General features: G+C 36.8%; 3 protein-coding genes across 3 annotated transcripts in view; all 3 read right to left on the reverse strand.

Annotated features, from left to right (window-relative positions):
* LOC114660106 (cadherin-23-like) overlaps positions 1 to 17,656 on the reverse strand; it is a 27,559-nt gene extending 9,903 nt beyond the window's left edge. The window contains exons 1-3 of the mRNA XM_051934291.1: positions 15,131 to 17,656; positions 5,038 to 7,470; positions 3,313 to 3,316 (exon numbers count right to left, since the gene is read on the reverse strand). Of these exons, the coding sequence (XP_051790251.1) occupies positions 3,313 to 3,316; positions 5,038 to 7,470; positions 15,131 to 17,533 (4,840 nt within the window). The 5' untranslated portion in view covers positions 17,534 to 17,656. The remainder of the gene's footprint in view (positions 1 to 3,312; positions 3,317 to 5,037; positions 7,471 to 15,130) is intronic.
* Positions 17,657 to 21,951: 4,295 nt separating this feature from the next.
* LOC114661272 (cadherin-related tumor suppressor-like) lies at positions 21,952 to 35,358 on the reverse strand. The gene is made up of 5 exons (XM_051934292.1): positions 32,570 to 35,358; positions 29,100 to 29,103; positions 25,637 to 25,657; positions 22,746 to 25,075; positions 21,952 to 22,008 (listed from the first exon to the last, which is right to left on the reverse strand). Exons 1-5 carry the CDS (start codon positions 35,006 to 35,008, stop codon positions 21,952 to 21,954), a joined length of 4,851 nt encoding a protein of 1,616 aa, XP_051790252.1. The 5' UTR covers positions 35,009 to 35,358.
* A 6,955-nt stretch (positions 35,359 to 42,313) lies between these two features.
* LOC114661274 (protocadherin gamma-A8-like) lies at positions 42,314 to 59,457 on the reverse strand. Its single transcript, XM_028814488.2, has 2 exons — positions 58,604 to 59,457; positions 42,314 to 44,396 (listed from the first exon to the last, which is right to left on the reverse strand). Exons 1-2 carry the CDS (start codon positions 58,999 to 59,001, stop codon positions 42,389 to 42,391), a joined length of 2,406 nt encoding a protein of 801 aa, XP_028670321.2. The 5' UTR covers positions 59,002 to 59,457; the 3' UTR covers positions 42,314 to 42,388.
* Between the last annotated feature and the right edge of the window lie 3,315 nt (positions 59,458 to 62,772).

Raw genomic sequence — 62,772 nt, forward strand, 5'->3', positions numbered from 1 at the left:
ATTTGTCAGCCACTTTTTGCCAGCAGTCTTTTCTGGTTTGGGCTGCTTTTGCAGTGTTACCGCTTGTGCATATTAAATCTTGAAATCCTTCGAGTAACTAATTAACTAACTAACACCCACCCAGCTTGTGAGAAAAAAATGTGCCCGTTCTTTCATCATTTTGTTGCAGCCTATCAAAGACTTGCTGATCATGTTTTCTAGACTCAATATACAGTGGAACCTCGGTTCACAACCATAATTCGTTCCAAACCTCTGGTTGTAAACCGATTTGGTCGTGAACCGAAGCAATTTCCCCCATAGGATTGCATGTAAATACAATTAATCCATTCCAGACCATACGAACTGTATGTAAATATATTTTTTTAAAGATTTTTAAGCACAAATATAGGTAATTATTACACCATAGAATGCACAGTGTAATAGTAAAAACATTGAATAACACTGACATAAACACCCAGGCTCCCTGCTCAGCTGCATGGCACGTGCAGTGCATGCGCAGGCTCTCTCTCTCAGCAGCACACGAGCCTCCCCAGCCCCCCCTCTCTCTCTCTCTCAGCAGCATGTGAGCCCCCTCCCCCTCTGTCTCTCAGAAGCACCCGAGCCTTCTCTCTCAGCAGCAAGCGAGCCCCCACCCCCTCTGTCTCTCTGCTTCGGGCATTTCTCCCCCGTGTAGTGTGTGAGAAAGTGAGGAGAGAGAGAGAGAGAGCAAGCCAGTACGTTACAGTGAGCGAGAGCAGGCTCGAAGGCAATGTGTTCCTGTGGTATAGCGGGTCCATAGTTCCCCTTCAAAAGGCCATTTTTAATCAGGTGACTGACAGTAGTGGAGTCGGGCACAGAGAAGGTCAACTGCAGAGAGAGCGTCTCGACTGTTGCAGGGCCTGAAGCAGGTGAGACGCTAATGAAAAAGAGGCACAGGGCTTATTGGTTTTTAAAGACTGCTTCCTTCATTTTGTTTTAACTTCAGTTTTAAAGGATTGCGCGGCTCTCTCTTGAGCTGCCTGTGTGTGCCTCTGTCTCTCTCTGGCGTTGCCTCTGTGTGTGTGTGTGTGTGTGTGCGCGCCCCTCTGTCTCTCTGGCGCTGCCTGTGTGTGTGCGGCTCTCTCTATTGCGCTGCCTGTGTGTGCCTCTGTCTCTCTCTGGCGCTGCCTCTGTGTGAATCAAGGTTCCACTGAGGTTGACTAATGAAAAGTCAACGTGGCTCAGAGCTGCAAGTGTACTGTGGCACAGACAAACAGAAATGACGGCATGTTTCCCTTGGCGTCGCGTCCGAGTTGGTGGGCGTGGCTCTGTGAGTCTTTCGTCGTATCCAATGGTCTAAGAGTTGGTGGGCGTGGCTCCTTCCTGCGTGCGCCATTGGCGTCTTACTTGTCAGCGGTTTAGTGAATTCACGCCCCTTCCGGCGTGCTTTCCATGGTCGGCCACTTGTCTTCTGGCTTAGTGAATTATATATATAGATTACAAGATACTAGTGACTGTCCAAATACTTGATCATTTTGGATTCACAAAAGCAGCAAATGTCTTTTCATATTAGTTTATTTTTCACATGTTTAGTAAAAAATGGGCAGAGTGGTGGCTCTGAGGCTAAGGACCTGCGCCGGTATCACGAAGGTTGCCGGTTCGAGTCCCCGTCACTGCCAAAAGAGATCCTGCTCTGCTGGGCCCTTGAGCAAGGCCCTTAACCTTCAATTGCTCCAGGGGCGATGTACAATGGCTGACCCTGTGCTCTGACCCCAAGGGGTATGTGAAAACTAACAAATTCCTAATACAAAAAATTGTATAAGGCGAAATAAAGAACAAAAAAAAAAAATTATTCTATATATTTAAGAAAAAAATATTTTACTCTAATGTCTGTTAGATTTTCACTATATACCTGCAAAATAAAACATAAATATTGCAGGAGATACAATATGAACTAACAGATGTGATAAATATAATTAAAAATTAAATATAGCTTTGAAAATCTTTAAAGTATACTTACATAACTTTATTAATCTCTGACAATTTATTGTAATCAATATATAACATTCTTAAACCTTCTTAATTAAATTCATAGTCACAAGGGTCACTAAGGTCAAAGCAGAAATCAGACCAAAACTTGGAAGTAGTCAATCACAATTTTCACAATCCCATATTCACAAGGCCAATTTGAAATGAATAATATCTTTCCAATATCTCATTTAATATTATCAAAACATTCCTATGTCTTTACTTTAGTAAGAAATTCTGTATTTAGAGTAAACAAATTTCTTGTGAAATATTTCATTAACAATCTTGAAATTATAAAGTAAGAGAAAGAACAGGTAAGAATCAACCACTATTAACACTTTGTTGCTCAGAAATACTTCATGAAAATTAAATCTTTATCTTGGACACTGACTTTCATGTTGATTTGAATATGAGCATTTGATAGAAAACTGTGAAGCAGCAACCATTAAGCACACAAATATAGCATACCATCTTCTATGCACACTTAATTACAATTAGGGCAGCTGGAAGTTATCCCAGCATGCATAGGGCCCAAAGCAGGAACAAATCCCTTGAACAAGGCACCAGTCCATCACCAGGTAAATACGCTCACACATACACACACTAGGGCTAATTTTATCATTACCAATCCACTTAACTTACAAATCTTTGAATTGTCAGAGGGAACTTACACAGACATGGAGAGAACATGCAAACTCCACATAGGAAGGACGCAGGATATGAACCTGCTCTCCTTACTGTCAGGCATCAGAGTCACCAATGTGCCACCATGTCATCCATCACACAACGTTTCATTTTGTCTTTCAGCTGACTGGATCAGACTGGATTCACCACATAAAATATTTGAAGGGTCATAACAATTTACCATCTTTTGATTTACCTTTCAGGTTCAAAAACCAATAATTCTTTTTCAAATAACATATTTCTTCACATCTCTTGCACCAAGACTATCCTAGCAAAACTACATGTGGCAATGTTTATTGAATTACATGATAAGAATTCAATTATACACACAAGGTGCATCCCTAGAGGCTGGCCCAACATGGTTTTAGTACCTTTGCTTGCAACCTTGAAAAGAACTTTTTGTTCACATATCTAACACTAGACTTGAACATTATACTACATGCTGTGGATACTTCCCTTTGTACTGTTGTTCGTAGTGTTTTAATGGCGGTACCATAACAGCTAAACCTGACACATTAACTCACCTACTATTATTCAGCGATCATCAACATTAATGTGCAGAATAATCAAGAAGAACAGTTAGTCATTGTCCAACTGAACAATTTGTTTATTTAAAATTAAAGATTGTGAAGGTCTACATACCAGACTACATTGAACACAATCAAAGAATAAGAATATATTGATTATATTGAAGCCGAAGACTGGGTCAGCTTTAAATTTAATTGTTTGAAGATAGAATGTGATTAAATTACTTCAAGTTAAAATGCAACACAACCTAGTCAGAAGAAAGTGTTTTGATCATGTTGTAGTAAGTGTTGAAATGGGATTAAACAACAATTGGAAGGTGACTGGACAAGGATGATGGAAAGTGACATGGTCTCCATATTTAATAATGAACTGATGAGTTGAATCAGGTGTATTTGGGTAGAAATAATTTAAAACACTGCAGGTTAAGTGGATTCCACGAGGACAGGTTATGAAAACCGAGCACATGGATCTTCTTAAGCGCAGCAGCGTAAGTTTCACTTGTGGAATGAGTTGTTGAATCAAAGCTGTTTTTGGTTTCTAATGAAAAAATGTTTTCACTTTCACAAACCATTAAAACTGAATAAAAGAATAATGTAAAATTACACCTCAATTGTGTAATTTTAATATAATCAAAAGATAGAGTTGAAAACAATATTATATAATACTAAAATAACCACTCAGTGCTGGAGTAAATTTATCCAGTTGTGTAAAATTTTCAGGCAGTGGGACATAGTGGTAAAGGATTTTTGTTTGAGATGTTGAGGATGTCGGTACAAATCCAGTACCACTGTGTGATCGAGATCAAGATATTTCATCTTCTGTTCTCTAAATAGGGGGGATTTGTGATACTTTCTCTCAGTTGTTTTAGTCGCCTTGAATAAAGTTGTAAGACAAGCAATGTTAGTGATAGTTGAATGACTTATATTGAAATAAATTAATACTTATGTCTTTGAAATAATGCAGAATTATAGAGCACTGTAAATGCAAAGAATTCACGTGGAACCAATGTCCATGAAATTGATTTTTTTATGCAAACAAATGTGACTGAACCAGAAAGGAGAAATCAGTAATATCATCTGAAGAAGAAGTTCTATCAACCAAAGTGTTTACGTAGGTAGATCTTCCATATATTATATATTATTATATAATATATATATATATATATGGAGTGTGTACACCTGATGAGCCCAGAATGAGGGCGAAACACGTGTCGTGTACTCTTTGCATTTATTTGACAATAAAACTATTTCAACCATTCTATGATCTGCTCCTCACAAACTGAGGGCACCGTGGCGGATGTTAGCAGATTGCTGGCCAACCACAAGCGTTACCTGGTAGGTAACCACCCATACAATCAGATTGTGACACAGACTACGAATGCCGTGAATATATATATATATATATATATATATATATATATATATATATATATGCATATTGAAATCATTATACATTTTAGTTTTTTTTTTTTTTTTAAGAAAAACAGGTTAAAGTGGCTGACTGTAAATTCTGAAACAAACACATTGCAGGTATTCTTTTATAATTCTAATTAAGATATGATTATTGTACATACACATCAGACTAGTTTGCCTCGATTTATTTTAGCAAAGAGTGTTCTTAGATGACATCAATAAATTGTATTGAATGGGTATACATATGAGATTATGCCTGTTCCTAGAAAACCAACTATTAAAGAAAATAAGCAGGTAGATATTTTAAACACTATCTATCTATCTATCTATCTATCTATCTATCTATCTATCTATCTATCTATCTATCTATCTATCTATCTATCTATCTATCTATCTATCGTGCTAAATTCATTGCAATGCAGCTTACCTGCGTAAGATCTTCATCAGCAATTAAATCACTTGAGCTTGGACTTTTAGTTTTGGCTCCAATCGAATCAATATCCACAGGAGTCTGTAGCATAGGCTTTACATATTTAAATTCACTTTTTCCAGAATCCGTTGTGAGGCAGACTTCATAGTTGTACACGTGACAAAGAGTTCCAGTGGCTCCGACTTCTGCATAACGGGGCGGGTAATAAGGAATAACGGGGAGAGTTCCGTTGGAGTTATCACTGAAATATTTCGAGCGCTTCCACTTGTGGAACTTTAAAGCTATTAAAATTATGATGAACGTCATAAAAATAAAAGAGACTATTACTAAGGAGAGTACCAAATAAAACCTTATATTGGCGTCGTTGTTTTTCTCGTATGTAAAATCGTTAAGTTCTGTTAAAGCCATTGCAAAATTATCAGTGATGGCAACGTAGATATTCACAGATGCCGAGTGGGAAGGCTGTCCGCTGTCCTCTACTGAAATAGTAAGTCTTTGCTTTGTAGAATCCTTGTCCATAATTTGTCTAAGGGTTCTTACTTCTCCATTATGCACGCCCAATTCAAAAAGCGTCTGATCAGTTGATTTGATAAGTTTATAAGAAAGCCACGCATTCTGTCCAGAATCCTTGTCAACAGCCACAACTTTAGTAACCAAATAGCCAATATCAGCAGAGCGAGGAATAAATTCAGCTATCGGAGATCCTTTATTTAGAATTGGGTATAAGATATCTGGAGAATTGTCATTTTGATCCTGAACATACACCTCTATTATTACACTAGAACTGAGAGGTGGAGACCCTCTGTCTTTAGCTGTCACTGAGACTTGAAAATGACTCAGCTGCTCATAATCGAATGAACGTACTGCATAGAGGACACCTTCATCTGAATTAACAGACACGAATGAAGAAACCGAGATGTTGTTAATTTTTGATTCTTCAATAAAGTAAGATATTTTACTGTTGAGACCCGAGTCTTCATCGTTCGCTCTTACCGTAAAAAAGGAAGACCCCGGAGAATTATTTTCCATGATGTATGTTATATATCGCTGATTTTCGAATTTCGGTGCATTATCGTTGACATCAATAATCTGCAGTGTGATTGTGTGTGTGGCTGAGAGTGAAGGCTCTCCTTCGTCTTTTGCCACAATAGTAATATTATACTGCGACACTTTTTCGCGATCTAAATATCCTTCTGTTTCTAAAGTAAAAAAATTATTTATTGATGATTTTAATTTAAACGGAATGCTATTACTAACCTTACAACTGACTTTACCATTTCTTCCTGAATCCTTATCTTGCACGTTAATCATTGCTATTACTGTCCCAGGTAACGAATCTTCTCCGATTTGACTTGAAACCGACATCAGATTAATAAATGGCACATTGTCATTTACATCAGTCACTTCAATTATCACTTTACTGGAACCTAACAGATCCCCTGTGTCTTTTGCTTCTACTTTCATTTCATACATTTTATTACTTTCATAATCTAATTGGCCAATGAGTTTGATTTCTCCCGAATCAGGATTGATTTCAAATAAATCTTTCGAATTGTCTGTAACATGGGCAAAAAAATAATTAATTTGTCCATTTATGTCTTTGTCTGCGTCAGTGGCGTTTACCGTAATCAACACAGTCCCAACCAAAGAGTCCTCCCTGACAGCAGCTTTATAAACCCTTTGAGTAAAAACGGGAGGATTGTCATTGGCATCGAGGACAATAATGTCTATCTCAATTGTGCCGGAACGCTGAGGCTCCCCTCCATCGACCGCCGTTAAAAGCAAAACATGCTCTTCTTGCTTTTCTCTGTCCAAAGGCATATCTAGCAACAAATCCACGGAACTACTGCCGTCCGATTGAGACTGTATTTTTAATTTAAACCGGTCATTTGGTGTGAGCATATATGATTTTAGCGCGTTTTCACCTATATCGCTGTCTACAGCATTCGGTAGGGAAAACAGTGCTCCTGGAAGAGATGACTCAATAATTTTTAACTGAACAATTTTTTTCGTGAATGTGGGGTTATTATCGTTTATATCAACAACCTCAATAGTCACTCTATGAAATTCCATAGGTTTTTCCAGGACAATCTGAAAATGTAACAAGCAGGGTGTTATTTTACCGCAGATCTGCTCTCTATCAATTCTGTCTTTAACAATCAAAATCCCTTTATTTACATTCAGCTCTACGTATTCGGTGCCACCTTCGGTATAAATATGAGCTCTGCCAGATTTTAGTCTCTGGTTTTCTAATCCCAAATCTTTCGCAATATTACCAATGAAAGTACCCCTCATTTCTTCTTCTCGAACAGAATAACGGACCTCTCCATTTGTCATAGAGGCGTACATAGTAAATAAAATCACGATCGGTACCTGCTTGATATATATCCAGGGAAGCATTTTTGTCTTCCGACGACATGAGAATCCTTTTTAAACCATGTGAACAACGCTCGGCCTTCCCGTAACTAGCCACTAGATGTTGGAAATAAACATAAATATTTCTTCTTATCGGTAAGAACCATGCAGAATATTTATATCCAGCGTATGTCTTTGTATTCCCGTCTTTGTGTGTCGAGGCCCTTCTGTCTGTGTGATACTGAGGCTGTGGCAGGGGAGGTGCTGCTGCATTTCTGGACAAGAAAATCACCAAGTTGATCAACAGCGGCACTCGCAGTGCAAGTGCTAAAATGCAAAAAGTTGACAAAATTAAAATAATAATAATAATAACAACAATAATCACTGAAGAAATTGTATGAAATTATTAGTAGTTAAATTTCGATTTTTTTAAAGAAAAGCTTTAAACATATATAAACAGTGATAAATATTATCACTTAAAAAAATAAAAACTTGAAGTAATGTATTTACTTAAAATAAATAAAGCCTCATTATTAACTAGTGAAAAAATAGTTAAATCCCATAAGCACAATATATCTTTTCATTCTACCATCTAAAACATTAGTGAAGCGTTTTTGCTCAGAGATTATAATTTTAACGTGAAATCTGCAATTAATATCCATTATTCAAGCAGCATTTCCACCTGCTTATTAATTAAATTTTAATTATTCCTCGATATGAAATTGCATAGATCTCCTCAGATCATCTGCTTTATATACTCTAGTTACATCATGGTCACTTTTAAACACAAATTATTTTTTCATTTTGTAAATGTATATTGAATACTTTCAGCATTTATCTTTCTGAAGACAACTTATTGCAAATATGTTAATATGTTTGGTAAGGCTCAGATGAATGCATTTTTTGGTCTGTATGTCGGTGAGATGTGAGTTATTATCGTATTGTTTGCATAAAATGGAAGTTGCACAAATTATTCAATTGACAAATACTGTGTTTTGAGGTTAATAATAATAATAATAACACATTTTATTTATATAGCACCTTCCCCATGCTAAAGGCACTTACAAAATATAATAAAGAACGGCAGGGTATACAGTATATAGCATTGTACCAGATAAATAAATAAAGAACATTAAGACAGTGAATTCTGAAAAAAAAACAGACAACATAATTGATGGTCTCGCACACACACACAGGTTACATTAGCATCTTGACAGAGAAGTAAACTGAGAGAAGGGTAATAAAGTCAAGTAGAGCTAAAAGCCTTCCTGAACAGATGAGTTTTGAGTTGTTATGTGGTCAAGAAGTTACATCAAAGAGTTTATTTTATTTGTCAAGAAAGAAAATACTTCAGTATGTGTGGTTCTCTTTTTTGTTTCCTACATGTACAGGCAGATGTAGTTTATTTAGTTTACTTTCTTTTTCCAGAATTAGTGGGCATAGGATATTTTGTTAACTCTAAATTAGTCCTGTTACAATGGGATTAACTGTGAAAGTCTGTGTTATGTAACTGACTGATGCAGTGCCCAGGTCTGATTCCCTAATTATACTAGGAAATATAAATTCCACTATACAAGTAGAACCTTCCACATAAAGATTCTCTGATATTTAACAAAATTACTGAATCTTGAACCTTCCGTTAATAAAAACTGTTTAGTAGGTTGTATAATTGCATATGATAGCTGATTAATTCTAGTTTTTTATACCATAAAAGGCATAGGTTTAGTGTTTACCAATGTCACCATTTGCATGAATTTTCAAATTTTCTCTCAGTGTTGTAATGGACCTCCGTTACATATTGCAGTTTTCTCCTTCAACTCAAAAATGTAAGCAGAAGAAAAACTCAGTTTCTGACCTTGTTATGCCATTCCAGGGTTGTTGGTAGCCCAAATGTGCTCTGGTAGTATATCAAATTCAAGGCAAGAACAAACACTGCATGAGACACTAGTCCAAATTGCAGCACACTTAATAAAACCACTTTCTCACTCACACATAAAATGTATAATAATAATAATAATATAAAAGAGAACAACACTGCAGTTCCTAGACTGGACACAGTCATGGAAATACACACTAATATTGATTTCAGACATGTTTAGTTGGTAAAGGTGGTTTAGAAAATGGATATATAATAATAGTGCTCTAGCACTTAGTAATGCTCCATCAATGGTCAGTGGTTAGTGCTGCCGCCTTAACAGTTTAGTCTATGTATTGCATCATAGACAGAGTGAAGAGATGCCACACTGGCAAAATATTGCTGGGGCATTCACACTACAGAAAAAAACACATATGTAAAAATCTCTGAGAATGAGAGAGAGAGAGAGAGAGAGAGAGAGAGAGAGAGAGAGAGAGAGAGAGAGAGAGAGAGAGAGAGAGAGAGAGAATGTCAAGAGGAAAGGGTGCAGACCGGCTACAGAGGGAACATACAGTTGAATGCTCTAAGGAGCAGTATACTCTTTGTGTGAAAGAGATGCCAGGAAGGGGAAAATGTATGACCATCAGCAAAAGTAAGAGAGGAATGTTACTTCACTCTCTCAAGTACAGTGTGAGAGTACAAAGGATAAGCAAGAAATCATAGGAACATCTGGCTACCGTACTGCACTGGGCTAGTAGCTGGAGAGAATGATGCCTTATTGCTCATTTAAGAGTTAGTTTTGGAAGGACTGACAGGAGTCTAATACTCTCCTACCATTCCTCCAAGGGTCTGGAAGTATTAACATTAAAATAATACATAAGCTCCACTGGAACAATGTTTTCCACTAGGATGTAGCAATGAAAAGGACACCCATGAGACTGCCAATTACTCTTTCAGTAGGTTTAACGCTTCTTCGGGGAATGAGGCAATCTGAATCTAATGTCTTGGGGGATAGCTTGGGATAAAAGTAGTTATCTTTAAAAGAGGCCATGTAGAGAGAGAGAGAAAAGGAAAGACTCACTGGGTATTTAAGACTGAGGTTTGGTCTCCTTAATTAGACATGCATACAAGTCATCCAACAACAGGGATAGTAATAATCAGCTTCAGAATATTCATCTTTTATGCTTTGATCTAAATGAAGATATCACTTTTGATCCGTTTTTTCATTGTGTGTGCTATCCAGGGTGCTGAATTCTTCCAAAAGCCTAATTAGAAATACAATTCGTCCTACACTATGAATAGTAAAAGTAAAAAATCACTTTAGTAATGTGCACATTAGATACTACAAAAAGAAACTTTTTCTCCTTAACTAAAAAAAAATACATCTGCAACAAATCATTTTGTGAACCAGAGGAGCTTAGTGAACCTATTAGGTTTAAAAAAACTTAAATTGGGATAATAATAAAACAATATATTATTAAACACTTTGGATAAAGATTTATTTTTGATGTGCCATTAATTAATACTACCATATTTATCAGTTTAATTCAAATCATAATTGAAAATCAGCCGTTTCACTTAATAAGTAATTTTTTTTTAATAAATAACATTGGTTTAATCCTATTAGATAGATAGATACTCATTTTATGCAAACTGTCACAATAATGAAGAAACAAGTGAGTTCAATAATTACCAAAGAACATAAGAAATTTGACAAATGAAAGGACACCATTCAGTCCACGAATCCCATCTGTTTAGTTAATAGCTAAGCTGTCATAATATATCATTCTCCTTAAAGGTTGTCAAGGTTTCTGGTTTAACTACATATCTCAGTAGTTTGTTCCAGATTAACACAATTTTTTCCATAAAGAATTGATTCCTGCCTTTAGTCTTAAATACACTTCCCCTTAATTGCCACCAATGTCCTTGAGTACATACTTTACAATTAAGATAAAATATCTGCTTTTTCAATGTCTTTGAGGATTCTGAAGACCTGGATTATGTTCTCATACAGTCTCCTCTCATCAGGTCCACTTTCCTACATTAAGCTGCATTTTCCCAGTGTTTGCCCAGACCTGACAAATTTCTATGACTTTTAGAATTATTTTTGCTACTGCCTCAGTGTCTGCCATCCCTCCAATGTTAGTGTCACCTGTAAATTTCACAAGTTTGCTTGCTGTACTAGAATCAATGTCTAAAGTAGGACAAATAGCAGGGACTTCACTTCTGACCTTATTCCACATGGAGCATCTTCTCTTATCTGTATTCTTTCTCCCGTTAACCAACTTGAAATCCAGTTTTGTTGATTACCTCTGATGCCAATATCTTCTAGTTTCAGAATTAAATATTGGTGTGGGACTGAATGAAATCTTTTTGAAATTGGCTTGGCACAAGCTTTCTCTCATAAACCCATCCTGGCTGTTATTTTGTATATCGTTAATTTATTTGTTATTATAGTGTCTACCATTTTGCATGGCACACAGGATATATTTTGTCTCCTTTCTTGAAGACTGGAGTCACATTTGTAACTTTCCAGTCCTACAGTAGTTCTACTTTCTGAAGTGACTGCTCAAATATGTCTAAAGAAAGTTTTATAGAAGACGTCGTTCAATTCTTTCAATGCAATTGGTATAAATCCCATCAGGTCCAGGGGTTTTATTAGCCTTTGAATATTTTGGTGAAATATCTTTTCAGTTCATTTGCATGTGGTCAGTTTGTGTCCTTAAGGTTTCTTAAATTCTCTTTTATTATCTTTATACTGGAGTAATACTGAAAGAAATTGCTGTTTTCTTTGACTTCACTAGCATTTTTTTCTTTTTTGACATTTCAATTTTTTTTGAATTTTTTGATCTCATGCTATAGAGTCTGTTATTCCTCTAATCTGGAATTATCTTATTATTTTCTTGTACACAGATATTTTCAGTTTTACTTTTAAAAAATGCTATTATTTATCTATTTTCACCATTTTGTTAGTCTTTTTATTTTATTGCTTTTTAGTATAAATTTATTTTGAGCCAGGACAAGAAGAGCTCTGAAGTGACACTAAATATAATTTATTTTTGCTATGTTTTTGCTTTACCATTCTATGTTTTGCAGATACTTCCTTATCCTGAAAAAGTTTGCTTTCCTCAAGTTATATGTGTTTGTTTTGGTTTACGTTTGTGTGTTTTCAAAGATAATTTCAAGTTTTACCAGGGTGTGATCACTGTTGCTTTAAGTATCAATATCTTCTGTTTTTATTACTCTGTCTTTATTGTTTGAAAGAAAAAAAAAGAGAGAGAGATCTAGACAGACGTTACCACATATTGAGCTTAACACAAACTAGGTGAAAAAACAGTCAATTGCCATCTTTCTCAGTTTATTTAGGGCTATTGTCTCACAGCTCCACAGCTCTGAGATTAAAACTGAAAAAACATTCACTTTCTTTGAGTAGTTTACAGATTCTCAGATGTGTCTGTAATATTTTTACAGGTATTAAAATGTATTTCCACAGACTAAAGAAGTACAAGTAAGGCTAACTGATGTATATAATTTCTCTGACTGTTTGTGAGGGTATAGTAGAGTGCCCTGTGATAAACTGGTGCCAAATCTAGATTTGGTTTGGGCCTTGCACTCATCGCTGGCACAACTGGTATCAGTTTTCATAAACTAAGGATGAATGCAGATGTCAAGGATTATGTAATTTAGTTTTACTTTGTTTCATTGAATTTACTTTTTTTTTTTTTTGCTGATATAGCTACGTAGAAAAAAAGACTACAGTTTCTTTCTTTCTTTCTTTCTTTCTCTTTCTTTCTACAAAACGATTAAACTCTGCCTTAATGTGAAACCTCATAATGTTTTGGTCTCAAGTGGAATTTCAAACTACAGTAGGTTGCTTTAACAGACTCTTTGTTTAACATGAGCTTGTGCTGGGTTTGCTAATGCAGTGATTTTTTACCAGTTTGACAGTGATAATATATAAATATAGATAGATAGATAGATAGATAGATAGATAGATAGATAGATAGATAGATAGATAGATAGATAGATAGATAGATAGATAGATAGATAGATAGATAGATAGATAGATAGATAGATAGATACTTTATTAATCCCAATGGGAAATTCACATTCTCCAGCAGCAGCATACTGATACAATAAATAATATTAAATTAAAGATTGATAATAATGCAGGTGAAAAACAGACAATAACTCTGTATAATGTTAAATGTTAATGTTTACCCCCCCGGATGGAATTAAAGCGTCGCATAGTTTGGGGGAGGAACGATCTCCTCAGTCTGTCAGTGGAGCAGGACAGTGACAGCAGTCTGTCGCTGAAGCTGCTCTTCTGTCTGGAGATGATACTATTAAGTGGATGCAGTGGATTCTCCATAATTGATAGGAGCCTGCTGAGCGCCCTTCGCTCTGCCACAGATGTTAAACTGTCCAGCTCCATGCCAACAATAGAGCTTGCCTTCCTCACCAGTTTGTCCAGACGTGAGGCGTCTTACCTCTTAATGCTGCCTCCCCAGCACACCACCGCGTAGAAGAGGGCGCTCGCCACAACTGTCTGATAGAACATCTGCAGCATCTTATTGCAGATGTTGAAGGACACCAGCCTTCTAAGGTAGTATAACCGGCTCTGTCCTTTCTTGCACAGCGCATCAGTATTGGCAGTCCAGTCTAATTATATTTATATTTATATATTTGAATGTATTCATGATTACTTCTTACATATTTAAAATGATACATTTTCTACCCTCACAGATCACTGTCTCTGTAGGTATTATTAGGATATTCCAATTTTTCTCATGCATCCTAAAATATATGAGTGTCATGTTAATTATAATAATTTTAAAAAATAAAAAAAAAAACCTTCAATTGGCCATCTGAGTGTATGTATCACATCCAATTTAGGGTTGTATATTTCTGCTATTTACAGGATGCTACCAGACTAGTTTGGTAATGGATACTTGAAATGATTTTCAAACATTTGCTGTGGCTTAAATAAGGTAAAACATAAAATGACTACATAGAAGCAGGTATAATAAGAAAAAATGGCAGGGAAAAATAGGCTTGGTTATAGGTAAAATTAATTAATTACTCTGGTTCTTTATTAAGATGACAATAACTACGTGTCACCAATACTCTGTTTATAAAACTGATAATTCTTGAATGAGGTACGTTTCCCTATTACCATCAGTTCATTTTTTTTTCTAATATACAATATATATTTATAGGTAACAATCAGGAAAAGTATTATAGCCTACAATCTATATAGAATTTTCAGTTAACACCATAATAAATGATAAGGGTTTGACATTGCTTTAATATGGAACTGAACGAAATGATCATCAGTAACAAACAATTTTTAATGTCTTAAAAAAAAATGTTACTCTACCTCACACGCCTTAATATAAAACAATGTGCATGTGAAACACGAAATGTATTAAGAGACAAAATATTGAAAAGCACAAAAATACAATATGACTTATGAGCAGCTATCTGCAAACATTATCAATTAAGGTGAAATGAATCATTGTTATTTTTCTGATTTATTTTAATAGAGCTGGTCTGATTGGAAAGTCTAAAACCTAATTAAAATGTGAAAATAGAAAACTAAAGCAGTGGTACAGCTAGGGGCGGGGGGGGGGGGGGGGGGGGGCAAGGGGGGACATCTGTACCCGGCGCAGCATCCAGGGGGCGCCGAATTGATGTTCCCCATTGCATTTTGGCAAACAGGAGGGGGCGCGAAATCTTCAGTTGTCCCCGGGCGCTGAAAACCCTAGCTACGCCTGTGTATTAAAGGTATTGTTTATCATAAGTATAGGGTAGAAAAGTAATTATTTCGAGACACGTTAGTTTCAAAAGATAAGGACACAAAAACACAACCGATCTTACCTGCATAAGACCTTCGTCAGCAATTAAACCAGTAGTGACGCATTGTGTTGCTTCTGTTCCGTTAGACTCCACTTCCACGGGGCTCTGAAGCATAGGTTTGATAAATTCAAATTCACTTTTTCCAGAATCGGTTGTGAGGCAGACCTCATAGTTGTAGACGTGACAAAGAGTTCCCGTGGCTCCGACTTCAGCATAACGAGGCGGATAGTAAGGAATAACGGGGTAAGTTCCGTTGGAGCTTTCACTAAATAGTTTCGAACGTCTCCATTTGTGAAATTTTAAAGATATTAGAATAATAATGAAAACAATGAAAAGAAACGAGATAATGACTAAAGAGAGTACCAAGTAAAATCTTACTTCACCCTCGCTGCTTCCATCTTGCATAAAATCGTTGAATTCCGTAATCGCCATTGCGAAATTATCAGTGATGGCAACATTTACATTAATAATTGCTGAGTGAGAAGGCTGCCCGCTGTCTTCAACCAAAATAATTAATTTCTGCTTTGTATAATCTTTCTCTGTAATCGGTCTCAGTGTTCTAACTTCTCCGTTATGTAAACCCACTTCAAAAAGCGTCTGGTCGGTGGATCTTGACAGTTTATAGGCAAGCCAGGAATTCTGTCCAGAGTCCTTGTCGACAGCCACAACTTTTGTAACGAGGTAGCCAATATCAGCAGACCGAGGAACGTATTCAGCTACTGGAGAGGCTTTACTCTGAAGAGGATATAAAATCTCTGGTGAATTGTCGTTCTGGTCCTGAACAAACACATCTATTATTACACTGGAACTGAGAGGTGGAGACCCCCTGTCTTTAGCGGTCACTGACACTTGGAAATGATTCAGCTGCTCGTAATCGAATGATCGCACAGCATAAAGGACACCTTCATCTGAATTAATGGACACAAATGAAGAAACTGAAATGTTATTAATTCTAGTGTCCTCAACGAAGAATGAAATTTTACTGTTGACGCCTGCATCGTCATCTTTGGCTGTCACCGAAAAAAACGACGACCCAGGGGAATTGTTCTCAGTAATATGTATTGTATAATGCTGTCTTTCAAACTTCGGAGCATTGTCGTTTACATCTCTAATCTGCAGTGTGATTGTCTGAGTGGCTGAAAGTGAAGGCTCTCCTTCGTCTTTGGCCACAAATGTAATATTAAATAGAGAAACTTGTTCTCGATCCAGAAACCCATCTGTTTCCAGTGTATAAAAATTATTTAATGATAATTTCAGTTTAAACGGAATATTGTTATTAATGAAACAATCGACTTTTCCATTTCTACCAGAATCTTTGTCTTGAACTCTGATCATACCTATCACTGTCCCTGGTAATGAATCTTCGGCGATTTCACTTGAGACCGACATGAGATTTATAAACGGCGTGTTGTCATTTACGTCAATTACTTCAATTATCACTTTACTTGAACTTAAAAAACCACCAGCATCTTTAGCCTCCACCCTCATTTCATACATTTTTTCAATTTCATAATCTAATTTACCAATAACCTTGATTTCACCTGATTTCTCATTAATTTCAAATAATTCTTTCGCGCTATCGGTTATATGAGCGAATAAGTATGTAATTTGTCCATTCGAGTCTTTATCTGCATCAGTGGCGTTTACTCTGATCAGCAGAGACCCCGTAGCAGCATCCTCCCTGGCAGCAGCCTTATAAACCATTTGACTAAAAACGGGGGCATTGTCATTGGCATCGAGAACAATAATATTAATTTCAGCTGTGCCAGAACGCGGGGATTCCCCTCCATCAACCGCAGTTAAAATTAAAACGTATTCTTCTTGCTTTTCTCTGTCCAAAGGCACATCCAGCAACAAATCCACTGAAGATCTGCCGTCCGACTGCGTCTGGATTTTTAATTTAAAATGATCATTTTCTGTGAGTGTGTACGTTTTTAAGCCGTTTATTCCAACATCGTTGTCTACAGCATTTGGCAATGTAAACAGAGCTCCTGGCAGAGATGACTCCATTATTTCTAACTGAATATAATTTTTAGTAAAAGTGGGACTGTTATCATTTACATCGATAATGTCAATAACAACTCTGTGAAATTCCATGGGTTTTTCAAGGACAAATTGAAACTGTAATGAGCATGCATTAAGTCTTCCGCAGATTTGCTCTCTGTCAATTCTGTCTTTAACAACTAAAATCCCTTTGTTCATATTTAGCTCAACGTATTCCTTATCCCCATCACTATAAATATGAGCTCTGCCACTTTTTAGTCTCTGATTGTCTATTCCCAGGTCTTTTGCAATATTACCGATGAATGTCCCCCTCGTTTCTTCCTCTCGAATAGTATAACGAACCTCTCCGCTGACTATTATGGCGTACCCAGTAAAGACAATTACGATCAGTACCTGATTGATATGTATCCAGGGTAGCATTTTTCCAGATGATCTGGCGGCATCAAAATAGATCCTTTATTAAATCAAAAATCCGCGTTTTGCTTTCTTGTACCCCTCATGTTGTTAAAAAAAAAAAAAACAAACATACATATCCATGCGAAAGCTCTGCGAACATGTATATGTAGAGTTGTCCTTCTTCATACACGTCTTTGTGTATGGCGAGGCCTTTTTGTTATACTGAAGCTGTGGCAGGGGAGGTGCTGCTGTATTTCTGGTTCGGGAAAAATTACCATCTTGTTCAACAGCGGCACTCGCAGTCCAACTACTAAAATGCAGAATGAAGACACATTTCTTCATAATAATCATCAAAAAAAAATTTTTTGATATTATTTTTTTACTTTTCCATAATGAAGAATTGATATATCGTTCAATACATGGTTTTAAGGAAAGATACTGAGAATGCATACATGAAAACATGGGTATTACTATTAAAAAATTACTCTATTACTATTAAAAATATTTTGCATTAATTGTCTAAATAAGTGCAGCTTAACGCTAAATCATATTATTGGTTAATAAAAAATAAATAAATAAACAAATAAATAAATCTTGCTATAGTGCAGTGTGATTTTAGATATAGCTAATAATGTTTCGACCATCTAAAATATGAGTGTGACTTGTGGAATTCAGATATTTAATTTGTATTAATAATAACAGTAATTTATTTATATAAATTTGTAATAGTTATAATGTGATGTTGTAAATTAGTTTAAACAATTCTTTTCAATATTGAATTTCATCAATCTCCTCTGACCTTCTGACACACGCCATTTATTAACTGACACAATGGTGCACAAAAAATTGCCACCTTTTATTAAAGTACATTGTCATTCTTTTGTAAAAAGTGTAAGACTCAGTAGTTTCAGTATATTTGTTTTCAAAGACTAAAAAAGTAGTTTGCTGATATGTTGCTAAAAATAAAACATTCAGTGTATTTACCAGTATTAAATGTTATAAAATGTATAACATACTGGAAACTTAGGGAATGTCAACAATATGGTTGTGTAACTGAATTTTCTATATTTGTATTTCTTTTTGCTGTTCTTTAGAACAGAGAAGTTTCACTTTTTTCAACTTGTATATTCCACTCCAGGATTGTTGACGGCCAGTATTCACACAGCATCAAAATTAACAAAGGATGTGACACTAATCCAATTCACAATGCACTAATGGAAATATCCTCTCCATTAATAATAACGATGATGATGATGAGTAGCGCTAAAACGAGAGAGAAAAGAGCTTGCTAAAGATCAGTACACTCTGTGTGTTGAATTCTGGGTACCCAAAAAAGGAATATGCGTGGATATTGATATGAGTGAGTGAGTGAGACAGACAGAGAGAGAGAGAGAGAGAGAGAGAGAGAGAGAGAGAGAGAGAGACAGATACAATTTAATTCTTTAATTGAGAGAGAGAGAGAGAGAGAGAGAGACATAGGGTATGGAGGGTAAATCCACAGAGACAAGAACTCCTTACCACCAAGTGGCAGTACTGGGATGATAGCTGGGGGAAAGTGCAGTTTTATTGTCCATTAAAGGATGAGTCATTGGAAGAAGGCTAATATTATCCTATTCATTTCCCAAAGTCCAGGACAGATTTATCTAATTTGGAAACTTTTGCTTTTAGGAGAACTGTGTACTCAGAGGTTCTGGAAAACCATGAACCATTAAAAGGAGTTGTACTTGATTATCTCTCTGTCAAAAGAAGGACTGCTAATGAGCTCTTATAATTACCCTGGCAATAAGTTTAAAACCATCTAATGTCCTTATGCAATTACTGTGTGAAGCCAGGAAGAGAAATTCAGACAAAATCTCATCTGATTAGAGAAAGTTCAGTCATCAACATCCATCCATCCATCCATTTTCCAACCCGCTGAATCTGAACACAGGGTCACGGGGGTCTGCTGGAGCCAATCCCAGCCAACACAGGGCACAAGGCAGGGAACCAATCCCAGGCAGGGTGCCAACCCACCGCAGAGTCATCAACATACACTATTCAAAATTTTGTACTTCCTGTATTTCACCACCTGTAAACATTTTGCTATGGGCCATTCTATTGATCCCCGTCATCCTCTTTGCTCTTCAAAATCCCAATGTACATTTCTATGTAAGTACTAGGAATATTAAAAAAAGTATAAACTTCTTTGCCAGCTGTGTGACAGATATTTTTTTCTGGCTTCCCTGTAATATCCTCTTTACTCCTCACATTTTCTTTCTCTTTTGTATTTCTGCGTTTTCTTTTTCTCTTTCCTCTTGTTAGCACACATTGTTCCCATTGGGTACAACCACTAAAATAAAGACCTTACTTTAAGTTGAAAGTCTCCTTACTCTTTATCTTTTAAATTGTGGAAAGCCTTTCTACAACTTTTTGCTACTTCAGCTGTCTTCTACTAGAATTAATTGTGTCACCTGCTAAAATATTCATAAGTGTCAATCATATGTACTTCTTGTTCAGACTCAGATATTGTCCATATAGTTTCTGGTATTTATGCATGCATGTATGTATTTGTGTGTATGTACATTCTCTCTTCTGTCATTAACATCTATGTACTGTATTACTTGAGGCTTAAGGGGAGGGGGTGGGTGGTATGTATATTGATGTTTCAGTAGTCATGTTTGATGCAGTCTAATTTGTTTTTGCATATTTATGTAGTTAAAAATTGATATCGAGAAATCTGGTTAGAGAAGGGAGAGAGAAAGAAAGTGCTTTGGTGTATCTGTGAAAAGGGTAAATAGTCTCTTGTTTTCTAGTAGTGAGTATTCAAACCAAAGAGTGTGTGTATATTTATTTAGTTTCTTATCAATCTATCTATTTAAAGAACTTCTGTAAAAATGAAAATTTCCCCCTGGGGATCTATCTATCTATCTATCTATCTATCTATCTATCTATCTACTGTATGTCATCCCACAAGAAGTTCTGAATTTACAATGTTCAACATAAAGAGAAAAGCTGATTTTAGCATGGTGTCTGTGGAAGCCTAGATACAATGAAAACATCTAAAAATTAATTCGCCTATCTTTTTCAAACAACTTGTATCATATTTATCCTGTTACAGCTTCAAGATCTACTGTTTTTGGTCCAGTCCTTTTCCTTTGATTCTTCAATAATGTTTGTACTTTTTGGCTTCTTTGTTGTTGTCCTTGGTGCTAAATGCTGCTAGCCACTCCCCTCCTATAACAGCAATTTAAACTAAAGTAGTCATCATTCATTTCTACAAATACACTGATACTGCAAACAAAACATTTTCTTCAATAATGGATCCCTTTCCAACCCCAAGCAATTTATTGTCCCCACCTAACTTTCAAAACATAACTGTTAAGATATCAGCAAACTCGAGAAATATATAAAACTTTGATACTCGTCCACATCGGATAGAAGCACAAGTTAGGCTAACTACTGACTATCAGTTTGGAGGTTGAGTGAAATGGTGTTAATGTGTTCTGTGACAGACTGGAGCACCATCCAGGATTGGATTCTGAATTGCTGGCACAATTGGTTTATTGGTTTTAGCCCCCAAAACACTTAACTGGATGATTTGATTAGGTAATCAGTGACTGAATTGATATTGTGTTTTTTCAAGTTACTTACCTTCTCATTTGGATTTATTTTGTCACACTTAATAAGGGTGTACTCAATGTGCAAATTCCTTCTTTTACAAACACACATGTAACATCACAGTTTCTAGTCAGTTATTTCTTAATTTGTATTTAACTACAAATTGAAATTATAGGTATAGCACATGATATTAAACTGTGCTTCAATGGGTAACCTCATGATGTCTGGGTCACAAGTTTGATTTTAAAGTACATTAAGTTACACTAACCACGGAACATGTATTTTATCCACGTACTTGCTCGTTTTGTTAACAAATTATTTTCACTATGGCAATCAAATTATATGCTGCCAGAATGACAATGGCACATTTTTCATAACAAACAACATGTTTTTCTTGCTAGTTACTGATGCCATTTTCAAACATTGTTAGTGCTGCAGCCTATTAGGTTGAAAGGTTTGGGTCTGAATCCAAGTCTCTGTTGTATGCATGTATGTGTGTTTAGGTAGGTTGTACTCAAGATGCCCCTTCCACACAAACAAACAATTGGCAGATGAAGATGACACAGTATTAGAGTGTGTGTGTGTCTACTTGAGTGTGCTCTGGGATGGACTGTGGTTAAGAATTTTGTTCTGCCATGTTCCTAAAGTTCCAATGATGGGATGTGAACTGAGTTAGGTTGATTTAACAATGGACATTTGGAAGAATGGAGTAAAGTAGTATAAAAATAGTACACTAATAACATTCATTTGATGTCACAAAATTTTGATATTTTGTAAAATCTTTTAAAGAGTCACTTGTACTGCAACCAAATCCAGAGCAAGAAAACACATAAGTAAACATGTGATCACACATGTGATATTCCATCCAACACTCCAATGATCCATTCATCCATTTTCTGCATCTGAGATTAAAGGAATAAATGAAAATATTTGTTTGTTGATAAATATTGTAATATAACTGTCTTAGTCATCATTGGATGTAAGGAAGAGACACCCAGGGTGTGGATTAAGAAAATGGATGGATATATGGATCACAATACACCAATTGCTCATTACCCGTCAACCACTACAATTTCTAGTTAATAGATTTAATAAGACTTACAGGACTGTAACAGATAAATTTATTTGTTAGAATCGGCTCTATTTCTGTAATACTTTGAAACATAATTAAAACATGATTAAGGCACTTTTAGCATAAAATCTGTAGTAGTTTAGAGCAAATTAACATTAAAATAAAACGTAAAGCTCAGCAATTTGTGAATAACAAGCTGAAAATGAATGCTGTAATTTCTTTTAACTAATTCAAATATTATTCTAATATTTCCACCATCTTTTGCAACATTATTGTATTTATTAATATGAAGGAAAATAATATTGTATAAAATGATCAACTATATCTATGAACATTTTATGAAAATTTCACAACTGCCTGATTATGGGGGAAAACGTTTAATTAACAATGTGAAAACTTTAAATTAAGGTAAAGGTGAAGAACTAGAAGTAAGGCGGGTGTCACCGAATGGGGAACTTGAAAACGAATCGTATGCAAATTGGGATAATAAAAAGTCAAAATGAGAACTGATTACTTCGCGACAGATCAATTTCTATACACATTGCTCAAAAGATTAATGAAGCTTACCTGCATAAGATCTTCGTCAGCAATTAACTCGCCAGAGACGCCAGTTCTTTTATGCGTTCCACTAAGATTCATATCCACAGGACTCTGTTCCAAAGGTTTGACATATTTAAATTCACTATTTCCAGAATCGGTTGTAAGACAGACTTCATAGTTGTAGACGTGACAAAGCGTTCCCGTGGCTCCGACTTCTGCATAACGAGGCGGGTAGTAAGGAATAACCGGGAGAATTCCGTTGGTACATTCAGTTAGAAGTTTAGAGCGTCTCCACTTATGGAATTTTAAAGATATTAGGATTGTGATGAAAACAATGAAAAGAAACGATACAATCACTAACGAAAGTATCAAATAAAACTTGACTTCACCAGCGCTGCTTTTATCTTGAAAATCATTGAATTCTGTAAAAGCCATTGCTAAATTATCAGTTATGGCAATATTGACAGTCACTGTTGAAGAGTGAGAAGGCTGTCCGCTGTCCTCTACTAAAACAGTTAATCTCTGCTTTGTGGAATCTTTCTCGATAATCTGCCTAAGAGTTCTTACTTCTCCATTATGTAAACCCACTTCGAAAAGCGTTTGATCGGTGGATTTGACTATTTTATAAGAAAGCCAAGCATTCTGCCCAGAGTCTTTATCGACAGCTACAACTTTAGTAATCAGATAGCCAACATCTGCAGAACGAGGTATGAATTCAGCTACCGTAGATCCTTTATTTAAAACTGGATACAAAATTTCTGGATGATTGTCATTCTGGTCCTGAACATACACATCTAATAATATGCAAGAACTGAGGGGCGGAGATCCTCTGTCTTTGGCTTTCACCGAGACTTGAAAATGACTCAGCTGCTCGTAATCGAATGAACGTACAGCATAGAGAACACCTTCATCTGAATTAATAGACACAAATGAAGAGATTGAAATGTTACTAGTTCTTGATTCTTCGATTAAATAAGAGATTTTACTGTTGACACCAGAATCGTCGTCTTTGGCTGCTACCGAGAAAAACGAAGATCCAGGGGTATTATTCTCCATAATGTATGTTTTGTAATGCTGCTTGTCAAATTTTGGTGCATTGTCGTTTACATCACTAATCTGCAGTGTGATTATTTGCGTGGACGAAAGTGGAGGCTCTCCTTCGTCCTTGGCCACTATAGTAATATTATACTGCGACAATTTTTCCCGATCTAGAAATCCATCTGTTTCTAAGGTATAGAAATTATTTAAAGACGATTTTAGTCTAAATGGAATATTATTGTTAATTAAACAATTAACCTTTCCATTTCTTCCAGAATCTTTATCTTGAACTTTAATCATTGCTATTACTGTCCCTGGTAATGAATCTTCTGCGATTTGTCTTGAAACAGACATAAGATCTATAAGCGGCACATTGTCATTTATGTCAATTACTTCAATTATCGCTTTACTGGAACTTACAAAACCACCAGCGTCTTTGGCTGCAAGTCTCAACTCAAACATTTTATTACCTTCATAATCTAATTGGCCAATAAGTTTAATTTCTCCAGAATCTGGATTAATTTCAAATAAACCCTGTGCATCATCTGTATGGGGGAAGAAATACTTAATTTGTCCATTCACTTCTTTATCTGCGTCGGTGGCATTTACTATAATAAGCATAGATCCTATCAACGAATCCTCGGGAACAGCAGCTTTGTACACTCTTTGAGAAAAAACGGGAGCATTGTCATTAGCATCGAGAACAATAATGTTTATCTCAACGGTACCAGATCGTTGAGGCTCTCCTCCATCAACAGCAGTTAAAAGGAGAATATGCTGCTCTTGCTTTTCTCTATCCAAAGGCACATCTAGCAACAAATCCACGGAAGTACTGCCGTCTGATTGCGTCTGAACCTTTAATTTAAAATTGTCGTTTGGTGTGAGTGTGTATGATTTCAGGGCGTTTACACCTACGTCTTTGTCTACGGCTTTAGGAAGCGAAAACAACGCTCCTGGAAGAGATGACTCCGTTATTTCTAACTGAACATTATTTTTAGTAAAAGTGGGGTTGTTATCATTAATGTCAACAATTTCTATAATAATCCTATGAAATTCCATCGGATTTTCAAGGATAATCTGAAATTGTAATAAGCACGGAGTTATTCTATCGCATATGTTTTCTCTATCGATTCTGTCTTTAACTATTAAAATCCCTTTATTTAAATTGAGCTCAACGTATTCCGCACCCCCTTCAGAATAAATGCGAGCTCTGCCAGTTTTTAGTCTCTGGTTATCTATTTCCAAATCTTTTGCGAGATTGCCTATGAAAGATCCCCTCATTTCTTCTTCTCGAATAGAATAACGGACCTCCCCACAGGCTATAAAGGGAAACAGTGAAAATAAAATCACAATCGGTACCTGCAGTATGGATGCCCTGGGTAGCATTCTTCCAAATGTTCTGGTAAGAAGAAAGAGCGCAATGTATTAATTCAGATGAGCAGCGTTTCGTGTTTTTGTAAACCTCCTTTTGTATGTTTAAAAAAGGTTGTATATACAGTATATCCACATAATACTGAATGCTTTGCTGAATATTTGTATCCACTGTTCTCCTTTTGTATTCCCGTCTTTGTGTATGGCGAGGCCCTTCTGTCTGTGTGATACTGAAGCTGTGGCAGGGGAGGTGCTGCTGCATTTATTCAGAAAAATAAATCCCCTCGTTGATCAACAGCGGCACTCGCAGTTCAACTATTAAAATGCATAACTTTGACAAAAACCAAACGTATTTCAGAGTTTCTGTAATTTAAAAAGTCATCCGAAATTTACAAAGTCAAATCACTTGTTTTTCTTAAGCAGTGATTGAAATTTTACTCAATGTATCATTTTGACGAATTACACTGTTTTACATAAATTTCACTTTTCCACAAAAATATATCACTTACCTTCAATCATCGACAAATCCACTTTAATAGCCAAAAAACAGAAAAAATATTTTTAGATTTAATATTTAATCTACGATAAATTCTTGAAAGCTCAACGTGATTTGAAATATTTATTATACAGTATGTTAGAGCTGGCATGACCCTTCTGGATGTGCAGAGAGTTTAACTGTTATATTTATACTCTAGATAATATACACAGATCAGAAAAGCAGGTTAATAATTCAAGGGATAAACCTTTTCATTATACTTTAACTTTATAGTTCAGCATTAAATATATTTTTAAATCGTCCTATTCTTGTCATAGGTTATGAGACCGTGTGACCAGAAAAAAAATGTAACTTACTATAAAATATTCAGTTTATATGGTTATTTTTAAAAAGGCACCATTTAATAAATCCAAACTATATCTTTCTGGAAATAGATAATTGAAAACACGATTTACTCAGATTCAGGTGATTGAGTTTATTTGATCTGCATTGCCCCTAAGGGCATATTTACTGAGAAACATATTCTTGTGTATTGATCGGTAGATGGAAGTTATTTAAACTTCTGTATGTGTGTGCAAACATTTAGCATTGGCTTCAATATAAAACCTTATTTTAAAAATTGAACCTACCAATTTTATCTTGGTCTATTTTTATATTTTATGTAATTATTATTTCATATTTAATGGAGGTAATATGTTGTTGACTCTGAAATTGGGTATGCAGGACTGTCTATGAGTGTGAGAGTTAGTGTGCCCCATCAAGAGTTGGATTTCTGACTCTTGACCTTGGATTGGAGAGTGGAGACCAACAAATCGATGCATTCATGCATGTGATTCCAACAGTGATGGATTAAAAGCCAGAAGTCTGCATGACCATCATTATCAAGTCCTTCCGTGAGAACCCTAAATACAAAGATGACTATTTCATTTATGTTAGGTAGAATGCCCAGAGGGGGCTGGATGGTCTCGTGGCCTGGAACCCCTGCAGATTTTTTTTTTTTCTCCAGCCATCTGGAGTTTTTTATTTTGTTTTTTCTGTCCCCTCAGGCCATCGGACCTTACTCTTTTTCTATGTTAACTAATGTTGTCTTATTATAAATTTCTTACTTTGTCTTTTATTTTTATTTTCCTCATTATGTAAAGCACTTTGAGATACTTTTTGTATGAAAATGTGCTATATAAATAAATGTTGTTGTTGTTGATGTGAAACTATAATATACAAAATATTTCCATCCATCCATCATCCAACCCACTATATCCAAACTACATAGTCATGGGGTTTTGCTGGAGCCAATCCCATCAAACACAGGGTGCAAGGCAGGAAACATACCCCGGGCAGGGCGCCAGCCAACCACAGGATGCGCACTCTCACAAACACACACACACACCAAGCACACACTAGGGACAATTTTTTGCGCCTAACATGCATGTCTTTGGACTGTGGGAGGAAACCCACACAGACACGGGGAGAACATGCAAACTCCACAAAGAGAGGACCCGGGAAGCGAACCCGAGTCTCCTAACTGCGAGACAGCAACGCTACCCACTGCACCACTGTGCCGCCCACAAAGTATTTTATAGTTAAAATTTTCTAAATAAATAAGGATTCTCTTAAGCACAGATGTTTTTTTCCTTGAATATTGTGACCAGGGCGGCATGGTGGCGCAGTGGGTAGCGCTGCTGCCTCGCAGTTGGGAGACCTGGGGACCTGGTTTCGCTTCCCGGGTCCTCCCTGCGTGGAGTTTGCATGTTCTCCCCGTGTCTGCGTGGGTTTCCTCCGGGCGCTCCGGTTTCCTCCCACAGTCCAAAGACATGCTGGTTAGGTGGATTGGCGATTCTACATTGGCCCTAGTGTGTGCTTGGTGTGTTTGTGTGTGTCCTGCGGTGGGTTGGCACCCTGCCCGGGATTGTTTCCTGCCTTGTGCCCTGTGTTGGCTGGGATTGGCTCCAGCAGACCCCCGTGACCCTGTGTTCGGATTCAGCGGGTTGGAAAATGGATGGATGGATGGATATTGTGCCCAATTCTGTTTTTGCATCATTTGGTGCAATTTTGCTTTTTTAAATAAGAACATATTAGTAATAACATTACTTCTAATTACTTCAGAGAAAAGTCTACAAATTATTGATTAGTTATCTACTGTAGGAAATACATAGTGTTTGAATTAATATATTTTTGAAAGGGATCAGAAAATTATTTATGTAAAAGGTAAATTTTGAAGTTGAAGATAAATATGTCAATATGTGGAGTGTTTTTTTGTTTCTTCTTCTGTTTATATAATTTAAAAGAACTGGACATAATTATTTCAATTTTGTGTTCAGCTTTCATTATGTCATGTACACAAAGCTCTCCATGTTTGTTGCTTGGGTCTGAATTTTTTTTTTTTTAGCTGTTATCTCTATAAGGGGAACGAACCCCTGCACTCAACTCATCACCATGAGTACATACTGTACACTTATTTTTCACTCCCAACATCTTCTTTTAACCGAATGAAGTAAAGTTCTATTGATATCTGGTTATATTTTTTTCTTTCTGAAGGAATACATGTTTATAATGTATTCTGCTAGGCATATCAGCGTGTGTGCTTTTATACATTCACTCTCATTTATTTTATTAAAAATTAGCAAATAACTGAACAGTTGTTTTCTTTCATTTGGTTCACTGATTTGCTAGTAGAAAATCAATTACTTGACATTCTCAATCATCAATGATTACTGATGTTTAATCAAATCCATATACATGTAGCTATTTACAAAAACGAGGTAATAGCAATGTACATGTGCAAAATCACTAAAATTTACAGTACCTGCTGTGATCTAGAAATTCTGAACACTATAAATAAAATGCCATTAAAAAATTATATATTTATTGAATCTATTTGTTACAACAAAGGCTTGATTAGACCAGAGCCCTTTGAAGTATATATCAAAGAAAGCATAGGAAACAGTTCTGAAAGCTACACCAATCCATGGCACAGTATTTTTTAAATTCAAAAATCATAAATGAAAGTAGATTTGAATTTTTCATTCTTTGAACAAACAGGTGAAAACAGTTTAATTACTGATATTTGTGAAATATGATATATTTGCTTATTTGCCAGAAACACATTTTACATTAAACATGGAGTATTTTCTGTTTTCTAAAGACAGTTCACTATCAAGAAGAAGATGACAGGCCCGACATGTTCTTGGTATTGGAGAACAGGTAAAGATATGGGCTAACACTCATGCTACAGAGTCCTCAGGAAATGGATTCTAAAGAAACAGGAAAAAAGGTGCATTTTTATTGAATTGCGTTTGAAGATCTTATGTAGGGATGATCGGTTATCTTTTGACTTCCTGTCCCTTTGAAACTAATCAAACACAAAATATGGAATTTTCTTCAATGATATAAGATGCAACAACTAATCCTGTATGTTCCATTGTTACATTTTTATTATGTTCTGAGTGCTTTATCTTATGTGTTTTACCTAGACCAACCAAACTAAACAAAAAAGAGAACATCCAAGAATAGGTTAGAAATACATGGATGTATTCTGTCTTTTATAGGAAACTTTAATAGCAGCTGAAGTTGCATAGGTAAGTAATTTTAAGTTCTGGTCATTTAGTTTTCTTGTCTGGCTTTTGTCTGTTCTGGTATTTTACTTGATTTGTGCCACCAGGTGGCAGTGTCCTCATAGATCATTGTAGGCTCTTAAAGATAAAGTTTAAAATTACACCTTACTGGGCCATGTGGTTCTAGAACAACTGTTTCATTAACAACTGCTTCTTTCTATGAAGGGTTCTTTGCATGATAAATTGGTTCTTTTGGCTTTAAAAAGGTTCAGAATATGTGGAAAATAAATAAGAAATCTTAAATGTATAGTAGACAGACCAAGAAAACGTGAATTTACCCTGAGTTTTTGTATGCAATAGAAGCTCTTTTAAATCCATATTACTAACTGAAGGTTGTAAACCGGATGTACGGTCCACGGGCGCACGGTCATGGACGCAGGACACATTGAAGCGCATGCGCACTGCGTCTCAGCGCCCCAGAGTTCAGTAGGTAGCGCCCAAGCAACACAACACAACCTGTAAAATGAACGTTACATCACAATACAACCGCTGCCCGAGAGGAAACGAGACAGGCTATAAGTAATAAACTTTAACAGGTCCTTTACTAAGATCATTTTCCAGAGTACACGTTACACAGCTCCCCAAGTTACATCACAATGCAACCGTTGCCTGAAAGGATGACGAGACAGGCTATAAGTAAACGAAGGCACCTACAATGCACTTCTGAAACAGCAAGAAGCAAAAGGAGTCATGGCTCCAGAAACAACCCAGAGTTCAGTAGGTAGCACCCAAGCAACACAACACAACCTGTAAACTAAACGTTACGTCACAATACAACCACTGCCCAAGATGAAGACGAGACAGGCTGTAAGTAATAAACGTTAACAGGTCCTTTACTAGGATCATCTTCCAGAGTACACGTTACACAGCTCCCCAAGTATCGTCACAATGCAACCGCTGACCGAGAGGATGACGAGACAGGCTATAAGAAAACGAAGGCGCCTACAATGCGCTTCTGAAACAGCAGAAGGAAAGGAGTCACGGCTCCAAAAACAAACAGCTCAACTAACGGAAATACAAACGAGACTGCATGGATAAAAACAATGAATGAAGGCGCCTACAACGCGCTTCTGAAACACCAGAACCAAACGAGTCATGGCTCCAAAACGAAACCGCTTTAGTACAAATTTATGTCTTTCATGAAGTGAAAACATTCCCAGGACGCTCCCACCCTCCATGATCTTACATCCCTACAAATATTGGAGAGAACAGAAAGTAATTGCCATTCGTGGATTTGCGATTCTGTAGAGAATCGCGGGTTTACTGGTCTATTACTATTTTATAAATCTGACCTTACCTATGGTTATTTATGGAGCCACTTACTGATCTAAATAAATAAAGAATGTGAAATGGTCCTCTAATGCATCACTCTGAACAACTATTCTAGCCCTATTTAACTGGAAAAAAAACCTGAAGCAACACAAGGTATCCCCAGGGTCAAAATTTTTAATTTTGTGTTGGTTCCAAAGTAGTCTATGGTCCCTTCCTGACAAAATGGCATAAGTGTGCAACATTTTGTTGAAATTGGACCAAGGGTGTGAAATTGTATAAATAAAGAGCAGGCACACACACACACACACACACGCAAACACACACACACACACGCACACACACACACACACATTGAACTTTATATATTAGATGTACATCTTGTGGTTATAGGAGGTTTAGAGGTCTAGGCCTCTCCTTTGACACCTTAAGGTAATTGCAGGGATGTCTACTGGTGACTGTGTTACAGTAGTGTAATTATTTTCAGCCTGTAAATTATTCTGGTATAATTTGGGAAGTGTCTCTGAGAAAAACCTTAGGTCGACTTTCATAATATGTAAGTCCATGAAATTTCTATTGTTAGGAGGAGACAAGGAATATTCACTTAATGAGAGAGAGAGAGAGAGAGAGAGAGAGAGAGAGAGAGAGAGAGAGAGAGAGAGAGAGAGAGAGAGAGAGATGCCAAAGGTTGCAATTAGAGAATAAATGATTTGAGACAGGATGCGTTGTAAAGAGTTTTACTGTTCAGTCCAACCTGTCTATGGTCAGTCATTCAAAGCAAATTAAAACAGACCCAGAATAGCCCTTGTGTTATTTGTTATGCCCTCTTCCCCATTTACCTTCATCCATGTTATGCGCATCTCTGTACTTCTCTTTATTTTGTGTTGGTACTTAATGCAACAAATGCATACAAATACTATATTAAAAAATATGAACTGATAAACTGTTATCTGGTGTACACCAGGAGAGACTGAAATATCGAGCAGCCAGTGGCGTAGCTAGAGTTCATACCGCTCAGGTCGGGGCGGTGCTTCAATTTGCCGCCCTCCAACATTACTGAATATGTTAACCTATTTAAATAGAAAATTAAAATGAGGTACAGAGAAAAGTTAAGATACATTTTGCACAGATTTATTTATATAGAGAAACATAAATAATTTTTCACATATAGTTATTTATAGGCATCAGCTACACACGAATATAGACGCATTGATAAGCCATGTTCTAATTATTTGTTTAATATAATTACGCTGTGAAAACCAGAACCAGTGTAGTGTACTAGTGATAGGATGTTTTCTGGGCAGGGCAAGAATGCATACAGATTGAGAACGAAACGAAGTTATAATAAATTAGTTGTTTATCTTCCTAGAAATTATTATCGGTGTAATGTTTATGTTTTTGTCATAAATTTGCTGTGTCTGATGCCGTCACAGAAGGACAAGCTGAAAAATATTTTTGAAGGCATTTGTGGATAAAAATCAGAGAATTTTACTTTTTTCATTCATGAGTGATATTTGTCCGAACCCTACTGCTTACACATGAATTGTACCGAGCCTTTTGGCCAATAATGCCGCCCCAAAAATGTGTAAACCCGGTGCGGACTGCTCCCTCTGCCCACCCCTAGCTACGCCACTGAAAGTAGCTTGAGTAAAGGCATTTGGGATTGTAGTCCAACACGCAAAGTTGTGTAGGCCCATACCCAGTGACAAATTCCCATTTACTTTTCATTTATCAACTTTAAATTTGAAGAACAGGAAACGACCTAAACCCATCCCAATGCCTTATAAGATGTGATTATGAAAACAAAGGTATTTAGCTTGATGGTATTTGACTCGTTGTCTTTCTGTTACAAGTTGTCTGAAGATATTTTTACAAATAATTTCAATGCCGTATACACATTTTGGACGGCTACATTCTATTCGGTTACTATTTTGAATATGTAATTTCTCTTGTCAGTGTAGCAAAGAGAGGTATAAAAGATAAACACAAATATCCTCATAGCTGAGGAAACTTTATAGAGACACTTAATTCTGATTATGATTTATCATCTGTATGGTTAAGCTTACCTTATCTTCGTCAGGAATTATGTCGCTTTCCGAGATGCGTCTCTTTTTCTCTGTCCCACTAGGGTTAAGATCCGTAGCGCTTGGGTAAGCTGATTTAACATATTTAAATTCGTTATCTTCAGACTCAGTTGTGAGGCAGACTTCATAGTTGTAGACGTGACAAAGCGTTCCGGTTGCTCCAACTTCTGCATAACGGGGCGGGTAATAAGGAATAACGGGGAGGGCTCCGTTTGAGCATTCGTTGAAAAGTTTCGCGCGCCTCCATTTATGGAATTTCAAAGTTATTAGAACAATAATAAAAATAATGAAAACAAAGCACACAATCACTAAAGCTAGCACGAGGTAAAACGTAAGATCGTTATCGCTGTCTTTCTCCTTTGTAAGTTCGATGAATTCAGATAATGCCTTTGCTACATTATCAGTGATTGCAATATTCACATTGACTGTAGCTGATTGCGAAGTTTGTCCGCTGTCCTCAACCATAATAGTTAATCTTTGTTTTGTAGCATCTTTCTCTGTAATTTTTCGAAGAGTTCTTAATTCCCCATTATTTAAGCCGATTTCAAAAAGTGTCTGGTCCGTTGATTTGATGATTTTATAGGAAAGCCAGGCATTTTGTCCAGAATCTTTGTCAACAGCAACAACCTTTGTAACCAAATAACCAAAATCTGCAGAACGAGGAACAAATTCAGCTATGGGGATGCCTTTGTTAGATACAGGGTATAAAATCTCTGGAGGGTTGTCGTTCTGGTCTTGTACAAATACATGAATGAAGACATTGGTAGTGAGAGGCGGAGTCCCCCCATCTTTAGCTGTTACTGAGACCTGAAAATGAGTCAGCAGTTCATAATCGAATGAACGTACAGCATATATGACACCATCTTCTGAGTTGATGGAAATTATGGAAGAAACGGACATATTATTAATTCCCCTTTCTTGAATAAAATAAGACATTTTTCGGTTTAGTCCTACATCGTCATCTTTAGCTCGGACGGAAAAGAAAGAGGATCCAGGAGAATTGTTTTCCATGACATATGTGGTGTAATGTTGCCTTTCGAATATTGGCGCATTATCATTAACGTCGGTTATTTCTAATGTGATTGCATATGTAGCAGAAAGGGAAGGCTCTCCTTCGTCCGCAGCAATAATACCAATATTATATAGTGATATTTGTTCCCGATCTAGAAATCCATCTGTTTCTAAACCATAGAAATTATTTAAAGAAGATTTCAGTTTAAATGGAATATCGTTATTATCAATGAAGCACTTGACGTTGCCATTTCTTCCGGAATCCCTATCTTGTACATTAATCATTGCAATTACTGTCCCAGGTAATGCGTCTTCAGAGACCTGACTTGAAACTGACATGAGATTTATAAATGGCACGTTGTCATTCACATCAATTACTTCTACTATTACTTTACTTGAGCCTACGTGACCACCGTAGTCCCTCGCCTCAACGGTCATTTCATATAAGTCATTTGTCTCATAATCAATTGGGCCCGTGACTATTATTTCACCCGAATCGGGATTTATTTCAAATAAATTTTGTACACTTTGTGATATTTGAGATGAAAAATATTGAACTTGTCCATTTACACCTTTGTCTAAGTCGGTGGCCGTAACTCTAATCAGCACAGAGCCGATCATGCAGTTTTCCATTACAGAGGCTTTATAAACTTTGTCAGTAAAAACAGGCGCATTGTCATTGGCATCGAGGACAACGACACGAATTTCAGCTGTTCCTGACCGCTGAGGCTCCCCTCCATCAAACGCAGTTAAAAGCAGCACAAGCTCCTCTTGCTTTTCTCTATCCAAAGGCGACTCTAACAATAAATTCACAGAGCTGCTGCCATCAGTTTGTTTGTATATTTTCAATCTGAAATGATCATTCGGCGTCAGTATGTATGATTTTAGAGAGTTTACCCCTGCGTCGCTGTCTATAGCACTTGGTAACGAGAATTCTGTCCCAGGAAGTGATGATTCGATAATTTTTATTTCGATGTTTTTTGTATCAAACGTTGGCTCGTTATCATTAATATCAACAATATCAATAGAAACTCGATGCAATTCCATCGGGTTATCGAGAACAATCTGAAAATTTAAGGAGCAGGGTGCTTTTCTCCCGCACATTTGCTCTCTGTTAATTCTATTCTTAACAATTAAAATCCCTTTATTTGCATCAAGATCAACGTATTCGCTGCCTCTTTCATTATAAATGCGAGCTTTTCCTGTTTTCAGTCTTCGATTATCTAATCCCAAATCTTTAGCAATATTACCTATGAAAGTGCCTGTCATCATCTCCTCTGGAATAGAATAACGGACCTCCGCATTAACTAGAAATGCGAGCATAAAAAAAACAATTAGTATCGGTACCTGCTTCATGACCCTGCACGGTGGCGTTTTCCAGAAAATGTAATATAATCGGTGCAGATCCATTTAGTACATTAAATCGATCCCGGCCTTCTTGCAAAATGCCCGAACGATTATACAGATTCCTTGATCTTGGTAAAAATATCCTGAAAATTCATATCCACTGTCTGCATTCTATATACTCATGTCTTTGTGTTCTGTGTGTGTGTTATGATGAGCCGCTGTAGGGGCGGAACTGCTGAATGTCTGCTTGAAGAAAATCACCAAACTGATCAACAGCGGCACTCTCAGTTCAAGTACAAAAAAGCACGATTTCGCTAAATAAACAGAGCGATAGGGAAGAAAATAAGCATCTAATAAACTATTTAAAGTATCATTTGAACGTGGAATTGCAAAACAACTCTTTGTAACTATTTTTTTTTTTAATTGGAGCTTATACTTCCATAGTAATAAGTGATATTTAACAATAATTCTCCATTCTGTAAAACGGTGTAAATATACACAATAAGGCAATAATAAATAATAAACATAACTAAAAATTGTGCTCCTTTAATATTTCAGGGGAGCCTCATTTCATTTGTACACAAACTAAATGTCTTCTTTAAAAGTTTTAACATACTGGATACAATATTATTTTCCATCCATCCATTATCGAACCCGCTGAATCCGAACACAGGGTCATGGGGTCCGCTGGAGCCAATCCCAGCCAACACAGGGCACAAGGCAGGGAACCAATCCTGGGCAGGGTGCCAACCCACCGCAGCAATATTATTTTTGTTTTACTTAAATGTATTGTGGATTCCAAAACTATCAATAACCTTTACTTTCTGCACACTTTATTGTGTTGTAGATATCATTTTAAATGGATAAATTGGTATTTTTTGCCTGATCAATCTACATGCAATAACCCATCATGGCAAAGAGAAAGCATGTTTTCAGAATGGTATGCAAATTAAAAGCAAAATCTGAAATCTCTCATTCATGTATATTCAGACCCTTAATTTATTACTTTGTAGAAGCTCCTTTGACAAGTAGTGCAGCTTGACATGTTCTTGAGTAAGTTTCTACAAGTTTTGCACACCTGAATTTGGACAGTTTATCTCCTTTCAAGCTCAGAGTGTCTATAAACTGGCATCTTTAATTCTCTCCTAGCATGTTCTATGGGGTTTTCTTCTGGGCTTGAAGGTCACTCCAAGACAGTCAGAGACTTTTTCCTAAAACCACTTTAATGTTGTCTTGGTTGTATGCTTTGGGACATTGTCATGCTGAAAAGTGAGTAGTCACTCCAGTATGAGGTTGTGTACACTAGAGCAGGTTTTCTTCAAGGATATCTCTGTTTCTGGCTACATTCATCCTTTCCTCAGTTTCAACCAGATTCCCCGTCCATGCTGCCGAGAAGGACCCCGATTGCATGATACTTTACAACCATCCTTCACCCTAGGGACATTAAAAGGCAAGTGATGAACAGTGCCATATTCACCAGTCATAGCATGCTTAGAGTTATGCCCAAAATTTCTGTCAATTTCTAAAACATTTCTGTTTCTTCCAGACCAAAACATCTTTTTCCTCATGCTCTCAGAGTCAAAGTGGGCTGTTATAATCCCCTTCCTCAAGATGGGTTTTGGTCTAACCACTCTAACATAAACGCCTGATTAAGGGACCATTGATAAGATGGTCATTCTTCTGACAGATCTTCACATCTCAGCACAGGACTTCTGAATCTCTGTCAAAGTGACCACTGGATTCTTGATCATCTCATTAACCCAGACCCTTCTTTCCTGGTTACATAGTTTGACAACATTTCCAATTCTAGGAATAGTCCTGGTGTCACTGTGCTCCTGGGAACACTCAAAGTTTTAGAAATGTTTTTATAACCTTGCGCTGGTCAATGCCCCACCAAAATTGTATCACACAGTCTACACAGAGTTCTTTTCGGACTTCATAGATTGTTTTTTGTCCCAATGTGCAGTGTGAATTGTCAGATGTTATAAACACAGGCATGTGCCTTTCTAAACAATGGCCAATACATTCACTTTGCCACAGGTGGGCTTCAAAAAAGTTCTAGACACATCTCAAGGATAATTAAAGCAAGCTGGATACACCTAATCACAATTTGGAGTACCACAGACTCTGAGTACTTATATGAGATTTCAGCTTTTATTTTTAATAAATTTGCAAACCTTTGTGAAAACACGTGTTCACTTTGTCATTATGGGTTTTTAAACGTATACTGATGGAGAAAATCACAAAATGTATCCATTTAAAATTAAATATGCAACACAATAAATTATACAGATAGTAAAGGTGTCTGAATAATATGTTCCGACTCCACTGTACATTTCAGTTTCAAAGTTGAGACTGTCTAATATTTTTTGATTCTACTAAGACAATCTTACACTTGAGGAAAGCTGAGCTGCAAAGGGAAAGGCAAATGATATGGAAAATGGATTGAGTCTTGTGTAGCAGAAGTCCAGAGACCTTCCAAGTTCAGATTAAATGTGCTTTTTTTTTTGCAGAATTTTTAAAACTGCAATTTTTAAAAACCATTTTACTAACTTCCAACAGAAAAGCTAACCCGGTCTTATAATTGTTTGCAGATTCATTGTGTAGGCTGAGTATTTTCAATGGTTGGAAAATAGAAGAAGAGATTTATCAAACATTTTCAAAACTCTGTAAAAAGCATGTAATGAATTGTGGTTTTGAATTATACTAAATATTACTTGCAATATATAATCCATCCATCCATCCATTTTCCAACCCGCTGAATCCGAACACAGGGTCACGGGGGTCTGTCGGAGCCAATCCCAGCCAACACAGGGCAGGAATCAATCCCGGGCAGGGTGCCAACCCACCGCAGGACACACACAAACACACCCACACACCAAGCACACACTAGGGCCAATTTAGAATCACCAATCCACCTAACCTGCATGTCTTTGGACTGTGGGAGGAAACCGGAGCACCCGGAGGAAACCCACGCAGACACGGGGAGAACATGCAAACTCCACGCAGGGAGGACCCGGGAAGCAAACCCAGGTTCCCAGTTCTCCCAACTGCGAGGCTGCAGCGCTACCCACTGCGCCACTGTGCTGCCCCAATTTATAATCTGTGTGTTTATTTTAGTTTGTTTGCTTGTTTGTTTGGAATTATTTACATAATGGCTCTTGAAGTATGTGAACAAGACTATATTTTAGAGCTCATATGACATTCTATAATCAAAATGTTCTCTAAATGAAATTGTACATTAATATTCATAACGCAATTTACCAGAGTGTTGAATTTTGGAAGTAGATAAAATTCTGGGGTATATACAAAGAGAAAATATGTGGAAATTGTTAGAGTGTCATTGTTTATTTGAATGTATGTGTTTAAGTTTATATAAACTAATTAGTATGTGCATGCCTATAAGAATGTGATATGGAAGCCTGGAGCATTAAAATGAACATGTCTCATGTTAGGCCAAAAGTAGACCATTGGGACTTATTGGTAGTTCCAAACGTTTGACTGCTGCACTATAAGGCAGTCAGCAAGACACTTTAAAAAAGGTTATTTAAAAAGGAACTAAGAGAGAGATAGACATCATCATTGACTGGAAGAGAGGAGACAACTTTTTGCTTTCTATCATCCCAACGCTCACTAGCATCACAGCTGAAGAAGACAACTGACTATAAAAGTGAAAGTGGCCACCTGATACGAAGCTTTCTGTTTGACTTTGATTTGATTCATTCAGGTTGCATGTCTTCATATATTTATGCCTAGGTTTTCTGCAAATAAAATATAAGGAATAATAAGAGTTAAAGTCTGGGCATTGCTTCTTTGGATTTTGTCTGGTTGTATACTGACACTTAGCAATAACTTATGAGATGGTAATTTAAAGCTGTGTCTGTTCATGGTAAATTCTTTCAGAATTGATAATTCGAGTGCGGATTAACGTGACCCGGCAAGGAAAGGCTTTCAAACATGCTGTTAGCTTGTGTAGTCCCTGACTGAGGTAGCTACCTGAGAGAGAAAAACTTAGCAGGAGCAGCCCTTGCAGTGGCTCTTGGCTTTTGTTAGGGTTTTCTGGAGTGGCAATCAGACAACACATTTGTGAATGCCGGTAGGTACACCTTATGAGTGATCCACTCCTAGACCCCCTACAGTATTTTGTCTGGGTATTTGAGGTTGTCTGTGCTGATTAAGCTAAAATTGGTATCTGCTTAGAAATCAATTTGTCATTTCTAGTATTAACTTGCCCAGCAGTAGAAAACAAACCTTATAGGTTTGTGAACACTTTTTCACAAAAAAACAAAACACATAGTATGAAGAATGCTATTTTATAATATGCTATGGAAGTATGAATGTTGAACACTACTGAAATCAAAAGAAAAAAAGAGCGTAGAGATATTCAAAGTACTGTGTCATATCATTTGTTTGAAAAATGTACACCATTCCTGTTGACTGCATGAACCATTCCCTAACTAATATAATATAAGATGGCATGTTCTGTTCACAATTTAAAATCTCATGTATTTTTTACTAAGTCATAATCTTCTTTTCAGTTATATACTTTGGGAACTGGCCTGGACATAGACAGGCAGACACCGAAGGTTCTAAACAACACACATGATTATTGTACATTATTTACAAGTGAGCACACAACCCAGTGCCACAGCACTAAACACCCTCAGTCCAAGCCTCTGTCACAATGCCTCTCTCTTTCTGGTCCACCTCCACTCCTCTCCGAGCTTCGTCCTTCCTTCACCCGACTCCAGCCATCGAATGGAGGGAGGCGGCCCCTTTTATGCTCACCCGGACGTGCTCCAGGTGCTTCCCGATGAACTTCTTCTGGCACTCCGTGGTGTGGCGGAAGTGTCAGCTGTGCACCCGGAAGCACTCCTGGTGTTCCTGGTCTTCTTCCCCCCAGCACTTCCGGGTGTGGTGGAAGTGCTGAGGACCAGGGCTCTACAGGCATCTGGGCGCCCCCTGGCAGTGATCATGGGCCCCTATAGGGTTGAGCTTCCATGCTCCTTTACCGTGATCCCCATAGCCACCAGGGCGGTCGCCCCATCGTGGTCTGGAGGAGGCGTAGTCCCTCCTTCGGTCCTTCTGGGCATCCCGGCTGGGTACCACCCTCAGCCGCTCGCCACAATGCTGTAAATATGTTTTCTACATATTTAAAATATTTTATTCGCTTTAAGTTATAGTTAACCTGGATTTGTTATCATCACATTTGCACTTCTATGAAATGTCCATTTTGTCATTTTCATTATTAGAATATAATGGAAAGCTTAGTTTTTGAAACACCATTACTTCAATCAATTTGCTATTTTTATTCTAGGACATGGATGTACAAACATATCAAGCATAAAAGTCAAGAAAAGCCAAGCAAAATGACACCTTTTATTGGCTAACTAAAAAGATTACAATATGCAAGCTTTCGAGGAAACTCAGGCCCCTTCTTCAGGCAAGACGTAATCATTACATTATATCTTGCCTGAAGAAGGGGCCTGAGTTGCCTTGAAAGTTTACATATTGTAATCTTTTTAGTTAGCCAATAAAAGGTGTCATTTTGCGTGGCTTTTCTCTACATTCATAATGGCTAACACGGTACAACACCCTAGTACTATAAAAGTCAAGCAAATTGAATGACAATGTACAAACTGCCTAAGTTATTTAGATGGAAAACATTTCCGGGACCCTTAGTCTATGACAGCGTTTCTCAACCTTTAAGTTAAAAAATGTAATCATATACAGTATGTCATATTATGGTATATTAAGATGTTTTGGTGGTAAAACTTTTTATACATTTAGTCAGCATTTCTTAACCTTTAAGTATATGAAGCCCGAGTTTTCATCACAGTTTTAATCGCGCCCCCCCTAACTTTTTTTTTTTTTAAAGGAGCCCACTAATACCAATTTGTTCTTTTTTAATTAATGATATATCATAGATGCATATTTTGTTATACCTACTTAACGTTTATCGACATTTATCTAACTCTATATTTATTTTTCTAGTATCAGAATGTAATTTAAGTTAATTTGTTTTGGTTTCAATAGATGTATTTTTCATATTTTCGATTCTTGTTTTCTTTTTTTCACATCTTCGCACCCCCCTTTTTGTTACTGTGTGCCCCCCTCACAGATTGAGAACCACTGGTCTACGAGACAGCCGTTTTCTCCACTGTCCTACCATACAGTATTAGGCTTTAAATGTTCCTTTTAAATTATCTCACTGTTGTTACAGAAATAAAAGATGATGAGAGCTGCCGAATAGAAACAACTGCTCTCTAAGTAATTTTTTTTTTTATTCTTATGAAAGAAACAATTGTCTTTGTTGCTTTTATAAACATTTACTTTTCATCATTCAGCAAAAAGTTACTTCATCCTTATCACAAACCAACATATTAGATATGGAAAATGGTGTCCCAGAAAAATTGTATGCCATTTTGAAAGATAATGAAACTCTATTAGATAATTATGTGGTAGTTAAGGTTCAACCATTGTGAATAAATTGCACAAAGTAATGCAATTTTGCCTTATTTCACTTCTTTCCTATTGGCATCCAAACCATAAAGTGTTTCAGTTTCACTCAATTTGCTTTCCTTTGACTAATGTTACAGTGGATTATCAAGAGTAAAAATTGATGAAATAATGGATTTCCACTACTACGTTCAATTATAGTGTTACCCATGACCACAAGCATAATAAAGATATTTAGCTTACATTATGTTCTAATGAATGTTTTCTTTTGTAATAACTCTTGTATGTCCTCATTTTACTCCATGCATCATGGCAATTTGATTAAATAAAAACCTAATAAAATATGATCATGTAAGGACTGAAAGAAAGGTAACTGAGCCAATCAGAATTACCATGAGCAATGCAGAAGATATATGCTCAAAAATGACAAAACAATGGTTCATAGCAAATATATTAGTATTTTCATTGTCATAAATTGTACCTCCTCTTGGCCATTAATTAGAAGGAGTCACTATTGATATTAGTAGTCATTGTTAACTAAAGATCTTTTTTTTTTTTTTCAATCGAAAATATTTCCCCTCATAGTTGTATCTTCTAGGAAATATCAGAACAAAAAACAATTTTGGTCTCTCTACTACTTAACGTCAGTCTACACATTCTGATTTTTGGTTCTTTCTCCAGTTAGCATCTACACAAAAGTTATTCAAACAGCAAAAGCAACTAAAATATAAACATGTAATAAAAATGCTATAAATTAGATTATACTTTGTACAATGCAAAATCTTTCAAAGAATGCAGCATACCTGTCTAAATTAGTTCTAAGTTGATATATAAAGGACTTTCTTATTGGACTAAAGTCTGTATTATGTTTCTGAACCCAAGCAGAGGTGCTGCTACACAATGAACAGCTACAGTATGATGCCTGGATAAGCAGTGTATGGAATTTTGGAGAAAAGTATTGTGCAGAGATTCAGTTGTTATAAATCATACCTTAAGAGTGTCGTGTTCTGTAGTTAAATCACTCTTGAAGATGTCACTGTTTTGTTCTGCTGAATTAGGATCAACAGTATTCTGCATCAACGGTTGTACATATTTACATTCACTGTTTCCAGAATCCGTTGTGAGGCAGACTTCATAGTTATAGACATGGCAAAGTGTCCCGGTGGCTCCAACTTCTGCATAACGAGGAGGATAATACGGAATAACGGGGAGAGCCCCATTTGAACATTCATTGAAAAGTTTCGAGCGTCTCCATTTGTGGAATTTCAAAGAAATCAGAACAACAATGAAAATAACGAACATAAAGGAGACTATCGCCAAAGAGAGCACCAAGTAAAATGTGAGGTCTCCACCAGCATACTTATCCTGCGAGAGATCGTTGAATTCTGAAAACGCCCTTGCAAAGTTCTCAGTAATAGCAACGTTAATAATAACTGTAGCTGAGTGAGAAGGTTGTCCACTGTCTTCCACTAAAATAGTTATTCTTTGTTTTGTAGAGTCTTTATCCATAACTTGTCTAAGGGTTCTCAATTCACCGTTGTGTAACCCGATTTCAAGAAATGTCTGGTCAATCGATTTGACGATTTTATAAGAAAGCCAAGCATTTTGCCAAGAGTCCTTGTCTACAGCGACAATTTTAGTAACGAGATGTCCAGCTCCCGCAGAGCGAGGTATGAATTCGGCAAGTGATAAGCCCTTATTCAAAACTGGGTATAAAATCTCCGGGGCATTGTCATTCTGGTCTTGAACAAATACATCTATAATGACACTGGTACTGAGAGCTGGAGATCCCCCATCCTTAGCTGTAACACACACCTGAAAATGACTCAATTGCTCATAATCAAATGAACGTACAGCATAAAGAACACCTTCATCAGAATTAATAGAAACGAATGAGGATATCGAAATGTTATAAACAGTGGTATCTTGAATAAAATAAGATATTCTACTGTTGAGTCCCGAATCGACATCTTTGGCTTTCACGGAAAAAATAGAAGACCCCGGAGAATTGTTTTCCATAATGTAAGTTTTGTAATGCGGCTGTTCGAATGTCGGAGGATTGTCATTGACATCGTTTATCTGTAAAGTAATTATATGAGTAACAGACAGTGACGGCTCACCTTCGTCTCTGGCAATAATAGTAATATTATAATACGATATTTTTTCCCGGTCTAGAAATGCATCAGTTTCTAAACTGTAGAAATTATCTAAGGAAGATTTTAGTTTAAAGGGAATGTTACTATCTATAAAGCAAGTGACTTTACCATTTTTGTCTGAGTCTTTATCTTGAACATTAATCATTGCCACCACGGTCCCAGGTAACGAGTCTTCAGAGATTTGACTCGTGAGTGACATGACATTTATAATTGGTGCATTGTCATTAACATCAATTACTTCAATTATCACTTTACTGGAACTAACATGGCCACCATAATCTTTGGCCTGTACCGTCATTTCAAACATTTTATTATTTTCATAATCTGTTTGTCCAATAAGTTTAATTTCTCCAGTATCTGGGTTCAGTTCAAATATATTTTGTGCATTTTGTGAAATGCGAGAGAAAAAATATTTGATTTTCCCATATAAGCCTTTGTCTGCGTCATTTGCGTTAACTTTAATCAGCGCAGAGCCCACCGGTGAGTTCTCTAGCACTGCTGCCTTATAAAGCGACTGAGTAAAAATGGGAGCATTGTCGTTAGCATCGAGCACAGTAATCTGAATTTCGATTGAACCCGACCGCTGAGGTTCACCCCCATCAACAGCTGTTAAAAGCAAAACGTGTTTTTCTTGTGACTCTCTGTCCAAAGGCGTTTCTAATAATAAACTCACAGAACTGCTCCCATCAGATTCTGGGCTTAACTTTAATATAAAATGATCATTATGTGTGAGAGTGTAGGATTTCAAGCTGTTTATACCTACGTCTTTATCTGTGGCACTCGGCAATGAAAATAATACTCCTGGCAGAGACGACTCTATAATTTCTAACTGAAAGCTTTGACTTTCAAACGTCGGATCATTATCGTTAATATCTACGATATCGACAGAAATTCTATTTAATTCCATCGGATTTTCAAGAACAATCTGAAAATGTAAGGAGCAGGAAGTTTGAGAACCACAAATCTGCTCTCTGTCGATTCTTTCTTTAATAACTATAATTCCTTTATTTATATTTAGTTGAATGTATTCCATACCCCCTTCAGTATAAATACGAGCCCTCCCTGTTTGCAGCCTACGAATATCTATTCCCAGGTCTTTTGCAATATTACCTACAAATGTCCCCCTTGCCATTTCCTCTGGAATAGAATAACGGACCTCCGAGGTAACTAGAAAGGCGGACAACATTATAATCAGTACCTGAATTATACGAGTCCAGGATAACATTTTTCAGATGATCAGAAAACAAAGAAGCTTGCTCGTTTAATACAATCGAATAACTCTTCTTAGATATTTCGAGGTATTCCTTGAAGATCCATTAAAAGAAACATTGCATACATATCCGATCGTCTGTTTTAGTTTTGCTTATATTTGTATCCATTTTATGGTTAGTCCGTTCCGTCTTTGTGTGAGGCGAGGACAGCCGTCTTTGTGAAAATGTGGAGTTGATACGGGCGGTGCTCTCAGATGTCTGCGTCGAAAAAAAATCACCTAATTGATCAACAGCGGCGCTCGTAGTCCAAGTATAAAAATGCAAAACCTCGACAAATGTTTTAGATAACACTTATTTATCAGTGAATTGTAAAGTAGTGTGTTTATCTTTATGAAGCAAAACTCTCATGGAACGTGAGCCATAAAATTAATGTGCTGAAATCCACATAGGATCTAAAACATTACAGCTGCAGTATGCAGTGCAGTATGCATTATATTCTAATGACATTGTTAAGGTAACAAATTGGAAAATGTTTAACATCAGCATATTATATATATCTATGCAGAAGGATTTTTGAAAATATTTCCATTACAATAGGTTTTGTATTTAAATTTGAAGTGTAATGCATAGCGTTGTACAAAAATGTCTGCCCCATTTTAACGGTATCCATATAGAGAATGTTATAGCTAAGTATAGGACAAGCTTGGTAAGTAAACATTAAATTTCCCAAAGTGACCAGAAACAAAATTGGTAAGCAGAAATTTAATTGAGTTTTGAAAACCTTTTGATTGTGGTAGCAAGGGCACACACATGCACACATACAGTAAAAATATAACGTGATAACGCATAGCATTGAGATGAGAGTAATACAAAATGTTGTCCGTAGTGACATCAATGACAGACTCACTCAAAAACAGTTAAAAAAAGCTAAATCTTTCCAATTTTAATGGTGTAGTCTTGGGCAGGAGTATCCCTTGTGATTGACTCATTTATTCTACAGGGGTGATTCCCACCTTCTTGCCTGACAACTGCCGCTGATTTGTCAGGTGAACAGGATCCCTGAATTTGACTAAGAATGGTTTGATAAGTTAGTATTATGTTTTGTTTTAATATATTGATGAATTAATGGATGACTGAGAAAATTTGAAAAGGAATATATTTTTCAAAGATAGTTAAAGACGATCACTGAATAACCCAAAAAGAAAGAAACTGCAAGTCTAGATTTTCAACATTTAATATAAAGGGATGCTTCCTCCGGACAATTCCTAATCTGATCAGGACATAGAACCAGAAACAAAACACTTGTATTGAAAACTTTCAGCAGAATTGAATCAGAATAAAGTTAAATTCAGTATGGAGTAGATTATTTTTTCCTTTAAAATTTCCCAAGTTGAATGACAATGATATTCCCCAAATCATGCCACTGTAAAAAATGTAACTAAGTGATAGTCGACCCAGTGTAAAAATGTTTGTTGTTCCAGCATTTCTGTGTTAAATGTTTAGCTTGACAATCGTTTCTTCATTGTGTGGCGCAGATGTGAGTTCTATTTTTCTTTTGGGTTCAAATGTAAAAATCATCATTGTGAGAATTAATAATCTGTTGTTTGTGCGAGTTTTTCTTTTGCGAAATGCGCATGTCCTGCGAGAATATTCTTGATTTATGAGATTTGGACACGTGCATGACTCCACGACTCCAGAATCTGTTACGAACGTTTGAGAGCCCCGACTTAAGGTAAGTACATGCATTTACAAGAGTAGGACTTTCCTTTGTTGAAAACCATAAAAAATCGGGGTACGAAGTATTAACAGTTACCACGCGAGTAACCTTACTAACTTCGACGACCATCGATTATAACCAACTGCCGAACGTAAAAAAGTTTTTTATGTGTTTAATGTTCGCTTGTGTTATTTGCAACGTGTAATGACGGCGGGTCCGTTAATTACGGAAGATTTTAGTGACTATAACAGAATCTGAAAAATGAATAATTATAAAATGAAAGCTCAGTTGTGCTTACTGTGGTGGCACTAAGTTTTTTATCAAAAGCCACGTAATTGCGATATTTCCCTCTTTCCTTTTTTCACTGTAACAACTTGTGTTTTTATACCTCAAAACCCGACGTCAGGACACTTTTTTCACTTAAAGTTAGCGGTCTGAATTCCTGTAGTAGCTGCGGTGACCAACTCGAGCTTTTGAGGCACCATACTAAAGTTTAGAGTAGAGACTGAACGCAGATGATTACACTTTATTCAAGTGGATTCGGCAATAAGAGAGTACAACAACGGTCAGATAATTTTGTTTTTTAAACGGTAAATTAATAAAATGACATCAATATTCTATTCAGTACCGTTTTTTTCGTAAAATTGCATACAGTCGAAAAAAGTAAAAGATGGCGTGCACGCTTCTGTGGTGACGGCGCTTTTTTTTCAACTGAATGTTCTAGTAAATTATTACGGGTGCTGTGGTGCATAGGCATAACAGCTTGTAAAGGCAGACGCACGATTACTGGTTGGAGTACTCCTTTCTTTCTTGTGTACATTCAATTTATGCTGTTTCTTTTATAGAGGAAAATTGGGGTGTGTGTCCTAGAGGGAGAAAGCGAGTGGTAAAGGGGGAAGGACCTAAAATTAACACACTGAGCAGACCTCAACAACAATTCTTAGCTCCTTCAAGGAAAAAAAAAATATACCCTCACAAACATATGTTAATAAATATAAGTCGCACCACACGACTGCTCAGGTGTAAACGTGATGTGTAGTTTACTGTGTTCATTTTCAGATACTGTACCACCTTAGACATTTGTGATAGAATTATTAAGATATGATTTCATATATTAACTAAACCTACTTTAATTCTATTTAATGCAGTGTTATGGTATACAAACTCTTATGAAGGCCATCCAAATCAGCTCTTATTTCTTTATTGTGATTTTTAGGGTCTTCATGCATTGCAAGCTCTGTACATTTTGTACTACAGCTCAGGACACACTTCTCAGACATTATACATTGAAGCACTGGCGTGGACCATATTCATCGTTTCCTTGCATTCACAGTGACTGCATTTGTTCATTCCGGACTGCAGGTGCGTTAAGACACATCTCAACAGAATACATCCCAATGCTACCCTTTCAAAAGTTATCAAGGATTTGGCTTGTTTGAGCTGTGAACTTTGTAAATTTCAAGATATCTGTGATGGGAAGACCTTTTACAGCCATATAAGAAAACATCTAAAAACTATGAATATGTGAAATGTCCTTTTGTAAACTGTGACTTTCAGACCAATGTATATACCACATTTAATGTACATAAAATTAGGAAGCATAAGGGTCAGTCTTTTCATGATTTCAGGCTATCCATTTTAAGTAGTAATCATACAGGCCAAGAAGACAGTCCTAATAGTAGCTCTGCTGCAGACAATAGTGGACCTCTTATTGATGGTGAGGATGATCATGTCTGCGGTGGGTTGGCACCCTGCCCGGGATTGGTTCCTGCCTTGTGCCCTGTGTTGGCTGGGATTGGCTCCAGCAGACCCCCGTGACCCTGTGTTTGGATTCAGCGGGTTGGAAAATGGATGGATGGATGGATGATCATGTAGGTAGTGGATGTGTTGCTTGCACTGAGGATTTAGGAGATGCAGTTGAGCACAAACTTGCTTCTCTCTTTTTTTGTATGCAAACTGTTCTTCACATGTCAAAAAGTGCTACCCAGCAAATACTTGAAGGGTTAAATGATATTTTTTCAGGACCTCACTTTTTCCCTGAGAATAAAGGAGATTGTCATGGATGAACCGCTGGTCTCTGTAGTCCAACAGAGATGGCCAGGCCTTCTCATAGAGCAACAGGTGAGTTTTATCTAATCTTATAAATTAATTGTCGAGTAGCGAAGCTAGTATCTTGAAAATAAGTACATTATTAATTCCTGAATTTTGTTACAGGTATATACAGAATTTTATTGCATTACCCAGGTGCAATTGAAAGAAACATCGCTGACATCCTTGGACAAGCATTCGACAGCTCTGATCAAAATGTACAGAGCAAAAGGAGGCAAGATGGCACATGAATTGAAATTACTTTTAGAATTACTAGATGAACAGGTACGTAATAAGGATCAGGAAATAATTGTTTTATAGTCATAAGCATGAACTTAAAGTAGTATGTGCAGGGCAGTGTTGTAATTAAGGCTGTTAAACTGTTTGCTTATGAAGGTGCATGTGGCAAACCCATAGACTTATCAAATGTATGCAAAATGATTTTATAGAACAAGCTAAATCATACTGTATACAGTGGTGTGAAAAACTATTTGCCCCCTTCCTGATTTCTTATTCTTTTGCATGTTTGTCACACAAAATGTTTCTGATCATCAAACACATTTAACCATTAGTCAAATATAATACAAGTAAACACAAAATGCAGTTTTTAAATGGTGGTTTTTATTATTTAGGGAGAAAAAAAATCCAAACCTACATGGCCCTGTGTGAAAAAGTAATTGCCCCCTTGTTAAAAAATAACCTAACTGTGGTGTATCACACCTGAGTTCAATTTCCGTAGCCACCCCCAGGCCTGATTACTGCCACACCTGTTTCAATCAAGAAATCACTTAAATAGGAGCTGCCTGACACAGAGAAGTAGACCAAAAGCACCTCAAAAGCTAGACATCATGCCAAGATCCAAAGAAATTCAGGAACAAATGAGAACAGAAGTAATTGAGATCTATCAGTCTGGTAAAGGTTATAAAGCCATTTCTAAAGCTTTGGGACTCCAGCGAACCACAGTGAGAGCCATTATCCACAAATGGCAAAAACATGGAACAGTGGTGAACCTTCCCAGGAGTGGCCGGCCGACCAAAATTACCCCAAGAGCGCAGAGACGACTCATCCGAGAGGTCACAAAAGACCCCAGGACAACGTCTAAAGAACTGCAGGCCTCACTTGCCTCAATTAAGGTCAGTGTTCACGACTCCACCATAAGAAAGAGACTGGGCAAAAACGGCCTGCATGGCAGATTTCCAAGACGCAAACCACTGTTAAGCAAAAAGAACATTAGGGCTCGTCTCAATTTTGCTAAGAAACATCTCAATGATTGCCAAGACTTTTGGGAAAATACCTTGTGGACTGATGAGTCAAAAGTTGAACTTTTTGGAAGGCAAATGTCCCGTTACATCTGGCGTAAAAGGAACACAGCATTTCAGAAAAAGAACATCATACCAACAGTAAAATATGGTGGTGGTAGTGTGATGGTCTGGGGTTGTTTTGCTGCTTCAGGACCTGGAAGGCTTGCTGTGATAGATGGAACCATGAATTCTACTGTCTACCAAAAAATCCTGAAGGAGAATGTCCGGCCATCTGTTCGTCAACTCAAGCTGAAGCGATCTTGGGTGCTGCAACAGGACAATGACCCAAAACACACCAGCAAATCCACCTCTGAATGGCTGAAGAAAAACAAAATGAAGACTTTGGAGTGGCCTAGTCAAAGTCCTGACCTGAATCCAATTGAGATGCTATGGCATGACCTTAAAAAGGCGGTTAATGCTAGAAAACCCTCAAATAAAGCTGAATTACAACAATTTTGCAAAGATGAGTGGGCCAAAATTCCTCCAGAGCGCTGTAAAAGACTCATTGCAAGTTATCGCAAACACTTGATTGTAGTTATTGCTGCTAAGGGTGGCCCAACCAGTTATTAGGTTCAGGGGGCAATTACTTTTTCACACAGGGCCATGTAGGTTTGGATTTTTTTTTCTCCCTAAATAATAAAAACCACCATTTACAAACTGCATTTTGTGTTTACTTGTGTTATATTTGACTAATGGTTAAATGTGTTTGATGATCAGAAACATTTGTGTGACAAACATGCAAAAGAATAAGAAATCAGGAAGGGGGCAAATAGTTTTTCACACCACTGCATGTTTATATCTGAGTCATTGGCACTGCACATATTCCCTCCAATGTCATGGACTACAAATTCATAATGTATTAATTTACAGTTTTATTTAATGGTGAGATTTACACAAACAATATTTTACCAGAAATAAAAGTAAATTCCTGAGCTATTCTGTTTATTATAAATTGACAATTTAAATTATCCAGGTTAATAGCATTTTTTTTTTGTGTGTGTCTGGATCTGTGCATACATTTTAAATAATTTGCAGAAGTGCAAAATCCTTTTATTATTTGGATCATTTAACAAAGATGGATTTTTGTATATGTACAGTAATGAGGAAGAAAATATGTCAAATATATTTAGTTGTTTTGTTTAAAGTTTTCTTAAATTGTCATTCGGTTCAAATATTATTTCTTTGTATATTCTACCTCTATGACTATCATTCTTGTTACTGTACTTTTCAGACTATGGATGTTACCACACACAAGAGGGCAATGGTTCTACAAGGACTACCTCTGTACTTAAGAGAATACAAGAAGTTATCAACAACATGTCATGTAAGTTCTGTTGGAAATGTAAAACTAAATGATTAACAAACTAGAAAGTTAAGTTGGTAGACAACCTTTCACTTGGCTTTGGAAAAGAGTCAACTATGGTTTATTTTTTCACACTTTAACTATATTATTGTTCTATATTTTTAGGATACAGACTCCCTTCAAATATATACAAATGAAATGAAGATAGGAATATTAGAGGTTGTGAGGCACCATGAGACCAATCCTGGAGCTGCGGCAATGAATGTGGCTGTGGTAATAGAAGGTCGAGTAGTAACTGAAGAGCTTGTCGACTTCACAACTGCATTTGTCATACATGTTGGTCTTCTGTATGCTCGAAACATTCAGTACCCAAAAGAACTTAAATTCACTTTTGAAACAGTGCAGAAGGTGTTTCTAAATATTGGAGACTCATACTCACATAGAGTACTGTCACTCAAAAATATGCTGTATAAATGTTAGACAAATGTGTCTCAGATCTGCAGAATAGGATGTGCTTGTCTTTTGATTTTAGATTAACATTGCAATAGCTACTTTTCTTTGTGTGAAATTCTTTCTCAGTTGCACTTTAGTGTTAATGTTATGACAGAATCCCTTTACCTTGTGCAGGTTCTGTTCAAAAATTTTGGAATTATTGATGTAACACTTTTCAAATTAAGATTCCACAACATCAGAGATGGCATGGCTTGTGGTTATTAGTAATGATAACAATGTTATTAAGACAAAATTTGAATGTACTGAATATAAATACATTTGTATAAATGATTTTCATATTTCACATTGTAATAATAATGTAATGCCATGTCTAAGAAAATAAAGCTGCATTATTTTCAAAAAAGCTGTTTTTTCTTTTTTGTTAAAATAGAATATGTTGCTCAATAAAGTCAGAGTTCTTAAGTAACTGATTACAATGTGCTTTTTGAGTTTGCAAAAAATAAATATATTAATTTCTTGAATTACTACCTTGAAGTTTGCCTAAATTTACTTACGTTTATTCAGCATAGGTTTTCTAGTTGCGCCAATTAGAGATGACATTGACAAAGCCCTAAAATTTATGTTAGATGGGCTTAATGCTGTGTTTACATATTAGTTATTTCTACTTGAGCTAATTTAATTTTCTTAGTTTGGCATAGTGTAGCTTGTATCCAGTGAACTCAAATTTTGTAATTGGCAGGATTTGTCAACGTAATGTTGAGCAAACTCAAAAAGCACATTGTAATCAGTTACTTAATATTTTTTAATTGGGAGTAGGATTGATTTTTTACAGTGATGGGTAACAATGAAAATATGGTTCTGCCTAGTTTATTTGCACTTGGCCAAGTAACAGAGAAATTGCTAACTCAGATTCATCTAGGACAAATTTAATCCTTCACTGAGTCACACAAGTTTGGTTTTACGTGCGTATAGCAGAAGGATCTTTAACATTTTGCATCTGGAAGAATCACCAGTTGCTTTTCCTGTAAGCAGTTTTTAAATATTCCTAACTATCCCTCAGTATATGTTTAATACACGTATATTAAATGTGAAATTTCAGTCTCTAGGTAGTATTATTTTGTTATAAGAATACTGCATCTTGTGGGCAAATGAAAAGGTGTTCTCAGAGGATGTATGTGGAAAGTGTGCTCAGACAATCTTGAGGCTTAAATCACGATATGTAAAATTTCCAAAATATCGGAGTAAGTGTTACATCCATCTCTTAATTTTTAAAATGCATTTTCTCCAATACAAAGCAGCAGGATTTTCGAGCCTATCCTAATACCAACTTTAACAAGGTGTGACCTAAACTTAAACAGAATAGCAATCCATAGCAGAGTACACTATCACAGATCAAATACTATACCTTCGATTTTGTGATTTGAAAGGGAAGAAATAGATTGGCCTTGTATTTATTATGCTCCGTTGGAGCCAGTGGCAGTATATATAGTAGTTGCACTAGACACAACAAAAAGAAAAGGATAAAAGATGTACAAGAGGTTTAAAGTGTATATGGTCTGAAAGCATTTGCACATTCCTTAGGAAAAAAATGGGAAGTAGTTAAATGCAGGGAGCTTGGTCCATCCAATTTAACATTAGCTACCATGGCTTTTACCAGGAAAAGTAGATCAGTAATAGTGTTCATTAAATTAAACCATTAAATTATTTAGTAAGTTACCATGTATGCAAGTATCATTGTTCTCTTAGAGCTACAATTAATGAATTTCAGGCAGACATTATATATTTTCACATTCTTCATAGATTTGTATAGGATTTTCTTTGTGTGGATACTTATTTTCTTTTCAGATTCTAAATATAGGTGGAGTTGTTTAACAAATGACTCCAAAATGACCTGAAGCCTCATGTATAAATGGTGCGTATGCACAAAAATGTTACGCACGAACGTTTCTAAGCTCAAATTGCAATGTATAAAACCTAAACTTGGCGTAAAGCCATGCACATTTCCACAGTACCTCATACCCTGGTGTACACAAGTTCTCCGCTCTGTTTTGCAGACTTGCGGCACCCAGCGTCAAAGCAGTGCTACTGTTCCAGTGTGGTTACCCTTTCTTTTTTAGATCCACATCCCTGACGTAGCTTTATCATATACACTGAAACTAACTGCATATTGTTTATTAGTTTAATGAATCTGATTGTAATTAACCTGTAACAATATAATGGTCCAGGGAAGAGCCAAAGTATTCCAAATACCACAGCTGCTTTTGCGTTGTTACTCTCACTGCACTTTCTTCTTCTTTCAGCTGCTCCCGTTAGGGGTTGCCACAGTGGATCATCCTTTTCCATATTACTCTCATTGCACCACTCAGAGTATTTATATCACTGTATCAGATTGGGGAATCACAGCTGTGCAGCAGCTGATCGGAAAGGGAATTATTGGAATACAGCATCAAGCACACTCTGCCTCAGCCATGCTGTCTATTGAACTGCTCTCATATGGCAAACGCTTCAGAACTTTTCCTGTACGGACCTCGTGGTTCAGAAACAATTTTATTCCAAGAACTATAAACGCACTCAATCAGTCTATCAAATGCTCCTTGTAGAACTGTTAGTACTTACAAGTACAATTATCTCACAGTAAACTTGTGATACAGTTATAATATTGCACAATCTGAGCCACATTATAAAGCACGTATGTACATATGATGACAATATCATTTTTAAGATGAAATGCAGCAAAATGTGTTTATTATATTATACAGATAAAACTTTAAATTCATTTAAATAATCTATATTGTTAATAATTAAACATGTGAGGACACGGTGTCGCTGCGCTAGCAAGGATCTGGTGCTCCGTTCACGGGTTGTTCCTGCCTCGTGCTGTATTTTTGCTGGGTCTGGTGCGACACTGGATGTATAGAATAATTAAACATGTACTATGAAGATATTTTAATGTTCCTTAAAAGTTTTGAAGAATCAGTGTTCTAAGCTTACAGATGGCTTAACGTCTGTTACAGAGCTGATTGTGTGGTTATTGGGTATTTGGAGAAAGAAAAGTAAGGACAGGAGTTGGAGGTTAGTATGTTTGAAAGAGACAGTACTGCTACAATAGATTATTTCATCAAAGGATGCGTACGACGCAGCAAGCATCTTGCGTGAAACATGAACAATCACTGCGCCACCATGTTCCCATGTTTAATAACATGCTTTAACTCCTATCATCAGGAAAATGATATCATGTATACATCTCATCATTTTAATTGTTCAGAGAGCTGTAATATTATGAATGTAATGGATTCTGTGTCCTGTCGGAGGAAGAGAAAGCCCGTTTAAGAAGCACATAGTGATTCACACACATAGAGCACATAGAAGATCAAATACAAAACAAAGCATTTAACTTGCTACTTTAGTTACGATGAGATTTGAGAAACTAGTAAATTAAACGATTTTAAGATGAAGTTTATGATGTTCTACTTTAATGACAAAATAAACTACGTGAATAAAGTGGAAATTTCGAGATTAAAGTTGACATTTTGAGCTTTTTTCCCAATGTGTGCCTTTTTTTTTTCTCTGTACCTTAATAAACTTTCATATGACACTCAGACGGTGGGCTACGACTCGCCTTTTCACTGCGACTTTGATATGTGACAACTTCTTTTTTATTTCGGGCACTGTGCAGTGAGTGTGAACTTGAGCTTTTGAGTTTCTCCGACACGCTATGTCACTCGATCAACTTCCTTTTGTTGTTTATACCACTGTTTAAACCAAGAAATAGTACGTTTTTTCCTTGCCTCCACTTGGTATTCGCTGAAATTCTTCTATTTTTCCCTTGTGCTTTTGCCTTTGTCTTTTCACAGAAGGCTGATCTTAAGGGCTATTAATATTAATTTGCATATTCAAAGAGGCGTAATTCTGGGAGGAGTTAGGGCGGAACTGCAGGTGCATGCATGTGCATTACTTTTCACGCTGACTGGGATTTATGTAGTGGAAGAACGTGGAAGTTGGCGTTCGCACATATTTATGCATCTGGAGTTTTTTGTGTGTATGAACATTTCCGCTTTTGTGCTTACGCCATGTTTTAGTGTGAGTTCTACCATGGCGTTATACATGAGGCCCCTGGTGTGAGTATGGAAACTTTTTCAATAGTAATAATTGCCAGTGATACATGAATGTAAATTAAAAAATGTAATCATATATGTCATATGGCATATTAAGATGTTTTGCTGGTAAAACGTTTTATACATTTAGTCAGCATTTCTCAACCTTTAAGTTTTTGCGACCCGAGTTTTCATAACAGTTTTAATGACGCCCCCCTAATGTTTTTTTGAAAGGAGCCCACTTATACCGATTTGTTCTTTTTAAATTAATGATATATCATAGATGCATATTTTATTATACGTACTTAACTTTTATTCAACATTTATCTAACTCTATATTTATTTTTCTAGTATCACAATGTAGTTTAAGTTAATTTGTTTTGGTTTCAATAAATGTATTTTTCATATTTTCGATTCTTGTTTTCTTTTTTTCACATCTTCGCACCCCTCTTTTTGTTTCTTCACGCTCCCCTAGGGGGGCCCGCCCCACAGTTTGAGAACCACTGCATTTAGTGAATGTGTTAAGTATTCTTGGTAAATGTTCTTACTTTGAAATAAAAGTGCTAGTCTGAAACATACTGAAATACTAGTGTTTCTATTTTTTACCATCAAATTAATTAAACAATACATATATGTAATTTTGTCACAATACTAAAAACCCTCAGATGGGAATAGGATTCGGTCCTTTAATAACAGCAAAGTATTAATCTGCTTCGAAAATGAATTGATGGATATATGAACATTTTCTGAAGTTTTTAATTAAAAAATGAAAACCAGAAAAGAAATTATAATAACTGTTGAGGGCTTGAGTGAAAGACATGCAAAAGGAGGACTGTCACCTATTTCATTGCAATCAAACATAGCCTACCTTAAGAGTGTCTTCTTCAGCAATTAAGTCGCTCTTGGAGACGTGGCTCATTTTTTCTGTTCCATTAGGGTCAACATCCACAGTATTCTGCATCAACGGTTTTACAAATTTAAAGTCACTGTTTCCAGCGTCCGTTGAGAGACAGACTTCATAATTGTAGACGTGGCAAAGTGTCCCCGTGGCTCCAACTTCTGCATAACGTGGGGGGTAATAAGGAATAACGGGAAGGGTTCCGTTTAGACATTCATTAAAAAGTTTCGAGCGTCTCCATTTGTAGAATTTCAAAGAAATCAGAACAACAATGAAAATAACGAACAGAAAGGAGACGATCACTAGCGAGAGCACTAAGTAAAATGTGATGTCGGCGTCAGTGTCCTTATTCTGTGCAAGATCGTTGAATTCTGATAACGCCTGTGCAAAGTTATCAGTGATGACAACGTTAATAATAACTGTAGCTGAGTGAGAAGGATGTCCACTGTCTTCCACTGAAAGAGTTAGTCTTTGTTTTATAGAGTCTTTATCCATAATGTTCCTAAGAGTTCTCAATTCACCGTTGTGTAATCCAATGTCAAAAAGTGACTGATCAATTGATTTGACGATTTTATAAGAAAGCCAAGCGTTTTGGCTAGAGTCCTTGTCTACGGCAATAATTTTAGTAACAAGATGTCCAGCATCTGCAGAGCGAGGAACGAATTCGGCAAGTGGTAACCCTTTATTCAAAACTGGGTATAAAATCTCCGGAACATTGTCATTCTGGTCTTGAACAAATACATCTATAATGACGCTGGTACTGAGAGCTGGAGATCCCCCATCCTTAGCAGAAACCAATACCTGAAAATGACTCAGTTCCTCATAATCAAATGAACGTACAGCATAAAGAACACCTTCATCAGAATTAATAGAAACGAATAAAGATATCGACGTGTTTCTTACACGGGTGTTTTCTATGAAGTAAGAGATCCTGTTGTTGAGACCCGAATCATCATCTTTGGCTCGCACAGAAAAAAATGAAGATCCCGGTGAATTGTTTTCCATGACGTATGTTTTGTAATGCGGCTGTTCAAATTTCGGAGGATTATCATTAACATCGCTTATCTTTAGTGAGATTGTATGAGTTGTAGTAAGTGGTGGCTCACCTTCGTCCCTGGCAACTATAGTAATATTATAAAAAGATATTTTTTCCCGGTCTAGAAATGAGTCGGTTTCTAAACTGTAAAAATTATTTAAGGAAGATTTTAGTTTAAAAGGAATGTTACTGTCTATAAAGCAAGCAACTTTGCCATTTTTGTCGGAGTCTTTATCTTGAACATTAATCATTGCCACCACGGTCCCAGGTAAGGAATCTTCAGAGATTTGACTCGTAAGTGACATGAAATTTATAATCGGTGCATTGTCATTTATATCAATTACCTCAATTATCACTTTACTGGAACTCGCATGACCTCCATAATCTTTGGCCTGTACCGTCATTTCATACATTTTATTATTTTCATAATCTGTTTGGCCAATAAGTTTAATTTCTCCAGTATCTGGATTCAGTTCAAATATGTTTTGAGCATTATTTAAGATATGAGAGAAAAAATACCTAATTCTCGCATTCACATCTTTGTCTGCGTCATTTGCACTAACTTTAACCAGCACAGAGCCCACCGGAGAGTTCTCTAGCACTGCTGCCTTATAAAGCGGCTGAGTAAAAATGGGAGCATTGTCATTAGCATCGAACACAATAATCTGAATTTCGATTGAACCCGATCGCTGAGGTTCGCCTCCATCAACAGCCGTTAAAAGCAAATGGTGTTCTTCTTGTGCCTCTCTATCCAAAGGAGTTTCTAATAATAAACTTACAGAATTGCTGCCATCCGATTCAGTGCCTAATTTTAATGTAAAATGATCATTAGGTGTGAGTGTGTATGATCTCAAGCTGTTTTTACCTACATCGTTATCGATTGCAATAGGCAATGAAAACAATATTCCTGGCAGAGACGACTCTATAATTTCTAACTGAAACCTTTCACTTTGAAATGTCGGGTCATTATCATTAATATCTATAATATCAACAGAAACCCGGTGAAATTCCATGGGATTTTCAAGAACAATCTGAAAATTTAAAGAGCATGGTGTTGCAGTTCCACAAATATACTCTCTGTCGATTCGTTCTTTAATAACTATAATTCCCTTATTAATATTTAGTTCAGTGTATTCAATACCACCTTCAGTATAAACACGAGCCCTGCCTGTTTTCAGCCTCTGAATATCTAATCCCAAGTCTTTTGCAATATTACCTACAAACGTCCCCCTTACCATTTCCTCTGGAATAGAATAACGGACCTCTGAGGTAACTAGAAAGGAGGGCAACGCAACAGAAATCAGTAACAGTACCTGCTTTACTCGAGTCCCGGCTTGCATTTTCCAAATGATACCAAAACAAAGCAGTTCGCTCGTTTAATGCAATCGATTAGCTCCCCTTTGTTGGTATTCCTTAATGATGCGCTCGAGGAAACATTACACGTACATCCGATACTCTGTCTTAGATGTGCTTATATTTGTATCCATTTTACGAATTATCGGTTTCTTCTTTGTGTATGGCGAGGATAGTCCGTCTTTGTGATAAAAATGGAGTTGTGTTTAGGGGAGGTGCTATCATCTCTGCGTCGAAAAAAATCACCTAATTGATCAACAGCGACCCCCGCAGTCCAAGCATGCAAAATGCCAGGCTTGAAATAAATGTATTTAAATATCCAAACGATGTAAAAACTTACAGCTGTTGTATGCAGGGTAGTGCGCGTTATATTCTATTGCTAGCAAAGTCAGTTTTACAGTTATCCTTTAACATTTGTAAGATAACCGATTTGAAAATTTTTAATAGTTGCATTCATTTGTATCTTTAAAAAACATTTCAATTCCTATGGGCTTTCTTTGTTTCAATATTGTAAAGCAATGCTTTGTTCAAAAAACGACTGCCACATTTGAAAAGGTTTTTTATATGTAAGCAATACAGAAATATATAGTAGGCTACCCAGGATGGTACTGACAGATCAATAAAACCCGAACGTAGCCTGTGTTATTCTATGCAGCAAAAGTCCTTTAAAAATTTGTAACCTAGTGGCATATTACAAGTTTCTTAAGATCTATTCATGGTTGTTTGTGGAGCTTTTTATAGATCTGAATATTATTATTTTTTTCTGGAATCTTCAAGTAGATGGTTCATTGAGGAACCAAAAGTGTTTCCGCTAAGGCATGTCTCTGAAGAGCTCCTTTATTTTTAAAGGTACATATAGAATAAAACTGTGATAGATTTAAAATTGATAATTTCATGTAAAACTGACTAATGTTCTTTAATTAAATTATAATACAGTTCTGAGAAAAGTCAGCATTTGGATATAGTAGTAGGCTTGGGGGGCGGCACAGTAGCGCAGTGGGTAGTGCTGCTGCCTCACAGTTGGGAGATCTGGGGACCTGGGTTCGCTTCCAGGGTCCTCCCTGTGTGGAGTTTGCATGTTCTCCCCGTGTCTGCGTGGGTTTCCTCCGGGCGCTCCGGTTTCCTCCCACAGTCCAAAGACATGCAGGTTAGGTAGATTGGTGATTCTAAATTGGCCCTAGTGTGTGCTTGGTGTGTGGGTGTGTTTGTGTGTGTCCTGCAGTGGGTTGGCACCCTGCCCAGGATTGGTTCCTGCCTTGTGCCCTGTGTTGGCTGGGATTGGCTCCAGCAGACCCCCGTGACCCTGCGTTCGGATTCAGCGGGTTGGAAAATGGATGGATGGATGGATAGTAGGCTTGGGTGCATAACAGCACCAGGACACGGGGTTATACACTGATAGTGTAGATTTGGTCTCTTCTCACTTTATTTCTAAGTAATCTGGTTTTCCTCTCACATCCCAAATATTTGTATACGTGAATGGGTCCAGAAATAATATAGTCTTTTTTTTTTTTTTAGAGCTTTGATTTTTTTTTTTGCAACTTTGCTTATGGAATGACACCAGCACTCTATTCACCTGAATTAGGGTCAATTGGGTTTGAGAATGTTGTTTAATGCTTTAGAGATGTTTGACATAACTGAGCTTGATAGCAATGTCAACAGTCTACTTGGCTTTCTTCTAAAAACTTGAAAGACCGTAGAATTTACGTTCAATGGACACCTTTCTGAATGAAAAACGGGAGTATTATTGATAGGAAAAAAACTTACATTGTCTTGAACAAGTCACATATTAAGTGACTTAGATCAAGAGAGGAATAGATACAAGCATTCTGGAGGAAAACAAACTAGGAGAACTAGAGTGTGTTGAACTTTGTACCCGAATGAATTTTGTACGTTTTAACAGCTGTGTGTAATCTACATTACTTCGATAATTACTTTTTTGTTGTTGTTGTTGTTCTTTATTTCACCTTATACAATTTCTTGTATTAGGAATTTGTTAGTTTTCACTTACCCCTGGGGTCAGAGCACAGGGTCAGCCATTGTACAGCACCCCTGCAGCAACTGTAGGTTGAGGGCCTTGCTCAAGGGCCCAGCAGAGTAACAGTGATGGGGATTTAAACCGGCAATTTTCTGGATACCAGCACAGATCCTTAGCTTTAGAGTCATCACTCTGCCCTAGACTTGATGACACTTGATGACAACCATGTCATGACTGTTGAATATCAATCATTCACCAAGTCTCCCAATTTAAGTAGAATTTTACAATAAAATGAATGCTGCTTAGGAATGTAATAATTAATCTTCTCAGTAAAATATTACTACTTATTATAGATTTGATTTATTTTGAAAGTAACAAAATTGTCAGGTGAGCCTAAATTCAATGAAGCTGGTCATGGCTAATAATCTCTGCTTGGTATAGTTGAAATATGTATTATAATGTTTATTTTTCAGAAACTTTGGTTGGATTTTTGAAAATTGCTCGAAACAGAGAAAACTATTTGTAATATGTGTAATTAATATCAATATTCAGGAGACAGGGCAGCACGGTGGCGCAGTGGGTACCACTGCTGCCTCGCAGTTGGGAGACCTGGGGATCTGGGTTCGCTTCCCGGGTCCTCCCTGCGTGGAGTTTGCATGTTCTCCCCGTGTCTGTGTGGGTTTCCTCCCACAGTCCAAAGACATGCAGGTTAGGTGGATTGGCGATTCTAAATTGGCCTTGGTGTGTTTGTGTGTGTCCTGCGGTGGGTTGGCACCCTGCCTGGGATTGGTTCCTGCCTTGTGCCCTGTGTTGGCTGGGATTGGCTCCAGCAGACCCCCGTGACTCTGTGTTCGGATTCAGCGGGTTGGAAAATGGATGGATTCAGGAGACAAAGAATATTTCTACATTACTAAAGAAACTTTGTTGTTACAACAGTTTTGTACAAAACTTTGTATTTGTAAAAATTATTTGTCATAATCAAACAAAACACATAGGTGGCACAGTGGTAGTGCTGCTGCTTTGCAGTAAGGAGACTGTGGGTTCGCATCCTGGGTCCTCCCTGTCTGGAGAGCGCTTTGAGTAGTGAGAAAAGCGCTATATAAATGTAAAGAATTCTTAAAACTTAGATTGATAAAACATCACACAAACAATCTAATCAACATTTTTTCTGGAATGTCTATTTTACTTTGAGATGTAGTCACTATCAGTGTGAACCCTGAATGTTCTCCATTACATGAATGCAATTGAAACCGGGTGCTCCAGTATGTGTTACATTGTAGCAGTGCTACTTAAGAACTGCATCTCCCAGCAGTCTCTGCTGGGGCTGCTGGGGTCAAAGGTAGCCTCAGGCAGTTAAAAGGAGGGCAGCGGGCAAAGAGGGAGAAAAAGTTTCGTTTTGGTTTGTTGCGGTTATTTGTCGTCTCTGCCTGCTGTTATTGGAACTCTAATCATTTTGTCCTGGACTGTATTCGTTTGTTGGGGGTCTGGATTGTCTGTCTACCTGTACACTGAGAACTGTGTTGGATTATTTGCTTTTCCGGAAGAGTGGAGCGCTCCTGAATCAACCATCAGTAACTACCGGTAGGACTGGACTTAACTTGGTCACTTTTCGTCTTCATCCTGTTTGGTATATATGGACTTTGCTGTGTGGTGTTTGTGTTTATATGTAATATCGCCGAAGGGGTCAGGGGAGGTATTACTGTTTTCATTAATTATTTCAGGTCATTATATTTGTAATTGTTTGCCTTTCCCAGTGTGCTTTATTGTCTCTGTTGTGAGTGTG

Source organism: Erpetoichthys calabaricus, chromosome 11, assembly GCF_900747795.2.
Source record: "Erpetoichthys calabaricus chromosome 11, fErpCal1.3, whole genome shotgun sequence".
NCBI classification, from domain to species: domain Eukaryota; kingdom Metazoa; phylum Chordata; class Cladistia; order Polypteriformes; family Polypteridae; genus Erpetoichthys; species Erpetoichthys calabaricus.

What these genes read in the sequence shown, in the direction of transcription:
- LOC114661274 (XM_028814488.2), bottom strand. Translation starts at nt 59,001, where the DNA reads ATGCAAGCCGGGACTCGAGTAAAGCAGGTACTGTTACTGATTTCTGTT. An exon ending in CCGACATTTCAAAGTGAAAG is followed by an intron (nt 44,397 to 58,603) that starts GTTTCAGTTAGA and finishes TGAAAGTCAAAG; the next exon opens with CTTTCAGTTAGAAATTATAG.
- LOC114661272 (XM_051934292.1), bottom strand. Translation starts at nt 35,008, where the DNA reads ATGGATCTGCACCGATTATATTACATTTTCTGGAAAACGCCACCGTGC. An exon ending in GGATTTGTCGATGATTGAAG is followed by an intron (nt 25,076 to 25,636) that starts GTAAGTGATATA and finishes TTCCCTTTATAG; the next exon opens with CCTGTGGGGAGGTCCGTTAT. An exon ending in CTGACGAAGATCTTATGCAG is followed by an intron (nt 22,009 to 22,745) that starts GTAAGCTTCATT and finishes CTTTAATCTCAG; the next exon opens with ATGCAGAAAATGGATGAATG.